We start from the raw sequence: 55,765 nt of genomic DNA on the forward strand, positions 1-55,765 counted from the left end.
AGAAGTTTTGTCAGGCTATTTCTCTAACCCGTTGAGATCCCTCTGAATAGCTGCCCTGCCCTGCAGCACACCATCTTCTCCCCACAACTTAAGGTCACCTGCTAATGTAGTGAGAATGTATTCCATCTCATCATTCAGGTTGTTAGTGAAGAAGTTAAATAGTACCAGGTTCAGTATCTAACTCGGAGGAATACCACTCCTAAGTGGCTGCCAGTTAGACTTTCAGCTACTAGCCGGAACGCTTTGAGCCTGATGGTCCAGTCATGTTTTCATCAGCCTTGTAGTCCACCCATCCTGTCCATCTCTCTCAAGTGTGGTTACAAGGATACAACCTAAGGGGGTCTTGATAGTCTTGCTAAAGTCAAAATAAGCAATATCCATTGCTCGCCTCTCATCCCCAAAGCAGTCACCTCATCATCGAAGGCAGCCAGGTATCTGTGATAAAGCCATGCTGGCTGCTCTTAAATTGAATTAGGTTTTTGTGAAGAAAAAACAGATATATCATCCTACACAGCTATAGCAATTCCAGGGGTTACTGATGGCTTTATGAGGCAGCAGTCAGATTTGGGCTAGCTTTTATGTGACAACACATGCAGAGGGAAGCACAGGGACCCTTGAGCTATGCCTATACTGTCATGTTAGCTTGGACCTAAATTTGCATGCCTTGCCTATATTCCTCGAATACTGGTTCACATAAGCCTGAGTCTAGCCTAAGCAAGAAAGCTGGCCTGATAAAGATTTAAGGTACAGCTAGAGGAGTTTTGAGTTTGAACCTAATTCCTGTAAGCAGTTTGGATATAAATAAATGACTTGGACTACTTCCAGTCCTATAAAGTTGTCCCATCATACAGAGCAGCCTCACCTATCCCTCTGTATGCCTTCATATCTTGACATCACTCTGCTTCAACTCTGACACCCCTCTGTTAGCTGTAGTTAATGAGCTGCAAAATTGTTAAGACTTTTACAGTGAAGAATGTCTGGTATCAACAGAGGATCTATTTGGCTCCCAACGATATAACTTTTAGTAGCATTTGTAAATATCTGGATATTGTTTGGGGACAGTGATGCCAAAAACATCTTATAGCAGTTGGTCATGATCACATTAGCAGAAGAGCTGAACAGAAGGCATAAAAGAAGAGAAAACCTCTGGAATGTCTTATCTAAGACAAGGAGCCCTCTGCAGCCATATAAAACACATATTCATGACTGCAGATACAGATGTAACTGTGTGGCAGGTGAGATCCCAGAGACAGATCTCTAACATTGAGGCATTATTGTTTTCAAAAAATGTCCAGCTAAGGCTCCACAGCTAGTCTAATTCACAGCCCATCTAGAGGTGACGGTACCCTGCTGTGAGCCCATCTCACCAGGTTTCACACACACACTCTCTAGGTACATCTGTTAGAACATGCAAATGCTCATACTGGTTCAGACCACAGGTCCATCTAGCTCAGTATCCTGTTGCCACCAGTGGCCATAAGCAAATGCCTAAGGAAGAACAAGAACAGAGCAAGTGTACGTGAAGCTCTCTCAAAATGTGTCCGTTCTCAGCTCAGAGTTTTTCCGAAGTGTTATCTTTATTAAATAATCTTGAATGAATCTCTCTTTTAACTACTTCTACAGTCTCCCCTTGAAGCCTTTTGCATCCATAATATCCTTTGGAAACGAGCTGCAGAAGCTTGTCTCCTTTTGTTTGCATTGAAAGCAGCTTCTATTAGCTTAATTTGATGGCCCCTCATTCTTGTATTTGAAGAAATGCCAAAGTCAATTCCTTTCAACCCTTTCTATGCCATATAAAAATATAGACTATATATAATTCCATATTCCAATTCCATCATCTATATAGAGAATATATATTAATATATATTCATAATATATAAATAGATGAATCTATGTTCATATTGTATATTAATAAATAATATAATCTATATTCCATACAGAATTCCATATTCATATACAAGTCATAGGCAAACCATAGATTGATTATTCTTTCCTAATAAATTCTAATATTTTGTTTGCTTTTCTGATGTTTTCACAAGTTATGCATATCATAAAGATTTTGCTACCAAATGGTAATAGTTGGCTCAGAGTCCTTTGCTTACATGTGAACGCTATCTTATATGTAAAGCGAGGAAGGCCTGTTGTGGTCCCTCACAGTCTGCCTTCATTCTTACTATCCTGAATATCATCATATCGCAAACTTTCATACCACACCAGTAAACTTTCTCATCTCACTGCTCACTTCTTTTCCAGGTCACTTAAAGAGTGCAATGAACAACACAGATCCCAGCACAGAGCTCTGGGCAACTCTGGTGGTGACCTTCCTCCACTGTAATAAGTAACCAGTTCTCTTACACACTGTTTCCTAACTTGTAACCCCTTATTTACCCATAAAAGGACCTTTTATCTAATCTCATGACTACTCAATTTCCTTGGAAACTGTTGATGGTGGTCCTGTCAAAAATCTTCAAAAGTCCAAGCAGATTGGATCAACGTGGCTGTTTTCGTCCAAATAGTTGCTGACACTCTTCAAAAAGAGGATTGTAAAGTAGGACTTCCCTTTTTAGAATCCACACTGACTCTTCCGAGGTAGCTTGTATGAACCCAGGAAAGCACTCGTTCTGTCCTTCATTACAGTTTCAACAAATTTGCCCAGAAGTCTGATGCATAATCCCATAGTTCCCCTGATGCTCTCTGAAAACTATTTTACAGCTGGTATTTATTTGCCGCACCCCAGTCCTCAGGTATCAAGGGCTACAGTGAGCAGTTACAGACTACAGTAAGTCTTCTTAGAACCGTTGGATGAAATAACTTCTGGTATTGGTGGTTTGTTAATGTTTATGTTGCCAATTTGTCACATAATCTTTTTTACAGTCATTTCAGTTTCAGGCAGAAATCCTCTTCTGGAAAGGAATTCTGGCATGTAAGTTTTCCTAGTTTCTTCCACAGTGAACACCAATTTCTTCTCTGAAAAGGTTTCTGCTCTCTGTAGTTTTCCTTTTATACTCTGATCAGTGGTCAGCCCTACAGACTCTCTGATGAGCTTTTTGATGTGTTTGAGGAAGGGTTCAGTGCTGGTTTAGACTCCTTTAGCAAATTTATCCTCACCACTTTTTTTTTTTGTCTGCTTAATTTTGGTTTTATATGTTATCATCAGCCAGGATTTATGAATTTTTCTATTTTCTTCATTTGGATGACTTCGGCTTTTTGAAGGTCACCTTCTTCCTTTGAATAGCATCTCTCCTTATTACTTAGTCATGCCTGGTTCATTTTACCTTTACTCAAAACTGTCTTAATAGGCTGCATGCACTGGCTTATAACCTTAATATATTAAATGCATAATTCTGCTGTGTCCCAGGTATTGGCCTCTGGTGATTATGTTATGTGCATGTTAGTTAAAGAGGAAGACAAGGTTACATAGTTTCTGCCAAGAGAATAGATGTTATACACAGTACTAGCCAACATCAGGCTCTGTCAGTCAGAACATCAGACATAGATGTACCCCTGATAAAGCAGAAATCCTGCATCATTTCAACAAAACAGTTTCCCCCTCTCATTCCAAGCAGTGCTCTTATATTTCAGAGATGTACTGATAACCACCCTCTGCCTTCTTCAACTGCCTCTCCAGGAAACAGCCCCTAAAGTCCCATCCTGTCTTGCTCTGTGAGGGATCCTGGTCACAACCTTCTCTGCTCTCCAGTCTGGAGAAAGGGCTGTCCCAATGAATACTCAAAATGAAATTAGTGACTAACTGAATCCTAGAAGTAAGGGAGGAACAAGGACAGACAGACAGTCACAAGCAAAAAGGAAAACGGAGGGGTGTCATGAAGTCATTGTCCAAAGCAGCACCAAATACCCCGAGAACAGCATTGCAAATTGCAAGGGTCAGACTGCAGCCACTAGTTCACAGCTCTCTCTCATCACCACTTTTCCATGCTGCCATGCATTGCTAATATGCTTTTGGGGTATTGCTCTTGCCTTTCTTCTTGTCAGCAAAAATTTTGCCAGGTTGCCCTTGCGCCATTCTAAGGGAACCAGAAGTCTATTTCAGCAGAAACAGTCCTGTACTGCAAAAAAAAATGAGAAGCTCCTATAGACAATGTATGGGGTTGGAGGGCATCAGGATGAGAGGCAGCAGCAGCAAGCAGTAGTTGTCAGGTGAAGAAATCGACATGTTGGTAGGGCAGAGCCTAACAGTGAGGGAAGGGAGCGGCCCACGCTCAAGGGACTGTGAGGAAAGGAAAAGCAGGTGAATGAGAGACTGGGCGAGGGGAAGTGCTTGAGGAAATTGTGAAAAGGAGCAGTCTGCAGCCACACAAGCTGCAAGATGTGACTTGCAAACGCGGTGTACCTTGAAGAGTGGCTTTCCCTGTGGGACCAGGCCTACTGCCTGTGGCAGTTTCAGGGTGGACAATGGCCGACGCTCTGCAACCTGCTCAGCCCGGTCCTGGCTCCCTCCTCACCTCACAAGAGGCTGCGTAGCACACAAATGGCTGTAATAACACGAGCAGTATTTGGATGTTGACGTCCGGGCAATCTTCAAAGTGTACCACTTCACAGTTAAAACACCTAAATGAAAGTCCAAAGCCCTTTTGAAGTGGGAGCTGAGGGCCCAGTGAGAGGTGCTGGAGGACACTCACTGCTTGGTGGAAATGTCCGCCTGTAGCAGTGGGAGCCGTGCAGTGCAAGCCACCACTCCCCTGAAACTCAGCTGGACGTCTAGTTGTTAACTTAGTACACATAAACCAATAATGACTATTAGATGGACTTGTTAAACAGAGGGAGAGGCACTGCTTTTGTTCTTACGAGTAATATCATCAAACTATTTTTGACCTAGGTTAGTGTTAGAAATATTTATTTCAAGCAATAAGCAGATTTAATACATTTTAAATGAAAGACACTTCATATTTATTCTTTGCCTTGCCATGAAGCTTTTTTCACTTAACACAGGGAGTTAATTAAACGAGCCTTCACTAATCTGTGTGACAATTTACACAGTAATTAGTTCAACAGGAATAGACAAGACCTTACAGTTCTTCCAAGCCTCGAGGCTGATACGAGCCTCAAGGCCAATTGCTACAAGATTCAACCAACCCTCCTGCACACTCCCCTCAGCTCCCTAGCTACAGATCAACTGTTAGAAACAGCCCCTCTGGCTTTCTGGAGTCCTACACTTTGAAATCCTTCACTGAGAGCGAGTGGAGTTAACACCACCCATTAGTACAACAGTATTTGTGAAATGCAGTTTTTGAAGAATTTGCCCTATAATTAAGGTATGTGTGTCAGCATCCTCTTTAGTGGCATTGGCAATTAACATTACTAATAGATGTCTCATGTCTGCAGCCTCTCATATGCTATTTTGGCCCTCTGTTTCAGGGTGCTAAACAGAAGAAATGCTACTTATTTACAAGAAAATACTTCTGTAGCTTCCTGGAACAGCTGTTAGCTAAAAATCATGGGAAAAAATTTGAAGCATGTATCCCGCCTTAGGTTTATGCAACAGAAATTAAAGTATGCAGGGTGCTAGAGACTCTAAATACTGGAATACAGGCAGTGTTTCCTTGCCATCATCATCCATATATGAAAGAGACATAAACCTTAAGGTGAGGTGGAGTAATGAAGAGACATGTGGAAAAGTAGTTACTTTTCAGAAAATAAATTTCTGGTAGGAGACTCCATAGATAGCAGCTGTCTTTCTACTGTGTCTTTCTAGTCATGATCCAACACACATTTTGTAATGCTGATATGACATACCAAAGATGCTGTGTAAAACAAAGGTCTTCTTATCATACAAGATGGCTATGCCCAAATCTCGAAATATTCTGGATAAAAGCCATTGAAATAATAACCACTGTGATGTCTGGCAGCATCTCTCTAAAGCCACTAGTGGAGGTACTTGTCACTCTTCTAAATAATCCCATCACTTTGTACAGAATGAAAAGCTTATTTGTTACTACCTGAAAGACTCATATATTAAATGAACATCTTGTCCCTACTCCCCTCTGCACTGAAAATATGCTAACATACATTTTGGTGATGAAAAAAAAGACAATTAATCATATTGCTAGAAACAAAGAAAAAGGATGACAGAAACAGAAATACTGGTTCCAATCGACTTACATGCAGGATAAATACAATTATAGATGAAGTCACCAAATTTATGGGGGAATGTCACCCTTTCTTTATAAGGCCTGTAGGACATAACTTCCTTTGCAAACCCATAAGAACACCCACATCGTTCCTATGTATTCTGTATGTATGTATTTGATGTTTGCATTAAAATTTAAAAAAACACAACTTCACCAATATTATAAAACATTGGCTTTAAGGCAAGAGTGGGCATTGATGAGGTTTATTGCAATGGATGTTCAGAAAAAAAAAGGTTGTCTTGTTCCCCCTCAACTCTGGGAGCAGACCCAGTGTGATGCAACAGCACCATGAGCAATTGCTTCCCAGGGAAGACCTTATCGCTCTCTACAACTACCTGAAAGGAGGTTGTTGTGAGGTAGGGGTCGGTCTCTTTTCCCAAGTAACAAGAGATAGGACAAGAGGAAATGGCCTCAAGTTGCACCAGGGGTGGTTTAGGATGGATATTAGGAAAAAGTTCTTCACCGAAAGGGTTATCAAACATTGGAACAGGCTGCCCAGGGAAGTGATTGAATCACCATCCCTGGAGGTATTTAAAAGACAGGTAGATGTGATGCTTAGGGACATGGTTTAGTGGTGGTTTTGGCAGTGCTAGGTTAAATGGTCAGACTCGATGATTTTAAAGGTCCCTTCCAACCTAGATGATTCAATGATTCTATATCCTGCAGGTACCAGGCAGAAAGGGACAGTGATGTTTAATCCGCTGCCTGGGAGAATCCCAGGGTGAATGACGTACACTCAGCTCCTGCTGGTAAAACAGTTCACTCCAGTATGCTCAATGCAACAGAACGGGGAGGACAGGATGTTTACCTTTAGAAAGAACTTCTGTAAACTCCTAATGCACCAGTGATGGCTGCGGCTCTTGCACCTTTAGAAACAACATGCTTGGACTTTACCCAGAAGCGTCTCCTACACCCTATTAAAAATTCACTGTGTCTTTTTTCTGTGGGAGACACCGCCTCTCAACATCTTCTAAACATCATAATTCTTCATAGCTTTCATTACATTTTCATCATTTGTCTCATAGCCTTGTTGTTTGGTCACCAGGAATCAGGTAGGTTCCTCTTTGGGCCAGACTAGTGATGCCAGAAGCTACACTGAAACAAGGAGCTTCCTGCAACCTGTTATACCCACTGTGCTCTAAGGTCCTTATTTCCACTCACACCACACGACTTCCTAGTAGGGAGGCATTCTTCTGCAGCCCCACGTCAGCCCACTGCAGGGTGAGAAAGTGGCTGCGTGATGCTCAGCTGCGCTCCTGCTGCACACTGCTGTGCCAACGTTTCCACTGATTTGCTTTTCCATAGCAAAAATTGTGTTTAATTTTCTTTCTCCATGCAGCTGTGCCCACATTTGCAGTTTGGTGTTGAATAAAGCCCTTCTTTGATGGAAAATTTTCAAAGACATTTTACTAAATATTCAACTAGTACGGTGTACTAGATATATGGGTACTTTGGAGAGACACCCGTTTGTGCTTCTCACACCAGCACCAGTGCGGAGCTGAGTTGCATTACAGCCATTAGAATGAAATCAGTATGAAATTACTTCTGAGATGCGGCTATAACACCCAGGTCAAGAACTTCTGTCCTCTACTGTTTATCATAGAATCATGGCATAGTTTGGGTTGGAAGGTACCTTTAAAGGTCATCTAGTCCAACCCCTCTGCAATCAGCAGGGACACCTCCAACTAGATCAAGTTGCTCAGAGCCCCGTCTAACCTGACCGGGAATGTTTCCAGGGATGGAGCATCCACCACTTCTCTGGGCAACCTGTTCCTGTGTATGTCTTCGGGAAAACCTTAAAGGAGAGTAAATGTGAAAGACTGCCCTGTTTTTCCTCCGTGGAAAAGTTACCGCTTTCCATCCGCTCCGCAAGACTACAGGTATGTCCTTCTGCAGCGGCAGGAGGCTGCGGGCGCAGCGGGCGGCCGAGGGGCGGCCGGAGGGAGCGGCGGGGCCGCGCTGCGGTGCGGCGGGGGAGCGAACCAGCCGCTGCCGCTCCGCCGGGCCGCGCCAAGGCAAACACCGTGCCGAGCGCTCAGCGCTAACACCTAACTGAAGCGCCGCCGGCGGCGCAGGCATAGGGCGGGCGGCTGCTCCGGCCCCGAACCCCGGCCGACCTCCCCGCCCCGCCCCGCCCCGCCCCGCCCCGTCCGCTGGCTGCGGCGGGTGTCGCCCAAGGCGCGGCGGGGCGGTGCGGTACGGGGCGGTCGCGGCTCCGGCTGCTGCTGCCGCCGCCGCCGCCGCCGCCGTCGTCCAGAGGCGAAGCGCGTCCCGCGGGTGCCGGTGTGCGCGGTCCCGGCGGGGCTCGGCCATGCTGGTGTCGCTCCAGGCTGCCAGGGGGTCACCGCTGCCCGCCTGCCGCCGCCCGCCCGCCCGAAAATCAGCCAAGCCATGACCGCAGCGCCTCAGGGGCCAGATCTCAGTTTTTTAAACGAGGAGGAAGCCAGGGCGATTTTTCAGGTGCTGCAGAGGGACTCGGAGCTCCGGCGGGCTGAGAAGGACAGAGTCAGGTACCAGCCTTAACACCCCCCACCCCGCCGTCGCTGCCCGTCGCCCCGCCCGGCGGTGGAAGGCGCGGAGCCGGCGAGCGGAGGGCGCAGGGCGCCAGCCCGGGCGGCGGCCCGGACGGCGGCGGAGCCCGCGGCTGCTTCGCCCCGCCGAGGAGAGCGGGAAAAGGGGCGGCCGCCCCGCGGGGAAGGGGCTGTGCCGGGCAAGGGGCAGCGGGGGCTGCGGCGGAGGCGGGGAGGGCCAGGGGTGGCTGCGGCGGAGGCTGCGGTGCTGCCGGGGCAGCGGGGGAGCGCGAGTGCCGCCCGCCCGCCCGCGAGTGCCCGTCCCGGGCATGTGCAGCATCGGGGGTGTTCGGGAAACGCGTGTTGTGACAGAGACGGCTCTGAGTCACGGCTGCTGCTCCCCGTGGCTCCTCTCCTTCCCCGAGGAGGAGGAGGCCACTTTGGTCTTGCAGCGTGGCGGTGTAGGCTGAACACTGGGACCCGGGGAGACAACGGTGATGGGGAAGTGTTGCGGGACCTTGCGGGGAAACCTGGCGGCTCTGCCGAGACAGGCACTCACCTGACTGCAGGGTTGTTCACAAGTGACTTAACTGAATTCCCTCCGCATTTCGGTACGCAAGTCACAACAGCTTATAAGAGCTGTATGAAGAAATAGAACAGCCTCGACCTTGTCTCTGTCTCATATCTCCCCTGTGTGCAATCACCAAAGCTACCTGGGTTGATAGTGAAAGCAAAAGTCAAGGAATTAATAAATATTATGCTGGAAAATGAGCCATTTATCATTAAAGGTTATCGTTTCTTCCTCCAGATGAGACGAGGTACTTTGTGGGCAGTTTGCAAGTGAGAGGCAGTGTCCTCGGTTTTACAAGTGGACATTTGTCACAAGTAATGCTTTCATGTAAGAAGCAGAAGGAATGTTAATGAGTAACATTTCTGTCAAGTGGATTTTTGTACTGTGTATTTTTTATTTCAAAGTGGATTTTATGATGGGCATGGTTAAACATTATGTGTCAACACTGACTTGCGTCTTAGTTTTCTGCAGCATGTGAACCTGGACTGAGTTAAGTTTGGCAGTTTGTTTCTTCCATAATTTGGCATTACCTTTCTTTGATTAATTTCTGTTCCATGTGTCCTATTATGACTCAAAAAACAAAACAAAAAAAAAAGGAAAGTTTTTCTGGATATGGAGAATTACGTGGCTAGATAGTTGTGAATTTAAAACTCTGGGTAAGACTTTAAAACTGGAGCAAATGCAGTGAGGCTTCCAATGCTGTAGAGAGGCTTGTGAGGCTCTTGAACTCAAGGCTTTCACCTGCCCCCAAATTTGTACTTGTTTCTCCATCTGTGTACTTACAACTTTGTTGAGAGAGTGGTCTTTCTTGATGCAAAAGCTGTCAAAATAAACATGGTATAAGAGGATGTTTCTGGTGATGCTTTACTGAGATGGAGTCTACTTTAAATCTCAGTTGAAGAGGCATTCAGAAGTTGAGCAGAAGATAGGTGAAGTGTTTATGATCAAGACGCCATACTGAAATCTAGGTTAAACCCTGGATCTGTCAAAGGCTTTGTATGTGTCCTTGGGCAAGTTTCTTAATCTCTCTTGGGCCTAATAAAAGCACTTTCTTTCTCACTCCACTTGTCTACCTGGTCTCATTTAGACTGTAAGCTCTTCAGGCCAGGGGACTCCCATCAGGAGCAGACGGGTTCCAGTCTGTGTGGTGTTGCCCTGTGCTACTGTAATCTAAGTAATAACAGTGATCACCCTGAAGGGCCAAATCCTGCAATTCCTATATGACCACAGTGAGCTTCAGAGGCTTTAAACAAAATTGCATTTGCTCCTCTTGGTCCCATATGCCTGCCCCCTTGGCTCTATATCATTCTTCTTACTATTATTTTGATAAGTAACTTTGTACACATTTTTTTTTCATTTCAAAAGTTTTAAAATAATGCCTGAGCACTGTGGCAGCCCAGTCTTGGGACACTTTCAAAGTGTGATTTTGAAGCCGTTTGATTTATGCTGTTAATCAAATGAGGCATATAGGAGGTGCTGTGGAATGGAAGGGGCAGCTTCATCAATACCACTTTTTTGCATGTTGTCACTGAAGTGAGTTGTCCTCTGAACTGCTCTTGATCATAGTTTTGGGAAGAGCTAGTTGGAGCTTGGCAGGGCCAAGGAACAAGTCAATAATAACCAGTGGGCTCACTGGTCAAGTTTGTTCAGTGAGCATCTTTATTTACCATATAGCATGTCCCTGTATATAGATCAACCTGGACTGGATTGACAGAGGGAATGAAGTGTTTACTGGCAGACCACAAGTCAGGTTCTAATGACTGCACTCATCTTGTGCACGCTGTTTGATGTCATACAAGCAAGCATATAGCTGTCTGAAAATCTCTTAAAAGAGCAATGAAAAATTGAAATTAACTCCCAGATACAACTCTGGCATCAAAAAAGCAGGAATGGGCTTTCCTCTTTTTACAAGCTGCATTTGTTATATAAGCAAATGTTAACACCAGTTAATTTTGAAAGATAAATTCATAAATAAAATCAAAAGATAAATCCTGACATCTTGCATGGCTTATTTTGTCCAACAAATCACAATCATGCTTTAGGGAGAGTTGATTTTCACATAAACACAAATGTATCGCAGTGCAGCATGAAATACTGACCAATTCTCCCTCAAATGCTCTCAGCTAAGTAACCATGAGGTCGCCAAACGAAAATACTTATTTTTTTTTCTTACTGCTTACCTACACTGGAAGCTTGATAGAGCCACTCAATCTCCCTTCACCCAGGGAGCCCACACCTTCATGAAATTAAACGTGTATTGGGGGCATTCTTTGGGGAAAGGATAGTGGCTTTATACAACCCCTCTTTCTTTTTCTCTCTGGAGCCTTTGCGTGGAGCGGGAACGTGAGACCTTTGTGGACACTTGCGCACATTTGTGTAGCTGTGGGCCCCACTTTGTGCTGTCCCTCCCTATTCCTCCTGATGCTCTGGCATATCCTCCAGGTACCATCGGCCCTTTCTCGGCTCCTTTGGCTGGCTTCAGACCTCTGTGCCTGGCTTGAAGACCTCTCAAGTTTTGCTTTTCCCTTTATGCAGGAATGATCTGTGTGACCTGTTGGACGTTTATTTTCTGTTGCTACTGTCAGGGAGCTGAGCTCCTGATGTGCCCTGGGCTGCTGGTTCCCGGGACTGCGGGTTTTTTTGCCTGTTTTCTCCTTTGCAGTGCCCTCTCGTGGCTTCTCTCAGCAGTACCTTTGACGGGCAACAGCAAACCAACCATACCTGATTCCTCCCACGAAACAGGTCAACAGAAGCAGCAACAGTCACTTGCGGTATAACTCACATGTCTGTTCGCTGCCATATACACTGAAAATAATAAGAAAATTAATAATTAGTAGCCACGTATCTAATCATTTAAAAGACAAAAATACACATTAGTTTTGCACTTTGGTAACACCCAACTTCAGTATTCTTTGTTGTTCACCAAATCCAATCTCATTCATAATACCAACTTGGAGAAAATCTCATTGATCATAAGCACTAGCATGGGAGAAAAGAATGGAATATAGGGTCTGTATATCAGTATACGTGCATTGTTCCATAATAATAATTGCAGTGTTAAGACCAAAGTCCAACTCGGTCACAAAATGTTATTTTAGTAAGCCTAGATAATGCAACTGATGATTTTGCAAATGGTTGTGGAAGAAGGTTCCTTCTCCCAACTATTTCAGTATCACAGTTAGATGCCCAGGAGGAGGCAGGGAGAAATCCAGCATGTTCAGAGGGCAGTATCACGTTCAGATGGCTCACTAACAATTCAGTTTCCGTAAGGACACAGTGAATGCTTGCTGTAAGGCACAGGTATTAATACCACAGGTCAGCTTTCCATATGTAATGAAATAGGCCTGGAAATCATGACATGAAAACATTCCAGGTCTTATTCGACTTCTGGTTTCAAGGCTTCAGGGTACACCCGGCCCATCTTCTCAAGTTTGTTTTGCAGCTGCTGGGGACAGAAATTAAAAAAGAATTGGCAGCTGATATTTGCATGCAGAGCCCCAGGTCCCAAAGGCCTAACAAACCTGTAGGTGCTTCTCTTTTCTGTCCTTTCTCCAAGAAGCCGATGGGCAGGGTGACAAGGGAGGCTGGCTGCTTCCCATCTCTTCAGGACAGCCCTTTAGAGCCAGGCAGGTAGCAGAGGGACTGGCAGTCCCCATAGGAAGGCTCGGCAGCAACAGGGCAAGAAGCTATGGGATACAGAGGTGGAGCCGTTGCCTTTCATCTCCGAGGCAGCTCCTCCCTCGGCATGCACAAAGAGGCGGACAGTGCCCAAGCAGGTGTCTTTCCAGTCAGCTTTGGGGCTCTGATGCCTCTGACTGCTGGAGCACTGGGTGCAGAGATGCACCTCCACCACTGAAACAGCACCAGGACCCAGAGAAAAGCAGCTGGGATGAGAGGAGCTGGGAGACACGGAGCCAGCTACTTAAAAGAGGCAGCAGGTAGGGGGTTGTGGCATGGGAACGGGTAGCTGGTACATTTGCAGGTTGTCCAAAAAATGAACAGTCAGGAGATACAGCAGAAGAGCTACGGATAAATAGAGAATGTGTTTTAAAGGGCAGAAGAGCTCTGAATTCTTTAATTATTAACTTTTATTTAGGAGATTTGTCTGCTTTATATAATGCCCCTATTATGACTATATACAATAGCCTTGTGCCATTTTAGTTTAACAATCCCTCAGAAAAAGGGAAGTACTGTTATCTTAACTTTCAAACGAGAAACTGAAAATAAGTGAGAGACTGAGCCACTGAACAGGGAAATGAACCTACCTCCCTGAATAGCAGTCTACCTGCTAGATCATGTTTCGAGAAGTAACTATGCCTGTATTGTGTGAGGAATATTTTCTTTTTCAGTGGGAAGAATGGAAAAATTTAATTAGCAGCTCCAGAAAATATCTTTGGCCATCAGCCACTCTTTATGAATAAGAATTGAAAAAAAAGAGGAAAGGGAAATGCTCTTTTGGGAGAGAAGAGCACGTGTTCCCTTTGTTTTATTTTGCCTATTTCCAGGTTTGCTTATGCTTTTTTTTTATTTAGTAGATTTATTCGCACAGATCTATGACAATGAGAATAGATGGCAGCGAAGTAGAGGTTTGTTTTAATTTTATCCTCAAATTTAAAGATGGAAAGCAAAAGAAATTAATTGAGAGGTACACTCAGCACCACTCATTGCTCCTCTCTCGGTGACCCATTAACAACACATTATTCTTGTGGGAAAGATTAATCCCCGCTTTACTTTGTTCTAGACAGTCTCTACAACAAATCATTTGGACATAGTTATTTGTTACAGAAACACAACTGTTCTTACTGCCTTACAGCAGATCATTTACCAAGTTCATCATTTGTTGCAAATAATTCCTTACTGTATTCTCTTGACTGACATTTGCTCTCACAGGTCTGGCAATAGAAGATGGGAATAAAACCCTGCATAGGGAATGTGTTTTTTCGTCTTTTTCCATACTCATAAGCATGGAAGGCATTTGTTGCGGAGGTGCAGCCATACTCAGTGCCCTCTTGGTGCTTCAATTATTTTGTCTTGCTTACAGTTTGAGGGGTCTGACATTGCAAGCCTTTATTTTGGCTTATTTGCAGAAGTAGTCCTGTTGACCCTCTTGCAGCCTCTCAGAGACTAACAATAACTTCTTGGGTGTTAGCAATCTAGATCAGGGGCCCAACTCCTTATTATTTGAATTCATTTTTAGAATCAGCCCCGAACAACCCATGAGCAGTGTGGGTGAGGAGAGCAGGATACCAGGACAGCACCACTCGTGTATATTGTTGTTCCAGTGGAGCACCCTCCCTGAACAAAGCATTAATAAAGAAATTCTTTCATAAGAGATACTCCACCCGGGATGTTTCAGGGCACAAGTGCTCTATTGTCTCTTGTTTGTGGAGGAGATACTATTATTATTTACTACTGATACTGTGCCACTGGCATGTTTAGTGGTTTGTAAACACATATGAAAACAGGTCCTTGAAGCCCTGAAGTGCTAATATGCTAAAGAAGTGTAAGTAGAAGCAAAAATGGCAAGGAAGACTGTGATTTAAAAAACCTTTACTCAGTTTGGTAAACAATAAATAATCCCACTTTGGGACTCCCTTTGTTCGAGTGGGCGTACTGTAACCAAAGGCAATTAGTTAAGTTGCATACCGAGTTTTTGCCTCATCGATGTTTTTCAATAATCCCATCTTGTGGTGGGGCCTGGAGTCAAGGACTGGGGCTTCACATGAGCTGAGAAAGAGCATGTGGGCACAGCTGGGGGCAGGTGGGCACAGCATGTGCCATTTTCTGTTTTGGCTTTAGCTAACTAAACCGAAGTCTGTGGTGTAGCTCCAGTTTTACATCTACAGAGCAGGGTCCGGACCAGCATCGCTGCCAGCTTGTTGGTCTTGTCTTTCCATAGTAAACTAATTTCAGTGTTAACAAAAGGTCAATCCATTTGTCCAAAGTTTTGCCCTTTATTGTGTTTGAGAGCAAGGGTTTTTCTACAGTCTGTGTGGCGGCAGAATGGGACCCAGAAGCACCTTCTGAGGTGTGTTATGTTTGGAAGAGCCTGCCTGGCAGTGTGCACTGAAGGTATTTCTTCTTTCTTTGCGTAACGGGGCCACGGGGGCTCCCCACCAGGGCAGCTCCAGTAAGACAGACAGGGCAGCCCCAGCCCCATCACCATGGTGGTGCAGCAGGGCCAAGGCCAGGCCATGGGGTTGAGTCAGGGTCAAGATCAGGCCCAGTGAAGGTAACCAGGTCCACCACAGTCCACTGGTCATGGTGCAGGGATGTGGTGATGATGCAGGGCCAAGGTCAAGCCATGAAGTCACATCAGGGTCAGGCCTGGTGATGGTTACCAGGGTCAGCCATGGCCCCATGATGGTCAGGCAGGCCAGGGGCGGGGTGGCTGGGCTGAGGCCAGGTTGGGACATCAGCCTGGGGGTCAAGGCCCAGATCAGTGGGGCAGCGGTCATGTCTGGGGCTGTAGCTGGGGCAAGGCCCAGTGGGACAGCCTCTGTTTAAAAGCAGCTCCTGGAGAAAGGAGGGATGGCTCTTGCTGAGGACTCTGGCTGTCTTCACGACAGATTTCTCCAAGGCCACCAGTTCTGCTCTTTCCAAGCTGGCCCTGGGCCCAGGTGGCCAAACACACAGGAATGGGAAGGACACTCTCAGAGCATTTTTGCCCATGCTCATTAAAACACAGGCTGTGTGCCAGGGTTCAAAGTAATGTTTGCATTTTCAACTGACAAAATACTGTAAAAATGACAATCATCATGATTATTATTGTTATTATTATCTAGCCCACTTTCTGATGTCACTAGGGCTGCCAAAAAGAAGACACTTGTTGAAATTGATGAGATTTAAGACAAGGCTTACGTTTGAGCCCATGGGTAGACATTCTCTAAGTCCAAGCTTAATGGTGAAAGTAGAATTAATTGACCAGGCTTCAAGAATAAATAGGTCAGGCACAGCTGTACAAGCTAGCATTAGTTACTGAGTAGACAGTCAATAAGAGGAGTTATTCTGGAATAGCTCATGCAGAACAGTCCAATTTTGTTAGTTTTTTTATGGACTTGTGACCCAGTTGAGGACTCATGCACTTTGTAGGAAGTCTGTGCACTTCCCAGGTTTGACCTTTCCAAAAGTAGTATCTCTATGTTCTCAACACCCTCTATCTCCTCAGTAATTGAAGTGCAGGAGTTAAAATAATAATTAACATTAGTGGGAATTGGAAATGGCCATCAGGTGGAAGAAAACAGCTTCCCATACGAAGCAAGCAAAGAGTCATGGAGGTGCATGGAGGAGACGACTGCCTGAAATGCTGAAAACATCAGCATGGTCACTCTCACTTTAGCTCAGCTTCTTTATATATGTCTATTAGAAGTTGCTTGTAATGCCAGTGGCATGTGCAGTAGAGTCACTGGGCATCTGAAGGGTAATGCCAGTGAAGTGTAACACACACTGCCTGTCTGCAGTGAGCAGCCTTGGAAGGACCCCAGAAATGTTTTCAGGTGCTGACAGCTTCTACACTCTGTTTGTGTCCCAACACCTTCAAGTCCTTGCATGTATTTCAGAAATACTAAATGCGTTATGCCAGGAAGTCAAAAAAGTGTTGCATAGGAACACGTCTCACTGATCACTGATGTTTGGAGTGGCTGGATATCTCCCCCGGTACTGACACAGCTGTGCTCCAGTGGAATTTTCAGGTTACGTGTGTCTTGTAATCCTGTCAAAGACTGTAGCACATGCTTTCTGTAGTGAAGCCTGAGGTGCTGGAGTTTTGCTGGGTTTGGTCCCTGAAGTACTTCAGATTCTTGGGTCTGTCTGGACACACAGCACTTGCACCTCCTGTAGATGTAGCTCTTGGAGAGACCTGGCTAATGATTGAGAGCAAAGCTTGTTGAGCTGTATGTCAAGACCTCAGCTGATGTTCATTGATTTGTATCAGATACTGGTTTCACAGCATTTGAAAAACGTTGCCTACGTCCATCTCCTTTTCTTCTTTAAACTTTAGGTTTTATCAGTGGTTTATGAATACTGAATTTAATCATCCTTTAAAATCTTTTTGTTCTCTGAATCTAGTTTTCGAATCAAGTGGAGTTTGGCCCAATGGATTTTTTAGCTTTGGGCACAGAGACGCCATTTTCTTCTGTGTTCCATAACTTTAACACAGGACTACACAGACTAAGGACTGACCTCAGTTCGGCCTTTCCTGTACTTGTTTTAAATTGAAAAATTACTTAATTCCCTGGAGCTGACAGTCTGAAAAGTTTCACAACTTATAGATTTTGTGTAAGAAATGCATTCAAGCAAGTAGAGAAAAATTGGGAATTTTTCTTGAGGATTTGTGCATCTAAATGTTCACATGAAGTGTATTTCTAATCCTTCTTTGCAGCTAGATTATTATGTTAACACTCTGAAATGTAACAAAGCTGTATTTAAATGCCTGCATTTTAAACTACTAGAAACTATTCTTTTTATCAGTCTTACCTCAAAAATAAACAGGTATACATACTAGTACCATACTAACTGTGACCAAACACATCAAAACCACAAAACAAAAGCAAGGAGTAAATGATGAAAAGTGCAGACTGTTGGCACTTTATTGCATTTAAATTGCACACAGTTTAATTTATGGTTGGAATAATCAAGGAACTCCTGTACTTCTGCTTGCCGTATGTGTGGATTTCTAGGTGGAGAGGCCTGAGTGCAGAGAGCTGGAGTCAAGCAAAGCTGCAGCATTGTGGCTGGGGGCTCTGCAGTCTGTCTCTTCCAGCATTATAGACTTGCATGGTCTTAATTATGTATTTATATGTATAGAAGTATATATATAAAATTCTATACCTATGAATATTGTATTTAGAAGTATTATTATACTATAATATCTCTATTTCCAGTGGAAGAGTTGTGATAAATTATGAGATTCTAGGCTGCTGTAGCAGAGGATCTGTGTAAGTATATATTATATACATGTATATAAGCATTATATTTCCAGATGAAAAGCATCCACTGTGTCAATTTTTAGAGCTTACATTCATTCTTATGACTGCTTTCCTTAATTTAAAGCAGTGTAAACAAGGCTTTTGTAGTGTTAGAGTAACACATAAACTGTGTGCAGGTGCACTCTGACCTTCTGTCTTACTTCTGTTGACCAGAATCTTGCTTCAGCTCTGCGTGAGACTCTGCACAATTATCCGAGATTGGAAAGGTGTATTTTGAGAGCCCTAGGCATCAAGCTTAACTCTGTACAAACAAATGTCTAAGCCCGTCTGGAGCCTCTCAATTTTAGAGCTCTGTCCAGACTCATGGGCTATCACACACAGACCTGCTTGCAGGGACCTTGGTCTTCTTTTGAAACCAACTCCCCTCATGCAGAGTTCTCACCTGGCCTGTGTCTGTTTTCTTGTTTTTCCCCTTATATTGTTGCCTAGGAAAGGTTTTGCATAAAGAAAGGCATACAGTAACATGAGGAATAGCATTTGCATTGTATGCCTTTGTGAGGCAGTTAAATTTATAATACATGGCTGAGCTGTAAATTACTTGCATAGATGGCTGTCTCTTTGCATGCTATCAATATTTATAAAAGGTCTCACAATCAACTGGCAGCTCTACCCTAGAAGAGTAAATATGTCTGCTGTTAATCATTAGCTTCAGATGTACTGGGGCACCTAAGACGACCTGATCCCCAGCCTTCCAACCCATCATGTGGCACACACGGTATACATCTATATTTCCATGTAAGATTTCCGGGATAGAAATTCAGGAGTATGACTTACTCCTGTAATGAAATGTTTTTGGACTGAGACTACATCTATCCCTGCAAACAAATCAAAATCTTTGCATGGAGAATTATATCCATTATATCCATGTATTAATGCTAATGGGAATTCCTATTAATGAAGTCATCTCATTAGAGATATTAATTACTACCATTCAGAAGCTATGTGACACACTTTAAAAATGATAGGTAGCCTTCCTTTCCATTGCATCATGGATTTGTTTTGTTATTACCATATAACATTGGTAGGTAGCTTGTGAGTATTGACAGCATGATCAAGTAACACCATTTTTCTTGACCTGACATTTGCAGCCGATACCAAGATTGTAAATCATCTGTAAAACATTCTCAGAGTGGAGCTTTCTCGTGTTTCACACTCTCTGTAGAGGAAACGGCAGAGAATCTGCCCAAGCTGGAGGGTCACCGACAGTTGTGATATTACTAGCGGTATTTCACCTCATTCGCTCTTGTTGACCAGTTGCCCAAAGGACTAAAAGCTTTCATATTCTAAGTATGTATAAACTCAATTAAAAGATATATACGTATAGCCTTTTCTATTTGTTGTTTCAGTAGGGTTGAAATGTTTTCACTGTAAACCCAGGGTAGCTACTGAAGAAATAGTCTGATGTTAAAAGTAATGTTTTGAGGCATTGTTGCAGCTTGAGATGGGTGATTAATCACCCTAAGCTTCCGTGATCTCGGTTTGCAACGCTCCGTGCTTTAAAAACTTTAAAAAGTTTTTAATCAAGACAGTCATTAGGCTCCTGATTTCTGAGCTTTAACTGAGAACTTCTGATTCCTGAGCTGCCAGAGCAGAGAGGAGTTATGTGGTCAGCATGAGAATGAACCTCATCCTTGCCCTTACAACGTTTCCTAGTTTTCTGTTTCAGAGGAAAGTGTCAATCTGTGCGCTTGCCCGGGGGAACAGGCACAAGCTTCTAGGAGAAGTGGAGTGCTGGACTCAGTGAAGGAAAACAACAGCTAGAGTAACTTGTCTGTGGTATATTCAGTTTGTATAGTTTAATATGAGACATTAATCCTTTGGCAAAACACAGAGGTAACTTTTAGCCACTGTACAGGGGGTGCTTAAGTTAAAAAATTGTAGACACAAAAGACGTTGTGAGTCACCGAGTGGAAAGAACTATTCAATGCACAGTGGGAGTCCGATGAGACTGTTTTGTGTATGCTGATAGCTTAGTGTCTTTGTTGACTGAGTGTAATAGATGTACAGGTTGCCACCATATGAGGCTATCTTAAAGCAGGTGATCAGTTTTAATTTCAAAGAATAAATCCACTGAATAGAGGTAGTGCAATACTGCTCTGTTTGTTTTTCTTTTTGTCTCATGGGTGTTCTGGCATTTGGGTGGTATGTGATGCTGCTGATTATTCCTTTGCTCTGAGAGTTTGGAAGCTTTGTGAAGTGTCCGAAGAATGTAACAAATATAACTATAAACATTAGTTAAAGAAAATCACTGAGTCAGATTTTGTGATTTCTCTACTTTTTAATTAAAAAGAAAAGTGGATATGGAAGGATTTTTCCCATAAGCAGACAAGGTGGAACTTCAGTAAGGGCGGAAAAGATGTTCCGCCTTTAACTCACATATTCCCTGCCTGTATCTCTGACATACACACCAGGACTTAATGTGTGAATCTGATGTCTATTGTCAGAAAAGTGTTCTGGGGACTAAATAACATTTGCTGTTTGCAGCTATCTGCTTAAGTAGCCCTACTTGCTGCTTGAAAGGGTACTTGTAGGGTAGTAGTAGGGTGGGTAGCAAAATCATGTGCAGAAGTGGTATCTTTGTGTTGAAAGTACTTTTGCCTATTAAATGTACAGTCTGGGAGGAAGAACTAGAGGAGATTAATGCCCTTTTCAGTTTCTCCCTGCTTCTCTCTCCTGGTTTTGCACATTTCCAGAATCTAGATATTTAGGGATAATTGTGAGCTGGCAACTTGATGCACCCATCAAAGTGGGACTGAAAACATATCCCATTGAGTTCGGTGCTGGGCTATGAAGTATTTCCCCTGTCTTTCAGGTGAACCTTTCTTGGCACTTCCAGTTACTCCTTTCCATCCAGGGGTGTCACCACTAGGTGGCTCTCCAGCAGCCTGACCTGACAGCCTGTTCAAGACAGTGAAAGTCCTTCCATTATATTTATTGGTATTTGGGTCATGGTCAGAAAGAAACACTCAACCAACACACTCTTTGGTCTTCCTTGTTGTGGCATATCTTCTTTGCCCGTATGCATCTTTAATTTTATTGGTCACATACTCAAGACAAATACGTCTTCTGAAAGCAACTTAGTGGGTTAATTTGCATTATAAAATTAATACATAATAACAAAAATTACCACAGCAGTAATAATAATGAAAAGGATGAAGACTTAGATAGAAAACTAGTATTTTGGGGGAAGAGAAAATTAAATGAGTGGTTGATTAGCAATGACCTAGCAGGTTAGATTCAAGCGTTATTGCCAATACAACATTTTATTCATCAAAATAGAGGAGGCCCTGATTTTTCAGGCAATTACTGCAGAAATGCTTAATTTTACAAATACAAAAGCCCAAGAAAAAATAAGTGCATTTTCAGTTAGATCTTTTTACATTGTCTTGTAGTGTGTGCAACCAAAACGTGGGAGTCAGTTTTCCTCTCTGATTCAGCTACATCTGCATAATGTTTTACATGTAATAATGAAGCTGACTTGGTTTATTGACATTAGCCACACAGAAAACAGTAACAAAGAAAAATAAACAAAAGATTGCTTTAATGTGAGTAAAAATATACCAGCTACTAAGAGTAAAGACTGCCTTAGAAAATAGACCTATTGTGTGTCTGACGTGCTAGGAAAGAGTATCTTGGCTCTGCGTATTGTTATTTTTCTTCCTGGTAGGATTAACCTGCCACTGGAGCTTCTCTGGCACCTTGGAAACCAGAATGTTGTTGTTATTGCTATTATATGTTTATATGAAATGGCAGATAATAATTTTTTCAAATTACTTGAGCTGTGGTAGCCTTTGCCATGGCCAGTAATACTTCTTTTCCCCCTTTTTTTTTTCAAATAAGATGACAACTTAAAAGTATGTCTTTAAACTATTTTTATAGCATTAAAAGGAACTATAAGTAAGAAAATATTCTTGCATATGCATCATTTTAGATCTACCTGTGGCTGTGATAACAGCCAGAGTTTTCTAGAAAATTAACTGGCCATAGAAATTATGGAGATGCACAGTTCACCAGTGCGGCATAATGTATAAAACAGTGGGAAGGTGATAAGTTGAAGCCAAAAAATTAGGAAAGAACTGGTTCTTCAGGAACGGGATAGCTATTTTTTAACATCTCTAGCCTTTTCTCACTGACAAAGTAAGGAACGTAAACAGAGTAGAGACATAAGCTTGTTTTAGGTAACTCTTTTTGCAGATGTCTGCCCTGCTGTAGTTTTTATCTAATGCTTTCGTCACTGTTTTTGCCTGCAATCCTTTCAGCTTTGTCTTCTCAGACACTGAGAGCTTTGATCCAATGAGCAAATACTGGTCTGCTTATCCTGCATCCGGTGCAACTCCTCACGCTCGGTGGTTGCTGTGTCTGTTTTCTCGTGAGGTGTGTGGTAAGGGTCCTTTAGGGCCAAATCCTGCTTCTGCTGAAATCAATGGGAATCATAATTTCAGCTTGGGCAAAAGTGGGACTGAGCCCCCTGTGCCCTGCAAACAGCAGAGGTGTCCCCAGACGACTTATTTGGCAACCCAGTTTCTACTGCCTTACATATGTCTTCTGCTTTATATGCAGGATGAAGATGGTAGAGAAAATACCTTTCCTCTTACAGTAGCAATTAAAGCTCCTTATTATCCTAACAGGAAGTGGCAGGGGGAGGCTACAGCTCTTTTCACAATATTTATGATAACCCACATGAAAGTCTCGTACATCTAAACATTTAGGTTAACTTTTCCCCAGAGATGTCTGTATAAGAGATATGGGGAGATCCTTGTGCCAATAAGGAAGAGATGTTTTTAAAAACATCGCAAAGGAATTGCTCCTGAGTGATTCATTAGTTTAGATGCTGTGTAGGATAATAGATGGGAAGAGGTAACGAGGTGCAGCCTGTGAGGTCATTTAGGATTGCTGCCTGCTCCGGTTTGTGGAGCAGTTGCCCGTAAATTATCCTGGGAATGGAGTTGTCTTTAATCCTGCAACATCTTACGGGTACTTTTCTCAGTCACAATGATGTTGTCTGCTCTCAAAAGGAAGTGGCTCCCAGTGTCCAAACTGGCTGTAGAGAAACGAGGAGGAAGGATGGATGGAGCAGACAGGGAAGCGGGATTAGTACATTTGGTTTAGAGGGCATTAGGTGTTTTGACACTCCTACGGAGCAGTGTCTCAATATATAAATTGCAATCCGAGTAACAATAGCGCTGCCTCAAAGGCAAGTTCATTGCAATACTGACTGCAGATACCATCTTCTGCTGTAATTGTTTCTTGGGATGTGCTTTCCTCCTACCTCACAACTGTCATTCATTAGTATCATGAGGGGGCATGTCGACTTGGCAGAGCAGGTATATAGGGAAATGATGTGGTTTGGCTGGGAGTCACCGCAAATGAGAAATATTTAATAGTCATGCGAAATTGCAATTACATATTAGGTATCATATTAATACTGTTCGGTACTGACATAACTACATAGGTAGGGTTCGATACATGGGCCTCTATGTGTATGTGTATATAAACACGCACAAGCAATTTAAGGGGTTTATTTCATGATTTGGGGATTCACAATTCAATTCTCAATTCAGAAGCAGCACATCCACAGGTAATGACTGCAGATGATGCCAAGCATGTACCAGTAAAGCCTTTACAGCGTTTAAATATTAAAGTCCGCGTTTGTGCAAGCTTTTTAACACATTTGTCGGTGAAAGGCGTGTTCGTGCAACGCCTGATATGATCGACGTTAGAGTGAGTGTGGGTTTTTCTTAATTATTTTTCCTTCTTTCTGAAAGGCATAAATGTAAAGCAGCTAGGCGTCTACATATAAGTAGTGTGAGGTTCCGGACAGCGGGGCGCGGGCCCCCCCTGCTCCCCCGGGCGCCGGGCTGTGGCTCTGTCTGCCGCCGCCAGAGGGCGCCGTGTGCGCGGCGCGCCGGTTGCCTCCCCCCGCCCAGAAACACCCGCCCGCCCCGGCCGGGAGTGAAAACGCCGCCGGGGACGGAGCGGGAGAGGTGGTCTCCGCTTTCGGCACGCCGCAGCAGAACGGGCCGTGGGCTCGTTTTCCGCGCAGCCGCCGCGGCTGCAGCCGCTGCCCAAACGCCTCCCGCTGTGGCTCCGTCTGCCTTTGCTCCTGCGGGTGGCTCGGGCCGCCTTGGCCGAGGCCGCGGGAGTGAGGTCATGAAGTTGGCGCTTGAGAGCGCTTTGCTCATCGCCTCCTCCTGTTTGGCGCTGCTGCTGGGCTCTTGTCCGCGCTGCAGATGGCGTTTACCGTGTTTAGTCACGCCCATGGTGCGGTAGTACCTGTGATGATTAACATTTTTGCCTTTGTAATAAGTTTATTTCGAATGGGTAGTACTTGTGTCTGTGTCGTCTTCCTCAAGGGGAAATACTCGCTCATTTACCAAAAACGTCTCTCTCCTGCCCTCCTATTCTTCACATACCACCAGATGAACAGTAGGTGCGGGTATAGACAATATACCCTGTATCAATTCCAGATGGAAATACATCCGTTTCCAGACTAGATATTTAAATTTAAGTTGTTTGGTTTTTGTTTTTTTGTTTTTTTTTGTTTTTTTTTTGTGAAGTAATGTTGTCTCAGAGCATATGAGTTTTTATTTAAATTGGTAACTGAAATAATATATGTTGTCTGAGAGCATCTGCATTCCTAGGCATAGGTTTTACCACGGATTAAGGTGGGAGATTTACATGAAAACCTTGCTAAAACACTGGTATTACATCTCCAGGCTGTGCACAGAGTCTTGTTCTGCTGCCATCAGAGTCAGCTGGGGTGTGGATATGCTGTGTTTGCATCTGTACTTTAGGCACTTGTATAATGTAATTTAAAAACAAGTAGCTTTGCATGGCCATTGCACTATTCCGACTCCTTTGCAACTGTTCCTTGTTCTTTTGTGTCCAGATAAACAATTAATTCCTGTGACCCCTTGGTCTAAAACCTGAACTTGCTACTAAGCAGCTTCTTCAGTTGCCGCCACATGTATGTAGCTTGTTCAGGCTTCCCTCTGCGTGGCAGAACGTTCATATTCATTATTAGTTTCTGCCATACATATTAAATACAGGAAGAATCACTATGCAGCAAGGAAAGAGGAAAATGTGATATACTCGTTGAACATGTTGCATGAATACCTAATAGCTGAATTCACAATTTATTATTCTCCTTCACACAGATGTGTGGTGGGCACCTCACTGTCAGGGCCTCAGTGAGCTTCCTCTTGAAAATCAGAGTAATCTTGTTATTGCTTCCACTTAAATGAGTGAATAAATATTTCAAGAATTGCTTTGTTAGAGTATTATTTATTCTAATTCAATTGCTGGCTGAACTTAATCTTACTTTCAATTAGTTTTATAATGCTTGTGAATTATTACTTCATTTTTGCAAGGAGAAGGATGCACTTCTTCGAGGCAGAGAATAATGCAAGCATATGAGTCGTCCACTTAACTTGATCATGTAATCTCATTGTTAAGCTGGAGAATTCTGCTGTCAGTAAAAATTTTATGCAATTGCTGTGAATGTGTCATGTCTCGCTGTATCTTTTAAAAAGTCATTATATGTAGAATTACACTGTAAATACTTAAATGAACAATAGGGATAGTTCCTAATCATGTGGCTGTAATATCTAAAATGGCTTTAAAATATTTTTTGTTCCTTTCTAGCAAACTTCTGAAGAGAAAGAAGTCTGAAACAGGGCTGCAGGGAGTGACTGGAGAATGGTTTGAAGAAATACAAAGAAAAAAATTTCACAATTACACTGATGTCAATAGAATGCTAAAACCACCATTAGAGCATCACCTAAGGAAGAGCAAAAACACCAGTGAGTTGCATTTTTCCATTTCCTTATCTACATGATAATGGTCAGCAAACCAATGTCTTAGAGCATTTCAGAGTGTAATAGCTAAGGGCTTTCTGAAATTCCATTGAGTTTCTTCTCACGTCAAAGATATATTTTCAAAATGACCGTTTCTTTAAGCAGATTCTGTTAAAAGCACAGCTGGGAGTCACAACAGGAAATCCCTGATATTCTTACCCATAGTTAGAATCATAGAACAGCCCAGGTTGGAAGGACATTGGAAGGTCATCTGGTCCAACCTTTCGTGGGAAAGAGAGCCCGGATGAGATTATCTAACACCCTGTCCAGTCACATCTTGTAAACCTCCAGTGATGAGGACTCCACCATGTCCACAGGGAGGACACTGATTGATTGTCCCCACTGTAAAAAATATCTTTCTTAACCAAGATGAAGTCACTGTAATTATAGTAAATATAGCAGTGGTTTCCCAATCAAAGCAGTAATGTTTACTTTGTACAAGAACTGCTTCGGTTTTACCTAGTTTTCTTAAAGGAACTAGAAGCACCTAAATGACATTTGGAATAAGTAGGTAATCTGGATTTGGGTGAGAGAGGTTTGACTGTACCAGGGGAAGACTTTTCCTGGTAACACTGGGCTAAAGGCATGCCAGTGCTGATTATCAGGGCGGGTGACAAAGCCTGGAAAGTTGGGCTGACCAGGAAGGAACTTCTGGAGATCTCATTTCACAGGTTCTGTCGCCCATCCAAAATGAGCACGCATAAGAAACATGGTGTGTCTATATCAAGGATGGCATTCTGTGCTGCCTTTTTCATCTTCCATCCAGATAGTTTTCATGCTTTTATTCCATTTACATTTCTGCATGTTTTTCATTGAGCTCTTCTTATTTGTGCTTCATAGCAACTGGAAGCAGAGTCATGTATTTCAAAAGAAAAGTGGAACCCTAAAAATTTTCCTGAAACTACAGATCTACACAGAACAGCTCTCTGTCTTTCCTGACCGTTTTTCCCCAACATCCCCTCTAGTCCACAGCTATCAACTATTTTTCTCGTTCAGAGATGGACTAATTGATGTGTTAGCTAACTAAACTCTGTTCTCTGGTATTTAACTTTGAAAGCTGCTGTTTCTGTTTCAGATCTGAAGAAAGGGTTGTGTGCCTCAGAGGCTTGTCTCATATTTCCAACTGTATAAGTTGGTTTAATAAAAGGTACTACTTCTACCTGCAAGCTTTGCTCTGTCTACATCCCTAGGCCATCCTGGCTATGGCAGAGTGCTGTTAGGACTCTCCTGATGTCACCTTCATTGTCAAGTCAAACAATGCCACCAAGAGGTTAGGCTCTAAAAAGGGGTAAAGCGTGCAGTATTTCATAATACACGGTGATTGTCACTGAAGTGAAAGCCCTGTATTACACACAGGATTTAAATCACATGACATGAATTACTTCATTTTGGACTAGGTCCAAAATGCTGCCCATTGTTCTTGTTATCAGTGACACTTTGCTCCCATTTCTGGTTTTGCTACAGTCATTGGATAAGCCACTTTCAGGCTGTTGCATTGTTTCAGGCATGTGATGTTTTAAATGAGAAAAAAAAAAAAAAGATGCAATGCTTTATTCCTGAGTGAAGTCTTATTTCCTTTTGTGCTGTGGTTTCCTGTGGCATGCAGACCCTGCAGTTTCTTTCCCTAATCTGTGAGCAATACTTGTCCTCTCCTTCACACCAATGGCCAGCTGCTTTTACAGGCACATTGGGTTTATGTTCCATTAGAAGAAATTGAATCATAACCTTCTCAAAGAAATCATTCATGATGTCTTGCATTTAAAATACAGTACTGATATGCAGTTTATAGCAGAAAAAATGTACGCCAGTGGCCATGGGAATCCTCCACGATAAAGAATTGTATGATACAGAAGACACCTTAGTCTGAATTAGTTATGTAGTTACATTACAGTCTATTTAACCATTGTATATTCAGGGTTGTCATATTTATATTTCTTACAAAGGTGAAAAGAAGGTGACTAATGATTGTGGGTGCCTCAATTTTCAAATGTCTGATTTGCCTATATTTTAAAACGGTTCTGGTTTTCAAATGATTGAGTGCTGATTATTTTCTGAAAATCAGCCTCATTTATCTGACATGCATCACCCAAACCCAATAATACTTTATGAAACTTTAGGCCTGTTTATCTTTCTCTTAGTCTTCTAGTTAGTCATTATAAACCAGCATGTCACATAGTCTGTCCAAAAATGTCAACAAAACTGGATTTTCCTGGCATAAAAGGTAAGCAAAAGAAAATTGTTTATGAAGACATAACTTTTTATGTATATTTTAATACTGCATTTAGTAAGAACTTGAAACAAATAAAATTTTTATAATATTTTTAGATCATAGAGAACTAAAAATGTCATCTCACACAAATCCTCAAGCACAAAAGAACACTTCAGCTTCCTTTCTGGGGTTCAGATCACCCTTTGCTTGGCTTTTCTCCTTTAGAAAATCAAGGAAAAACCAGACTGAGAAGCAACCACGGTGAGCTATAATCAGAACATACATTATTTCCAGCTTTAAAAAGTCTATGAATTGTTCTGTGTTTTGCTTAGAAATCTTTGTATAATATTATTTTTCCAGTCTCTTGCCTTTCACCTCTGCTGCGAAGGTTGGGATTTTACTGGTCATGTAATGAGAGATTATCCGTTCTGTGTCAGAAAAATGAGGAGTAAGTGGCAAGTAATAGGTAAAGTCTCTTGGCTAAATCTATTTTACTCAGGTTTTGCATAAAGGCTTTAAGCGTATGAAAGCCCCTAGACTTAGCAGCAGCTGCATCTTATTTCGTTCCCTCTCAGGAGGACAAGGTGTAAGGCACATGGGGATCTGGTGCCCTATGGCTGTGATATAACAGGACCGCGTAGCTTTCCCAGGCCATGGCAAAGAGTACAGGCCCCGGGCAGCTCTGCTGCATCAGTTCCCACCATTTCTAGCCCAGAGGCAGCTTAGAGGCATGCCTGCAGCTTTGGCTCTAGCTGGGCAAACAGGGCAGCTCTCCAGTGCTTTCGTCTTCCGTGCTTCGTCAGGGCTTTGGCTTCAACTGGATCTGAACCAAAGATGGTCTCATATGCAGTGCCGGAGCTGCTCTTTGTAGAGCATCTTTCTCCCTTGCCATTCACAGGGTTAAAGCTGCTGGTCAGAGGGAACGTGGGGCTATGCTCAGGCTAGTTAGGCTGACTGTTCTCTCCTAGCTTTTATGGTCCTGTATGCCAGCGACACCTGAGTGAAATATTACTATTTTTGTGTGCACTGTAGGGTAATGTTTGGGACTGCCAATCACAGATAAAGGTGCATTGTGCGGTGCTGTGAAATCTAAGTATGAAGCTGCAAGATCTTTGGCACAGAGAGCTGATTTTCACTCTGTGTGTGAGTCTCAGGCTGGTATTCTGGTCCATGCCTGGGGCTCCTAGGTGGCATGACGCTAAGACAAGGAACATCTATAATAAACAATGACAAGGAATGCAAGCCTCTAAAGAAATGATGATTAGTCTGATACATAGGTTTTGTAGCGCAGCAGCTTGCCATTGTGGAGTGTTTGTGTCAAAGCAGAAGGAGATTTAAGGAGAGGTTTGCATAGAGGCCGTGAGGTTAGCTTGGTGGATGTTTACTGGTAACAATACTCCTACATAGCAACACGGCATAGGAAAAAATGATTGCAGAGTTTTAACACGGCTCCATACATGTCACCGGCTCCCTCCTCTTTCCTGTGACACGGTAATGCCCCTTACGCTGGGACACACCAACACGGGACCGCAGCCCTCCCTGCAGGATAAAGGGGCACTTGTGTAACTGAGAATCGCATTTCAAGAGCGCTTCATCCTGGTGCACGGGAAGGTCGTCAGCGCACAAGCAAAGGTCTAGGCTTTGCTGTAGAATCTAAGCGTTGAAATGATTTCTTAATTTAAGAAGGCAGTGAAGTAAACCGTGCCTGCTCATTGCATCAGCTTTTCTAATATATGTTTACCTGGCTTTTCCACAGAAAATCTATCATATCTCAGGCGCAGATGCCTTTGATTTCTTACCCAGCACAGCTTGAAAAATAAACAAGTCGATCCTGACGTGTAACTGAGCTGATTGCTACATTTTCTAGTCACGCCTCTCTGTCGAAAACTTCCCCCACCCTCTTCTAGGTGTTGCCGTGGCATGTGGTTTGCTTTATGCATAGACAAAGCACTGAAATAATCTGCCTCTCACCAGGTAAAGTTATTTTGGAGAGCTAGTGAAATACAATAGGAGGCAGCACTGTAAATCCCGTAAGTAAGCCTAACTGGCAGAAGCTTTTAAGTAGCTAAATATTAATGGCTGTTTAGAGGGTCCTTTCTGTACTGGAGAGACTGTTTCATCAGCTGCGGTGGTGTTTTGCTGTAAGAATAAATTATGGATGCTGCAAAAAAGAGTATGTTTATGTGGAGATACAGAAGATGCTAATAAAAGGTTTGTAACTGTAGTCTGAAGGTAGTGAAATGTTTGATTGCTTTTGGTTCAAAGGTGTTTGGTGTTCTTGAATTCATCCTTATTCTTTTCTGATATGTAAGTGTGATTCACACTGGAAAAGAAATGCTGTTTAATTGTGTTTTCAGCATATTTGAGTTATGTGTTTGTTGCGTAGCTGGCTTGTTATGTAGTGCTGATAAGAATAGTACAGAAGAAAATGGATTAGACTCTGACATTAGGCAACTCGGAGATGGCCTAAGCAAGACAGGTGCCTCAGTGAAAATACTAATTCACAGCAGATTTTGATTCATGGTTTAATACTGCTGTTACCAGTAGTGATAGTACTATGTAGCGTCATCTTTTACTTTTAATCTTGCATTTGGTTATCGTAAAAAAGATACATATGTATATAAGTGAAAAAGTATAAAATACAACTTTTTGTTTTCCATAGTGAGTAGTATTTTTCTGGCAAATATTTCTGAACTTGAGTAGTAATTTAACTTCTTTTCTGTTTATCAATAATAGATAATGTTTACAAGTATGTGTGTGTGCATGCGTGTGGGAAATAACGTAAACATTGCTCAATATCCTTAACCAAAAAAGAAACTGAATTACTTTTTCCTAAAATTAAGCAATATTTCTCTGGAAGAAAGCAAAATTTTAATTTTGAAATGCTGAAAAACTTACAGAGTTAAAAAAAAAATAATGAGCCAGTTTGAGAAGCGGAGGGATTGGCAGAAGGAAAAGATTAAAATAACCATGTCTGTGTAAGTTGGCAGGGAGGAAAATAAAGCAGGATGCAGCGATCAGTTATTTCTGAAAGAACAGTGACAACAAAGGCATGGTAGAATTTAAAACAGTGCCAGAGATGCAAATGAAAATTTAATTTTTGCCTAGACTATCAGAAGACATTTCTAACTAACATGTCTACTTCACGTAGTTTCATTGCAAGGAGCAATTAACACAACACAAAGCACAGCACCAAGTGGGGAGAACAGTAGAGTGGCTTTGCACCGTAAAGCTGAAGAAGAGAGCTTCTAACAAAGCTTTTATGTTTTTGTTATGCATACAATTAAAATTAAGGTAACTTGCTAAGCCACAGGATTTCATTGAGCTTGGTTTGCAGGGAATCATTGTAGAAGCTCTGAAATATAAATTTCATTCTTAATTTGTTGTAGAAGCAGTAAAACACATTCAATGTTATTTTAGTTGAAAGGAAGAGCTGCATACATCTCTGAGTCCTGGTGCTGTAAATTTCATTCACAGGGAGCGATAACCCACTGAATTAATGGCTGTTCATATTCAGTGCTGCAAGGAAAAATTAGGAATTTCGGATTCAGATTGTCCGGCCGGATCCTAAGCCCACTGAGGTCAACGGGCTTGTTTCCTTTGGTTTCAGTTGGACCCCATGTCAGAGAGGAATCCTGGTTTTACAGTTCACAATTACAGAAGCAAAAACAAATTGCACCTTTCAACTGTTCTTCCCTGCCTGCAAGCACATTGCAAACAAATGACAAAGCTCTTCAGGAGGAAAGGCTGGGCCACAAAGAACCTGCCAAGGAGCCGGTTTATACTTGCTGTTGAAGCGCAATAAAGTAGTCTGCCTGAGCACAGGAAGGTTTTAAGAGCCGAAGAACAAGGTCATTCCAAAAGACTTTGAGACAAACAGGACTGAGCAGAACTGTCTTTCCCTACTTCACTTTCTCTCAAGAATTAACTTCCTGGGAAAAAAACAGTTTCTGAGACAAGAAAGAACTGGCAATAAGCAGAAGCTGAGCAAAACTTCCTTCGGGGCTTTTGAAGAGACTAGGTTTGCTTAGTTGTAAAATAAGGGTCTGCAGGCTCAAATAGACTCAGTGAAGTCAAGTCCCTTGTTCTTGTTTCTTTGGTTCATTTTGTGTTTGTATGTCTGCAAGTGACTCCGTAGAACAGAACACCTTTTACGTTCAGGGCTTCTCGGCTTGTTTTAACCACAGCATTACTCACAGACGCTCTAGCCGGTTCTCTGCCAAGCCCTTGCAGTCCTATGTAGCTGAGGAAAGCAGACGAGCCTTCTACCATGTGTTAAAAATTGGTACATAAAGGCTGTTTTGGGTGAGTAGCAGCAAGTCCCAAAGTTCCTGCTAAAACCAATCTGCTGTCTGTCTCTCCTCTTTCGCAGGGGCACAGCGCAGCTCTGCATCTGAGCAGGGTGAAATGGAAGAGAAAAACAATAGGATTGCAGATGCAAACCACTTACAAATTTACAAGTAGTTAACTTGGGCTATCCATAGTACCTACTAAATTATTGTTGTTTGGAAAGGAAGTAATACCGTCTTATGATAATGCTGGATTGAAACAATGACTTTATGGCTGTTGCAGATATCAATGCGCTGAGTTCATTCTTGGCTGTGCAGCTACAACATTTGCAAGATGACAAGGCCAAACTGAATGGTACATTTCCCCAGCATTTTTTTGATAGCAGGATTTTTTGGAGGGAAAGGGTGGATTCTTCATAGAGCAGTCTTCTTCTAGATGCTTCTCAATAGTTGCTAAAGAGAAACTGCTGGATTTACTCCTGGTAAAGTTACATCATGTTCCTTTTCAAAGCCAACATTTAAATCCTTCTGCTTACAGATATGACAGCTCTGCTAGCCCATCTTCGAAAGTGGAAGAAATGGCAACGGTAAGTAGCTTATCAACTTTATTGTCAGCAATGTTTAAACCACAGGTTTCTTAAAAACTGGTCCCCTTTGTTTAGGCTGTTGATATAACACCTGTTTAAATAGTATTCTCGCAGTTCTGGTTTTAAACACAGAGTAAACCGTCTGTGTTGAGAAACTGTTGAGTGCGGTAGAATGAGCTTGCCCTCTTAACTATTCAAGTCCAAAGCTTTCCCAGGTGAGCCCTCAGTCTAGCTCTGATCAGGTTTCAGTTCTCTCTTAATGACCGAATAATTGCGTGGATAATTTCCTAGCCAAAACCCCCACATATTTTGGCAACTGTAACCATCCTGCCAATAAGTCAGAACTCACACTGAACAAATAGTCTACTGTATTTACTTTGGTTTTCTTTTCATTTGTACAAGGGTGAAAAAGAGTAGCTGACTCGGGCAGGCAGTAATGTTGCCTCTCCTGCAACATTGCCATGCACCGAATTAATATGTAAACATAAATTTTGTTGTTCCATTTTATAAGCACAAACTCAGTTTAAGAATAAAACGACAGATTTATTTCTGATGTAATATAAGTGCACGCTGTTGAAATAAACAGATTTCCTCCAAGGATGATATTTGCTATTTTAATTCCTTTATTGCCCTATATTACTAGCATGTCTTTCCTCCTCTTCAATTGTGTGGTATAATCACAGAGGGGACTAAGCAGGTATACAGTATATAATCAAAGGTATAGAGGAGGTAAATTAGCCACCTCCCTTCTCTCATCTTTCAAAAACAAAGGGATAATCTATATTAGTATATGACGGAACAAAATCTTATCAGAGAATCCTGCCTTTTATATAAATAGACTATCATAGCTAGACAAGTAAAATATTACAAATATTGAGAACTAAAAAGTAGTAAGAGGTTTTATTAAAAAAAGAAAAGGAGGAAGAGTCTCAGCTAAAATAAATCAGCAGTTCAGCAGTTGTCTGCACTCCTACCACCTGAGACTGTGAGCTGAGAGAAATATGGATGGGATAGGAACCTCTTCTGCTTAACATGTAAACTAAACTCACATGGGGAATAGGATGACATTTTTGCTGCTGCTAAGGCAATTTATCACAGCCCTCTAAAGTGCTGTCTTTATTAACACCATTGACTGTGGTGTTAAATTATTAAATCTGTTGGGAGGTCAGTGTGTGAATTTTAAAATGTGCTGGTCAAGGAAGAAGTGATTAGGAAAAACTAAATTAAGAGATGCAATGCAATAAGGACGCATATGGAGAAAACAAGTAAACTATGCCCCTTATTATAAGGTCAACTCATGTATACAAAACATCCCACAGTATGAGGACAAATGAGCAAATCTCCTTATTACAGATGTAAAAGTCTCAAAAATGCATGCAACTTTACAATCCTCAGTTGTATATTTTAATAATACCGTATTTTATGGACCCACAAAGAGTTTACTGACCCCTGTGACTTGTGACACGATTTGTGATGTGATGTGAAACGTGATTTGAACCCACATGTGGAACTAAAATCATGTTGCCTTGCAATTTTTAACAGGCTGAAATGTGTAATTCCCCAATGTCAGTTGAAACAAGTGGTCATTCTTTTGACGCAAACCAAAATGAGATGATGGAGAAAAGTACACAGGAATGGGATGAACAGCTAGAGAAAGAGTTTTTCAGTGGTAAGTGTGTGTCCTTGCTTTGTTCTGATATTATGGTTACCAGAAGTGACCGTGGTGACTGGTTTCAGAGAATTTTCTGCAAAGGCATAGGCTGTAAAGATACAGCCTATTACTTTCTAGCGTAGTTGCTGCTTTTTGCTGACTTCATCTGACAGCAGAATGTCTACTGTTGACATTGTCTTCAAATGTGTCACTGGTCACTCTTAGAGAGCATTTCATCTCATACTGATTGAGTTCAGAAGAATCACAGCTTAAAAGTGTACATTTCTCTCTGCTGATTCTGACAGGAGCCCATACTGCATCCTTTAGATGCACACATACAGTTCTGTGAGAAGAATCTAATCCCAGTTACCTGCATGCATAATTTTGATAGAGATGAATTACTGCGCCTGGTTTTATGAATTGTAAAGCTTCAAACCACAGAAGCAAGAGGCATTATGGCATTCAGTTAGCTTTCTGGGAGCTCTTATAGCACCAGTTGGAAATTGCTGGTTCTTTTTTTTTTTTTTCTCACTGCTGGGAAGCAAGACAAGATCAGACCTAGCCTATGGGAGTACAGTGGGGTTCTTCCATAAACTTTTCTCAGATCTATGCAAAAAAAATCTCCATCTCTACTTTCTACCACCCAAAATTACAAGAGACCACCGATTGAAAGCATGATTGATCAGGAAGCAGTGGGTGAGTTGGCAGTGCTGGAAGACGGGAGCACTACATGGTGGACAGTGGTTCTTCTGAAATTCACATGCCTGTCACCGCTTTTGGGTGTCAGTCATAACAGTGCATGCTTGCCCACTGATGGAGAAAAACTGTACATAGCTTCGCTGATGTCCTCCAAATGGAAGACTCAGAAACAACTCGTCTTTTTTCTTGTTCTACACTGACTCTCAGGAATCGTCTCTCTTCTGTGCTGAAGAGAAACGTAAAAAAATGGAAAATTTTAGTGCTTCTGTATCACCTTTTATTCCAACTATACATACCTAGTAATACTTTCCTAATGATTCTGTACTATTAGCACAAATCTGTAATGACTGATCAGTCAGTCTTTTTTATTAAATGAATTAGGAAATGCTGTAACAAGAGCCATATCCAATTGTGTTTATATCTTATGTGTGCTATTTCCAAAGTACAAAAAGAATGCAATTAATGAAGGCATAATTGTTTTGGCCAGTAAAAATACTTTAAATACATTGCTGTTATTTAGTCTTATGACTGAATATCTTGGTTAAGTGAGCTGTACAGTATCTAATTCCAGTTCATGAGACTATATAGATAAATAAAGTTTTGTTGCTAGAATGAATCACAAGTTCCTAACTCCTTCATTACCCTTTTTATCCAGAAAATTCCATTTTCAGTGCTCACTTTAAAGTGATAAGGTACAATTTAGTGGAGAACTTACTTTCTGAATGAAGCAAACAGTGGACATGCCAGACTACTGAATATGCTTGTTTGATGGTTTGCAGGATTCTGTGTTTTCATATAGTTCCATCATAACTGTGCTTTGTGAACACATAGAAAGGTCCATGTTTGCCTAGTGAATTCTTTTCAGGGATTTTTTGTTTACAAACTATATTTGGAAAGTTTACACACACACACATACACATATATAGCATGTGAGTAAGAATTCAGACTTCAAATTGTCTTGTTTTTCTTTTGAATAACATAAAGACTAACATTTACATAAAGAGCAGTTTTAAGATCGGTCATGGAGCAGCACATTTTTTAACTTGTAATCATAATGGGTGACTGCTGAAAGGTCCTGTGGAGAAAGAATGTGTGGTTTGGGAAGGGTTTTGAATGCCAAGAAGCTGACTCCTTTCAAAACCAGTTCTGATTATTAATGTAGTACATGAAACTTTTAAACACGAATAGTCAGAAGATTATTAAAGAAAATCAAAGCAAGTATCTTCTTTTTTCCCCTGCAGTTCTAAATGATCTGGATGACCAGCTGGCCCAGGAACAAGCCCAAGACCCATTGGACAGGACAGTTTCTACTAGCAGTGCATCAAATGTCCAATACAGTAGTGCATTCCCGACTTCAAAGAGACAGACTGCTAGTAGGGGGCAACGCAAAAATGACTGGAGTGACATGCCTAGCACATTTTTCCCAGATGGACTGAGAACAATAAGAGCCAAAGATGAACACAAGATTTTCATCAGACCAAGGAAATTACAGAGTGCATATATAAACTGGCACCAGACAGCCTTTCAAGAAGATTACAAATATGGTGATCCAGTTGATGGAAATCCTCATCCGCTAAACAGCAGGCTGTCTTCTGTTTCTTTTGGACGGTCTTCAGAAGGTAGTTTATATCCTCCTTCCATCACACAGAACAGTGGGTTTAGGCACAAGAGTTGTATGAACAGGGGTACAGCTGGCAGAAGTTACTCTGTATGTTCCCTTCGGAGATGTTCATCATCAGTGTCTTCTGACCAGCTATCAGCATCTAGTTTACAACATCCATTGGCAAGGGAGAGCAACAATGGTTTTGTACCAAGATTTGGTCGACAGAACCCAAAGAGAATTCCTCTGTCTTCTATTGTATGGAACAACACACCAGACTCTCCTGGGCAAACATCAACTCAAGAAAAAATGCTTAGAACCCAATCACTGATGGAGTTTCATGCGACAGACTGTGGTAGATATTCTAGCTCTTTGCAAGAAACCAATAAATATGCATGTTACCACTCAAAACACCACTACAGAAGATCTATTTCAAGCAGTAATTGCTTTAGTAGAATTAGTTGCCCTGACAAAGCTACTTCTCCATTGCCCTTTGATAACTGGGAAAATTATCCATTATACAAATCGGAAAATAATCTCTCTAGATCCTACTATAGAGATACTTCTCATGGCAAGTGGTATGCAAACCAAAAAAATTCTCCTTATGGAAAAAAAGACAGCTATCCTTCTTGGGCTGATATTCCTCAGTACTACAGTGATGAAGCATTTATTTCTCCCGATGCCACCTTTGAAATGATTATGGCTAATTTAAATGACCAGCAGTGGGCACATACAAAGAATGCCAAGTTCGGTTCACAGCGTTTGCAGAATGATTTTCACATGTATTCTCCAGAAAATGCGAGTATCAAAAGGATAACAAGAAATGCAAATAGAACTTTTTCAGAATTCACCGAGGGCTGTCAGCCTTGGCTAAGTTGTAACTCTTCAGTTTCTTCATCTAGTATCAGAACTGATGAGTCAGTCTTTCCTAATTTGAAGGACCAAACAAAACCTATAGGACTGAATAGGAACTCAGTCGTCGTTACCCAAAGAAGTCCTAAGGCGGCAGACTTTACACAACTAGAAAAGGTTGAAGGTATGAAACTGCCAGGTGAAGACATGCTCTTACAGTCAGTTTCTCAACAAGCAGATACAAACTACATCAACTACCAGAGTTTTCCCTCTAACAGCTCTGCTTCTGCCATGTTGCAAAGCGATGCATCTCTCTTTAACACAATGAGATCCAAGAGACAAACCCAAGTCACTGCCAGAGGAGATATTGCAAAAACGCATACATCAAGCGGTGATAAAAGAAATGTGAAAATGAAGGAAAACAGTTGCCCACCCAACAGTGCATTCAGTCAGCCTCCCTGTGCTTTGCCAGCTGATGACAGCAGGAAGGAACCTTTTCTTCCAAGTCAGAAAAAACGGGAACATAATCTGCGTTATGCAGCAAAAAGAGAGAGCATCAAACAAGATAATCAGAGTGCAGAAGCCATTAACCAAGCTACTCCAAAGAGGCAGTCCTCACTGCTGAATGTTGCTTCTGCTCCATCCACTGAAAAATTAACTAACTGTCAACGCATGTTGTCCTGTCCTCCTGAGTGTTCATCTAGGTCCTCACAAAGCTCTCCGCAAGCGCTTTCTCATAAAGACGATTCTAAATGTTTAGGAACACTAACTAGCTCTTCAGGAAATTGCACAGTTGCTGAATCTCAAGCAGAAGGTGGAAGAACAGCTCAAGTGAGCAGAATAGGTGTTACCAAAAAGATTTCACAGAAAACACTGCATAATACAAGCACTTTAGTAACTAAGGACTGTAATGGACAATTCACTGCGAGTTCTCCACAAAACGGAAATTCTGGAAATATTTATATGCATAGCGTTGATGGAGATGCCAAGGCCTCTGAACATGGCTTAAGTTATTTTTGCCTTGAAAAAGAAAGTGGAGAAATAAGGAGTAATTCACCTTGTATTGAAAGGCCTCGCAAGCAAGACAGCTTGCTGAGACATACCAGTAGCTGCAGCATTACTGGCTCCCCTAGCAGAAACAGCCTCAAATCTCACGACCCGCTTGTTATTTATTACACTTTGCCTAGAAAATCAGCTAGCATTGCTGGTAGTATTATGTCAGATACGCCCATCTCTTTACCTAGAGAAAGTAGAACAGCATACAATTGTTTAAGGTCTGAAACTCCACGTAGAGCTGATGCCTTTTGTTCTAATCAAAGAGATGTGTCTTGTTTGGAATCGAAACATTCCTTTTTAACATCAGCATCGTTAAATGCTGCTACAAGTAACAAAGAAAAAGATTACCCCAGTCCTTTAACCAAAAGTCCTAATGATTCAGTAAGTAGTAGTACATCAGTTGAACTGACAGACAGATGTAAACATCTAAGCAGAAGAGAATCCTCTGTGTTCTCAGACTGTAAGGAGAGGGGAAATGTTTTGCAGAAATATAAAACTACAAGCACATTTACAGTTTGTGTTGATGAAGATCATGTCAAGTATCATGAACTAGTTTCAATCTATTACACATTACCACGGAGACATTCAAGAACATTTTGTAGCCTCTTTAGAGATAATCCAGAGGATGCAGATTTACCTTGTCCCAAAGAAAATGCTCAGTCACCGAGAATACAAAACAAGAAAAACGAAGGTCATGTGAGTTTAGCCAATGTTTTTTTCCCCAGTACTTTGGAAAAAGAGGTGCCTTCACATTCTTCTGACCAAGTATCTTCAGCTTTGGTCACAATTCAAAACTTAGGAACTGCTGTTGATGGTGAAGAAAGAAATTCCCACTTATCTCCTAGCTCTGAGAAAATATGTACTTCAAAGTCAATGAGTATGGTACATAAGAGGAAAGATAGCTCAGCAGATCTGTCATTAGCAGAAAATGTGCTTTCTGACATGGTGACAAAAGAAATTTCTTTTGGTGGTCCGCAGTCCACTGCAACAGTGGCTAAGTCAGGCAAGGCTATTTCTGATGCTTCAAGCAGCCAAAATGCAGAAATATGTCTAAAAGAAAAGAAGGAAATTTTACAAACAGCCACACCGCTAATGTCTACTTCATTAACCCCTCCCAAGCCAGGCAGACGTTTAGAGAATCCTTTGTATTCAACAAATAAAAACATTATACAGAAGGGAAACTCTGAAAATTGCTGTCAGCCCCCTATAGTGAACACCAATAAAAATCTGAATCTCTTACTCCTCCACCCAGGAGAGAAGAGTTCCCTTGGAAGGAATGGTAACACAGAGCATGCTGATATGCTGCTTTCTCCTGCGGAAGACACGTACAGGGATAGTACCGAAGTTAAACAGAGAGTAAATTTCCTACACCAAACCAGCTCTCTCTATAATAATAAATGTAGTGGACTGCAATTAAGGGCTGACAGTTCAAGAAAAAATGCAGATGGTTTAAACTCCTGCAGCAAAGTGCTTTCAGAGTCTCAGAACAAAGCGTCTGAGGTAAGTACAGCTTCCAGTGCTGATCTGTTACTTCAGCTAGATCAAGTGGTGAGCACAGATACAGATGAATTAAAGAATTCAAAAATTAAAAAAGAGCAAAACTCACAGACTGCTCAGATGGGTAAAGATTATAGTGGTTTGCAGGAATCAGAGAGGCACAGTGAAGGCAGCCTGAACAGTAACTGTAAAGATAAAGTCCTCGGGGTTACACAAGATCAGAAGATAACTCAGAGTGCAGAAGATGAGAACAAGCTTCTCTCTGACTGCACAAGAGACAAAGTGAAAGATATAGAAAAAAGGAAAAACAGACCTTCAATTAAAAATAAACTGGCAGCTGTTTACAAAACAAGTCGAAAATTTTCAAGTAAAAATTTACCCCCCAAACCGCACATAAGTAACATTTTTTCACAGAATGATGGAAGTGCCACTTCAGAGGTCGACGTGTCTCTTTACTCATTGATTTCAACGGATTCCCATCAACCATTCCTGCAGTCGGACAATGAAAATCAGAATCACAGTCTGGACCCTGATAGGAATACGCCAAGACCAAGAACAACTGAGAATAAGACGACTGAAAATCAGAATGATCCTTCTTTGCTTGTTAGTAACACCAATTGGAGGTCTTTTACAAGCTCATACACCCAGAAGGAAGCCATCAGTCCCAAAAAAACTATGGTGAAAGTGGAAAATAGGCCAAGTCTTACAACCCTATTTCCAGATAAAGCAGTAACCACAAGAAATAAGAATTCCCAAACACCTGATCTCAGGTTCGAAAGCAAAAGCCAGCCCATCTCTCCCAGTGCTACTGCATGGGACCCACTGGATGATGAGAAAAGAAGAGCTAGCAGTCGTGCCTGCAGCCCTCCCTTGCCACTTCTAACTGACAGAAACTCCAACACATATGTAAATAGCTGCTTGCAGGCAGACATGTGTCCAGAGCAAAACTTGACTGCCCAGACAGTGCTTGGTCAGTGTCAAAATACCTCTCAGTCTGCTAGCTTCAAAAACGCTAACTTGCACAGCTATGAGTTGCGCAAGAGTCATGCCAAAAGTCAGCGTGAGCGTCACCTTTCTGAGAGTATTTGTGCTCGAGATTCCCATGAGATCTTTGCCTCGGGAAGCAATATTCTGCCAAAAGCTGGTATACACGGGAAGAGATTTAAATCTTACTCGGAGCTGTTGTCTTGTGATGAAAATGAGAACTGGGCATCGGACGATGAAAAATGTTACAGCACTAGAAATTTGATGTATCCTTCTGTTGAATTTGGTATATTTGGCAAAGAACAGCAGTTGGCTTTCCTGGAAAATATCAAGAGGTCACTCACAGAAGGGCGATTATGGAGACCTTGTCTTCTTAATAACCCCGGCGCTCTCAGAGATGGAGAGACCCCATCTACAAACAGGGCTGAGCTTTTGAGCTCAAGTTCTGCTGGGAGCAAGATATCATCGGCTGCATCATCCCCCCGAGAGCCGATTGATATCTATCAGGAAGACCCAGCAGCTTATTCGGACTCAGACAGTGATACCACCACTGATGATGAATACTACCTAGATGAGACAGATAAAGAATCGGAGCTGTGAAGATGGCACGATAGCTCATAGTTTCTGGGCAGGCACAAAACCATGTAAAATACTTTGAGCCAGTTCTTGTGCTGCTATAAATTGGTACAACTTCATTAGTTTTAAAGAAGTTAGTATGTTACATTAGCTGAGCATTTGACTTTTGTATTAAATATGTGGCTTCACCATTGTTGTTTCTCCTAGCAGGGAAAAAGAATGTTAAAAAAGCCCTTCCCAAAATAATAGAAGGTAAACAACTGTGGAGCTTTGGGCAGTGTAACTCCAGAGATGGCTTTCCTCTGAGTCAGCAAGCAGTGGCTTAGGCTCCTGCCAGCTCCGCAGTGCTGGAATGGATAAATTCTAGCTTGAGCTACTTTTTCTTACAAGACTTAACAGAGAACCAAGAGGTTACTTTGCTGATAAATTGCTGTTTCTCCCATTTTCCTCATTTCTCCACGTCAAGCTTGATAATGCCAATCCATCCCACCCAACAAACACTCCCACAAAATGAAACCTGTTCAATTTTTACAGCGTATTCTGCACGAATGTTCTTTTTCTGCATTCCTGGGAGGCGTAGCAGCAATGTCCCTGGTGGTGTTTGTTCTGCTGTGCAGTTGAGGCGGATTCCACCCCAGGATTTTTCTCCTCAGCATTGCAAGAGCAGTGATTAATGTGAGTTACAGAAGCGCTGCTAGTGCATGAGAAACAGCTCGGCAAAGGGCACAGCACTGGAAAACCCACCAGAATTCCTGAGGATGTTAAGAAACACAGCTGAGCGTGGAAATCTGCTTTGCAGGCATGGGAGATTCATAACCAGCACAGCTTTGGTTACAGTCGAGATGAGCGAGCAGATTTCTGCCTTTGTCTTAGGAACAGGATAATTTGCATTAATAATCCGACACTTTAAACCATGCAAAATGTAAAAAGATGGATCCTATTTATTTTCTATATAAACCTTATAGGTTGAATCCTAAGTTGTCCTAATAGTGGGAAGACAACCATAACCAGTACAACTCCTTACATCCCGAAGTTCTGCTGCTGCCTCTGTGCCGGGCCGGTCCTGGCGTGAGGCACCTGCAGCCGCTGAGCTCCACCAGGCAGCACCACCCGAAGTGGCCCGAGAGGGCACTTGGCCGGGCCGCGACTGCGCCATGCAGACTGGCTGGTTTTTATATATGAAGTAAATAAAACCAGGAAGAAATGCTCTTTGCCTTTTGCTAAATTACTGACCCTTTTTGGTATGTTTCAACCGCTCCCGCTGTCACCACGGTACTTTTTAATCCTTCAAACTGAACAGCTGTAAACATTTTCCAATGGTTCTTCTTCAGCCACACTAATAATGTAGTATTATTACTCAGTATCCAAAACTCATCCTTGGCCTTTAAATTTCTAACTAAGCTTTGATCTCTTTTTATGCAAAATCAGAAATGGCTCGCTGAGCCAGAAGATAGTATTTTTAAATAATTATACATTTATTTCTACTTTATTTCTAATTTCACATATGGTCTAAAATGATGGTCCATATTTTTGATACACTTTTTAATTCAATAAAATTTCTGTAGGACATAATTATATTTTTGTAACTGGAAGGACAGTATAGTGGTTATTTTAAAATAATATATTTTACACAAAAACAAGCAATGCTTGTATCACTGACTACTCCACAAGAAATTAAAAGATGAAAATATTATAGTAGGTAACTGGTATCCTTATTTTTTTATATTGTAAACTTCGTTAAAGAAGTGGGTCTGTAGTTCAAATCTGCACCGATATATAAGTATTATTACTTTATACTGGGGTAATTCGTCTTTTGTTGTACATAGAAGGACTAATATAAACTATGTATTTATAGTAAGAATTGAGCTCTACGACATGCCTGTTTTGGAAGGATATAAGCGTATGCTGACATATGCAATGTGGGAAGGAAATTACTACCGTGCAATTGCAATCTTGTAAAATGTGGTATTCCAAGGAGAAATGGTGTTTTTCTGTAAACAGCTGTGTTCTATACGTACAGGATTCTGTAGAGTAAGACAATAAAACCAGCTGAGTATCAGTGAGGAATTTCTGCTGCTGTACATTTCTGCAAAATATGTTAATCCAAAAGTTGGGAATAACAGCCTACATAAGGTAAAGAATAATAAACAGTTACAAGAGAAGTAAATGGTCATTCAGTTTTTTCTTGACTAGAAGTGGATGGTTTAGAACATTTTTATTTGTAAATATTTTCTACCTGTTCAATGGAAGTTGAATTAAGTTCTCACATTGGCATAATTTTTTTTCATTTGCTATGCTGTGTACATACAGGAGATCAGGTGGCTTGATTTAACGTAACAAGTAAAAACTGCGTTTGGTCATAAATCAGTTGTGGAAGACTGCAGCCTACTGAGCATCTGTAAACTAATATTTATACCAAATAATGGTATTCTGTAAAACAGGCAATTGTGTGAAAACATAGGGAGAAACACCCTTTGAATAACGACCTACTCTGTGCAGTTTAGCAGAGCGGATTTTGACACCTTCGCTCTTCCAAGCTTTTTCTTTGGCAAAAGTGTATTCTATAAATGTTCATAATTTATAGGATTTTCATATTTAAAATTATTTGTTTGAAATAAATTCTGCATTCAAATGAAAAAAATGTGTTGGTACTGTGTTTGTTTTTTACTTACTGGAATGCCATAGACAGTTTATTTAAACAAAAAAATAAAAATCCAGCAGCTTAGTATTGTTGCCAGGGTGGTGATGGCAAACAATGCCATAGATTTAAAAAGGGGACATCAAGGTGGTGTTCATCAGCAGCTGTGGGCAGCACTCACGCCGGCTGCGTGGCTACGAGGCAGAGGAAAGATGTGCTGGTGCACATACTGGCATACTGCTGCCTTCTCCTTTCCTGACAGCTGGTGAGTCTCTTCGACACAAATAGTTTTCCATCAGCAGTAGTATCTTCACAGTAGACATGTTAACCCCTTAGTGAGCCGTATGCCTACAACTTGCCTTGAGGTGCCGATACTCCACGTAGGGGCCAAGGGTAGCATTTGATGAGTAGTTTTACAAGGTGATGAGCTCTATGTGAAAATCACTTCAGCTGGAATGAGGCCTGAGTGGAGCCTGGCTGCCACATGCAGTGTTATAGTCTATGAGACTCATCACTGCCTTTCAACCTTAATTACTACAGCCAGTATATGTGGTAGCTGAGTTCAGTGGCGCAGTCCCTCGGCCTGGTTTCAGAAGGAAATATGGCTTATAAGTGAAGGTGGTGTTTCTGTCTAGATCACTGCCCACCCATTAGGTCCCTCATGTCCTCAGATGACCTTTGACCTTTCTGACATCTCAGTGGCATTTGAAAGAAGGGATGGAAATCTCGTGGTTTCATCATAGGGTAGATCAGGAGGTTCTGCTCCAACCTCCTGCTCACAGCAGGTTGGCTTTGAGATCAGGTCAGGTCAGGCTGCTCAGGCCTTCACCCAGTTCAGTCTTGAAATCATTCAAGGGTGGAGACTGGACAGCCTCTCTGGGCAACCTGTGCTTCTGCCTGACTGCCCTTACGGTGGAAAAAGTGTTCCAGGCTGAGCCTCTCTTCTTTCAACTCATGCCAGTTGTCCCTCATCCTTCCACCCTGCTCCATCTCCTCAATGATCTCCCCGGGGCACTGGGGGCTCCTGTGAGGTCCATTCCCTCCCCGAAGCCATCTCTGCTGCAGGCTGAACAAGCCCAGCTTCCCCAGCATCTCCTCACAGGGCCAGTGCTCCAGCCCCACCATCTCAGTGGCCTCCCCCACATTTGATCCAGTTTATTGATGTGTTGTACCAGGGAGTCCAAAGCTGGATGCAGTATCTAGACATGGTCTAACAAGCACTGAGTGGAGGGGGATAATGACTCCCCTCGACCTCTGGTTCTGCCCCTTTTCATACAGCCTAGGCTGACGTTGGCCATCATTGCTGCCAGGACTTGCTGGTGGCCCATGTCCCCCCCACTGCCCACCAGGACCCCCAGGGCCATTCCCTCAGAGCTGCTCCCGGCAGCAGGTCCCAGCCAGTCCCAGCGCAGCGGTGGCTTCTCCCCAAGGACAGGGCCCCAAGAGCACCAACAGGCCCTGATGCCCCTTCCCCGGCACTCCCCTCACCCTGCACATGGGCCAGGACACCATTTCAGCCCAGCCTGGAACCATCAGTCCCTGCCCCAGCAATGCTGTAGGATGTCTGTCTCCATCTCCCCACAGCCCTGCCTGGCCAGCCATGGGTCCTGCCAAGCCCAGCCCCAACCTGCAGGCTGAGGTCCCCAGGGCCGTGTCTGACCCTGGTTCCCCTCACAGGGCCTCATCCTGATCTGCACATTGATGTCCCTGCCTGACCTCAGCCCTGCCCTGTCCCCACAAGCCTGCAGGGTGATGTGGCCTCTTGGCTGCCCCAGATGCTGCTTGCCATGTGCAGGGCAGTCCCTGTTGAAGCCCTGCTGCCAGCCATGGTGCTGTGCTCCTCAACCCCACTCCCCAGGGAGCAGCCCACCCTCACTGCTCCCTGGCACCCAAGTGCAGGACGTTTTGTTGAATTTCACGGCCCATTCCTCCACCCTGTCCAGGTCCCTCAGGGTGGCAGCCCTGCCCTCAAACACACCAACTAGTTCCCCTGTTTCGTGTCATCTGCAAACCCAATGATGTAGCTCTCCATCGCCTCATCCCAGGCCAGGTCCCTGCAGTGCTTTCCCTCTCACCATCTGCCAGGTAGACGTGACCCATCAACTAGCCCCCTCTAAGCCCAGCCAACCATCCTGATGTTTTTTTACCCACCTGGTTGGTCCCCATCCAGACTGTAACACCCTAACTTGGGTACAAGACCATGGTGGGAGACAGCGACATCTTTGCTAAACTCAAGGTAAATGCCATTCCCTGCTCTCCCCTCATCCACAGAGCCCATTTATTGCCAAAGGCGATTGGGTCGGCCAGGCATGGTTGGCCCCTGATCAATCACACTGACTGCTCCCCATCACCACCTTCTCCAAATGTGCTCCCAACTGGTGCAGAGGGAGAGGAAAGCCGCCCTCGTTGATCCCTGCGCTGAGAGCAGCAGCCGGGGATGGGGATGTACTGCCTGGCCAAGGAGCACCTACCCAACTCCAGATTAAGACCATACACGTTTTCTCCTGCCTGTTGGGAGTATCACACACGGTATGTCAGTGGAGATCTGTGGTTATCTGAGGTGAGGGAGTTGAGGATACTAAAGACAAAAGCAAGGAGGAAAACAGACTCGATAATTTCACTCTCAAGGAACCTGTTTTTCATGGTCTGTATGCACAGAGACTTGAAGTTCATGTTATTCAAAAACACGCAGCATTCATTCATGCTGGCACTGTTTTGCATGTGAAAATCCAGGCTTGCACGGAAGCTTAATTTAATTCCCCTACAGCCTTGTAACACCTCCCCCCCCCCCCAACACCCTGAAATATTTCCTATTATCAGCAAATGCTTCTGATAAAAGTGATACAACCACTTTAGGAGAGAAATCATTGGAGGTTTTCCCTGTTTACTCATATTCCATTATTATAAATCCATGACATTACTTTGTCATTACATTTTCCAGAGAGTAACACAACAATCCCTCTTTCCCTGTCACCGAGCGTGACCGCACTGACGAGGGCCGCCCGCCGTACCTCATGCCCAGCCCACGGCCTTCAGCTCTCGAAGGTGGGCATGTGCCTGCGCCATGCCATGCCTGCACCATGCCGTGCCTGCGCCATGCCGTGCCGAGGCGTGATGCTCCCCGCCACGGGACGGTGACCCCAGCGGCAGGGTACCTGCCAGTACGTCTCCACGGGGTCCCGGCGCTGTCCTTCACTTCAAATACTGCCACTGTGGGAAATCCTAGAAACAGCGAGGAGGAACTTTTAAATTATGGTTGGTGGTTTGTTTGTTTGTTTGTTTTTTTTATTTTATTTTACAGCAATCTCAGTCTGTACATAAGCCGATAACAGGCAGTAACAATTAATACGCTTTAGAGAAATACATTTTTTTTTTCCCCTCTGCAATCCAGACACACACACACACACACACACCCCGACAGACAGACAGACAGGCGGGATCCGGGACGCTCGTTACTTCCCACACCGCCCGGCCCTTCCCGCGCCTCCCCCAGGCCCTGCCCGGCCCCGGCGGGGCGGGGAGCAGGCGGCGGCCGCCGGCGGGGCGCGGGGCCGCGCAGGCCCGGAGGAGGCCCCCGGCCCCCGGCTCCGAGCGGGCGCGGCCAGCGGGGCTCGGCGGCGGCGGCGGCGGCGGCGGCGGCGGGGCGATGGGGAGCCGCGGGCTGCTGCTGCCGCTGCTGGGCGCCGCCTTGGCGGGGCTGCTGGGGCCGGCGGAGTCGGCGGGCGCCGTTAGCGCCCAGCGGAGCCTGGCGTGGGGCCCCGGGCTGCAGGCGGGGCTCGCCCTGCCCGTGCGGTACTTCTACATCCAGGCGGTCAGCGCCGCCGGACGCAACTTCTCCCGCTCGCCGCCAGGTACCGTGCGTCGGCGGGGGGCGGGCGGGGGCGCGGCGTGCAGACCCTGCCCGCGGCCGCCGCTGCCTGGGAGCAGCTGGTCGGAGCTGCCCGGCTTCCCTTCCCCCTTCCTCTTCCCCTTCCCCTTTCCTTTTCCCCCCACCCCCTCATCCCCCTTCCCCTTTCCTTTTCCCCCCACCCCATCATCCCCCTTCCCCTTTCCTTTTCCCCCTTCAGCTTCCCCTCTTCCCCCTTCCCCTCTTCCTTTTCCCCCTTCCCCTTTCCCCCTTCCCCCCTTCCCCCCTCTCCCTCTTTCCCCCTTCCCCCCCTCCCCCTTCCCTTTCCCCCATTCCCTCTTCTCCTTTTCCCCTTTCCCCTCGTCCCCCTTCCCCTTTCCTCCTTCCCCCCTTCCCCTTTCCTCCTTCCCCCCTTCCCCTTTCCTCCTTCCCCCCTTCCCCTTTCCTCCTTCCCCTCTTCCATTTTCCTCCTTCTCCTCTTCCCCGTTTCCCCCTTCTCCCTTCTCCCTCTTTCCCCGTTCCCCCCTCCCGAGCTCTGGCGGTGCCACCGCCGGTCCGGGGCCGCCCCCCGTCCCCTCTCAGGGTCCCGCCCGGTCCCGCACCGCCCCGGACACACAGGTCCGGTGGGGATCGGAGCACATGGGCAATCCCCCCTCTCCCCCCTTCCTTCCTTCCTTCCTTCCCTCCCCCCGGTGCGGCCCAGTGCCTCCCCTCGCAGCCTCCTCGAACCGTGTGTGGTTTACAGCGACAAACCAACAAGCTCAAAATAAACCAGTGCTCCTGGAGCTAGTGGATGTAAAGAAACCCCAGTACTCCGCTCAGAAGTGCTAACGTAATTATCTTTAACACTGCGCGCACACCAGTTGCTTAAAATTTCCATCTGGGTAGGCACAGCACTCTGGGCTCCGTTATCCCACTGCTGCCCCGTTAAGAAGGAGTCATTTCCATCCCTGGTTTACTCAGCACAAGCACAAAGCGTCCCATGACACTTCTCCTGAGGGTGGGACTGGGATTTGTTCTGGCAGCCCAGCGGTACGCCGCCGCTCAGCTGCTTTCTGCTGCAAGCCGACGCCACACGCTCTATAGTAATAGTTTTAATTAAAAAAAAAACTTTTGCATCGCAGATTTCATAACAAAGATAACCCCGAGAACCCGCCCAGTGGAAATCCAGTGTTGCTGATTTATATAGGGTAGAGCTGGTTATTTTGCTCTGTATTATTTACTGTTCATATAGATGGTAGAGAGAGGATATGTACCAAGCATGAGCAGCCTCGTGTTGTCCTGTAGTTAGAAGGCTGCTGCTTGTGAAATGAAAGAGTAGCGATGTACTATACAGTGGATGTGTTCAGTCTGACGGAACCCCGGGTACTTCAGGTCTGGACTCTCTCCAGCTGCTGTTGCAACTTGGTGCTGGATTGCAGCGCAGTTTTGTAATTGCGCTGAAGAATGCAGTGGCGCGCTCGCTGCCAGGGAGCGGAGGCTGATTTCAGCCGTGCAGGGAGAGCCTTGGGTTCAAACAACAGGTTGCTAAAGGTAAAAAGGTGTGAAGCTCAGCTGGATTCTAATCCTAGTTTAAGTCCTCCAAGATAAACCAATAGGCCGTGGGTAGTGAGAACCTAGCTTTGACCTCATTGTGTCTGTGTATGTCTGTATTTATATTAATAAATTCAGTGGCTTTGGGAATGTTTCCAGGTCCTGATGCTTTCTGGCATGGAGTGGTCTCCATTCATATCACGACATTCCATAGTCTCCAAACCGAGGCAGTGCATGCGTGCTGCCCGCAGGAAGAGCTGTTGACTCGGCCCACGCTAACTGCTGAGCCACCCCGAGAATTATCCAGAAGGGTGCCAAGGGCCCTTCAACCATTTAGCGGTACAGTTGATCATATTCCAGTGCATGAGCACTGTTTACTGTACTCATATAGACACAGGCTATAAATTTCAGTTCTCAAATGATTTTAAATGTTAAAAATCAATTTGTAAAATGTCAGTAAGAATTGCAATTAATAATATTTATTAAGGCACTGCTTTCCAATATAAACTAAATACATCTCAAAACATCCCTGCTGGGATAGCTAAATAAATCCGCATTTTCACCTCCATTGCACAAACAAGAATACTGCAATCACAGCTGTTAAGGCTTTCCATTTTTAAAACTTGTCCTAATCTATTACTAAATTCTGTTTTGTATGGATTAGAATTTCTGTCAAGTAGGTCAGTAGTTACTGGTATCCAGTATGAAACTTATATAGAATAATTAGTAGATTTTCAGATGAGTTTTCTGAGTGTCAAGTCCAATCATCAGAATGAATGTGCACCACTGCACACCACACAATAGTTTCGACCTACAGGCTGTGAGTCTTTGACTCGTCTTTTTAGGAAGAAGTCAAATTGTCATGGTTTAATCCCAGCCAGCAACTAGGACCACACAGTTTCTCGCTCACCTGGCCTCTGGCAGGGGGGGCAGTCTAGAAGGACAGGGAGAAGAGGGAGAAAAGGAGGGGAAAGGGGGAGAATACCTTATGGGTTGAGATAAAAACAGTTTCATAGAACAATAACAGAAAAGAAAAATAACAATAATAATAGTAAAAGAATATACAAGACATAAGTCACTCTCACCACCTAGTGAATTGGCTGCCCTGCCTGACCTGAGCAGAGATTGCAGAATCCCCTCCCTGGCCAATCCCTGTGTATATACTGAGCATGACGTCTATGGTATGGAATATTCCATTGGCCATTCTAGTGTTCTGTCTATGCTCCTTCTCATCTTCTGTGGGAAGCTGAAGAGTCCTTGACTAGTATAAACATCACTTAGCAACAACTAAACCAATATGCATTATTGACATTCCTTTCATACCAAATCTGAAAACACAGCAACCATTAGAAAGAAAATTAACTCTATCTCAGCTGAAACCAGGACACAAATGCTGCAGAATTCATTCTCAGTAGAAAAAATACTCCAAGGGTTAAATAATCACTGCTGAAAATGTAGAACTTACTTTTAATATAAACTGTATAATTTTTTTCTTGGACACTTGGATCCTCTTATCCTTATTTTCTGCTAGGTTTTCCCCGAGGTTTAACAACTGCCCACCATGTCTTTATGTAGGATTGACCATGACAAAGTCAGCTGTTAACTGTTTGTCAGATGATTTACATACTCTGATAACAAGTATTTTCAAAGCCTCCCAGGCATTCTTGCAGGTTTTACCAAATACTTTGAAAGAGAAGTGGCACACCTCTTCCAGCTCTCAACTCAGCGTAGCTAAACAGAGCGCATCTCGATTACGCTCACCTTCGTACCTGCAGCACTGCAGGGCCTCCCTTCAGGTCTTTTGTTGACCACGATGCCTGGACTTTTGTGATGGTCACACACAACTCCCTACCACGACCTGTATTTCCTTGTTCCTGGATATATGCCCTCACATCCGACTCTGCTGAAGTATATGCTACACAAAGGAGCCCATTTTGCAAAGTGAACCTGCATCGTTCAGCTGCCTCTTTTTTGACTCTGTTGATTTCTCAATTTCCATCTGTGGATGAATGATTTCAGTAAAACAGTTGAGGAAAAACTCCTTTTCAGATCTTTTATTTTCTCTTCTGCATACATGTCATCCATAGGGTGACTGGGGTTTCTGTTCTCTTAACAATTTGCATAAATCAATACCTTGTTACCTTTTCTCTCTTTCCATCCCTGAACGTCTTCACTTGTTCATCCGTGCGTGGAATACCTCTTTTGCAAGCTACACAAGAGGAAAAAAAAAATGCATAAAACAAGTTTCATCATCTGAATTTCTTAAAGTATCCCATTTTGACTGTGTCTGTATTGTAGTCTCTCTTCAGGACTGGAAAATTGTCTTCTACTTAAAATGCTGCCCCAAGCAGGTTTTCAGGGTACCACAGAAGTACTAGTGGTGACGATTCAACAAGGACGTATTTTTCTTCTATAATTTCTTTGGATTGAGAGAAACAGAAGAACATGAATGAAAGCACCATGGTAACCTTCCTACAATTAAAAAAAAATCAGAAAAAAACTGTTATAATTAAATACTGCAGTAGTACTTAGAGGCCTTGGCCCCATTACTCAATGAATGTTGTAAATCACAAAAGTCAAACAAAAGTCCTGTTGCCTCCAGTGAATAATTTGTACTGACATTAAATATTCAGTCTCCCTTTTCTTCCTTCAGTGAAGCCTTTCAGTGGGGTTAGCTTTTTCCCGGAGAGCTTTGTTATCAGGTCACTCTTCCCTTATCAAATGCTTCCTGCATCTAAACTGCCACCAACCAAAACTAACGTATCCGCTGGGTAGATCTGGAGCTTCTCAGATCTCTAGAGCAGTAAGGACATAACCAGCTGGGAACAAAGACCCGCTTAGTCATTTCCTGTAGGTGAGGAAAAGGAGATAAAATTCAGTAGTATTTGACTTGTGAGTTCTCAATATTCACTCATTTTTATGAGAACTGAAAACTTTGTTTTCTCTGGTAGGAAATTTCTATACCCAGTTAAAAATCTGTTTTATAAAATGGGTAGAAAGAGCCAAAGACGTAATACCAACAGAAAACTATTGTCTCTGCGATCTTACCTCATGACATGCTCTGCATTCCAAGGCTGCTTCTTCCAGATGATGCTAGGGGATGCTCACAGGGAGAGAATACTTAAGTCAGCTGCTTTTAAGCAAGTTGGAAAAGATGGTTGTGACCGCAGTGACATTTAAAGGCAGAGATGTCCATTCCTTTGGGAGAGTCATTTATGGAATCCGTTGCCAAATTCAAAAGGAGCGGACTCACTCCTGCATTAAGACCTCTGGCAGTATTTAGTTGAATGAGGAACAGAAATTGTTACTCAGCTTTGGAGAAATGTGTCTTTCCTCTCACTTGGACTACAGCTCCACACTGTCCTGATGCAAAAGACCATTTATGAGGAACCCAACTCCCTGACATTTTCTTCTCAAGCCTTTCAAAAGACTTACCACAGTCTTAGAGTTTGTGCTGGCACACCGTCAGCCTAACACTGCCAAGTTAGCACTAAACCATGTCCCTCAGCACCACATCTACTCTTTTAAATACCTCCAGGGATGGCGACTCAACCACTTCCCTGGGCAGCCTGTTCCAATGCTTGACAACCCTTTCAGTGAAGAATTTTTTCCTAATATCCAACCTAAACCTCCCCGGAGGGAAACTTGAAGCCATATCCCCTTGTCCTATCCTCTCCTCTGATCCTATGATCAGAGCCGTTCTTACATTATCAATGTAGTTCTTTATGTCATCTTGGAAAGTAATCGGTAGCTAAATGCTGAAAAAATATGAAGGGAACAAACCTACTTCTGCCTCTTCTCTGATGTTGACTCTGCTTGCAAATACACCAAAACAAGTTGAGGGGCTCCCAAATTGGGAGCCAGTCTGAATCAGTTCTACTCGCACAGATCCAAGCTGTAGAGATCCAAAGCTGTGATGGTCTTACCACCCTGACACTAAAGAATTTCTTCCTAATATCTAATCTAAATCTACCCTCTTTCAGTCTAAAACCGTTACCCTTTGTCCAGTCACCACACTCGCTGATAAGGAGTCCCTCCCCATCTTTCCTGTAGGCCCCCTTTAGGTACTGGAAGCCTTCTCTTCTCCAGGCTGAACAACCCCAACTCTCTCAGCCTGTCTTCATAGGAGAGGTGCTCCAGCCCTCTGATCATCTTCGTGGTCCTCCTCTGGACCTGCTCCAATGGGTCCATGTTCTTGTGTTGGGGGCCCCAGAGCTGGACGCGGTACTCCAGGTGGGGTCTCACAAGAGCAAGTTTATTTATAGAGCAATCCACTCTTGACAACAGTATCTGGAAGAATCTGAGTTACTCAGGGTTCTCTCTGTGAAAAGGCATGACATCTGTTGTCAGAAAATACGTATCTAAAATCATAAGAATTCTGCCTAGTTTAATCTGGAGACTTGCACAGTAATTGACCTGAATCCAATTTCAAGATGCAGTGCTCTAAGGAAGACATGATTGATCGTTAAATGACTATTGTACTGATACACCACACTGGTGATTTCTGCTGTCCTATTCATGGATGCAAAGTATGTTAAGATATGGATTGTATAGAAATAACTGTAATATCTCAGTCTTTTAGTGCTGTTGGAACATATTCAGACTTTAGTAACATCTTGATTTTATCTGGATTTTTCCATTTCTGTTTCTTTCTGAATACTATTTTGTGGTAACATTCATTACATTTGTTTGGTTTGCAATGGTTAGACTATAACATTTTGCAAATAATCTGTTCCCCTCTTTTTTGAAGAATAAAGTTGATGATTACCATTTGTGACAGAAATAAGGGAATATAACAGATTTACGCATATTCATGTTGTGCAAAAAAATATTCCATGCCCAGTTAATAAGTCACAGTGCATTAATGATGAAATGCTGGCGATCTTTAAGCACAGGTCAGGCAGATGTCCGGGAAACATCTCTCCTATCATTGTCTCATCCCTGCTTTTCAGTAGCTGGGACTTTAAATTTGCAAGACAGTCAGCTGCAGCCCAAAGGTGAACAATTTGTATCTGACTCCTGCATGCTGCAACTGCCTTTCCACAAGCGGGCAAGTATTCTTTTCTCCTGTTATTTTAACTTGGTTTCCTCTCTCTCTTACTCTAGAGGAAACGATTGTTCCTCAGAGCACTAACTGGAACACTTAGTATTAAACCTAATCTTTGCTTCACAATGCTGTTAGCCTTTCCTTCAATGTTGTAATCATTATTTAACTTGACCTCCATCTACAGGTTTTCTATTTATTAGGTATGTGATGATCAAGAAAATTTGGTTGGATGATCTTCCATCACTGGAAATCAATTTTACCAACTTGGTATAATCAAAAATTTTCCAGTGCAAAGTTAAATTAAGTGCCGTGGGCATAATCCAGTAGAGTTTGCTCTCACCTTTATTTCATATATGTGATTCTAATAGCTTAAAGTGCTTGTGTCTGTTTTTATTTTCCTCTTTTCAGGAAGAACACAGTTTAAGGTTGTAATTAAGGCACTTTCTCCAAAAGAAGTCCCCAGAATTCACGCTCCTCGCCCTTTGGATAGAAATGATGGCACATTTCTTATGCGGTATCGGATGTATGGGAGTGTCAGAAAAGGGTTAAAAATTGAAATACTTTATGGTGATCAGCATGTAGCTCAATCTCCTTATATTTTGAAAGGTAAGGGTATTTTTTTGATTT

The 55,765-nt window shown here is 43.2% G+C and overlaps 2 protein-coding genes across 2 annotated transcripts in view; both read left to right on the forward strand.

The window, feature by feature from the left end:
* Positions 1-8,540: 8,540 nt before the first annotated feature.
* Positions 8,541-42,097, forward strand: EXPH5 (exophilin 5; the record flags this gene model as incomplete). The annotated part of the gene is made up of 7 exons (XM_082487332.1): positions 8,541-8,659; positions 25,862-26,019; positions 28,220-28,294; positions 28,399-28,543; positions 33,110-33,158; positions 34,701-34,827; positions 36,750-42,097. 7 exons carry the CDS (start codon positions 8,541-8,543, stop codon positions 42,095-42,097), a joined length of 6,021 nt encoding a protein of 2,006 aa, XP_082343458.1.
* A 12,935-nt stretch (positions 42,098-55,032) lies between these two features.
* The window catches only part of POGLUT3 (protein O-glucosyltransferase 3), an 8,523-nt gene continuing 7,790 nt past the window's right edge, over positions 55,033-55,765 (forward strand). The window contains exons 1-2 of the mRNA XM_082496226.1: positions 55,033-55,145; positions 55,551-55,744. Coding sequence (XP_082352352.1) covers positions 55,648-55,744 — 97 coding nt within the window. The 5' untranslated portion in view covers positions 55,033-55,145; positions 55,551-55,647. The remainder of the gene's footprint in view (positions 55,146-55,550; positions 55,745-55,765) is intronic.

The sequence above is a fragment of the Vanellus vanellus genome (genome assembly GCF_965231255.1).
Source record: "Vanellus vanellus genome assembly, chromosome: 1".
Classification (NCBI taxonomy): domain Eukaryota; kingdom Metazoa; phylum Chordata; class Aves; order Charadriiformes; family Charadriidae; genus Vanellus; species Vanellus vanellus.